Below are 60,948 nucleotides of genomic sequence, written 5' to 3'. Positions count from 1 at the left end.
TATAGCTTTACATGGTTAACATTAAATAAAAACTACGCACCCTCTTTTCGCTGTTTTTTCAATTTTATTTCGTTAACTTTCTGAGGATTGTTGACGTAAATTAGCTTATACTTGTAAAATCTATGGTCAAATTCGTGATTTTGAAAATTTATAGCTAAATAATTGTTTAATGTTGAATTTTCATAAAGAGTTTACAAACCAATTTTGGGCAAAAAAATTTAAGAATAATTTTAAAAAATTTGTAACCCCAAAAGGAATGTGAACATTTAAGCCTTCATATAGTTGTACTGAAAAATAGGGGAAACTTAAATGTAAATATTGCTTTAAATAATCGGTTACTTTCCAACAAAAAGGTTCCTTTGGGTGAAAATTTAATCCCTTCCGAATTATTAAAACTGTTCTTTCTAAAAGAAACTTAATGGAATAAACATGAATTGGCCGTTACCGATTAAATCTAATAATTCATAATTTATATTTTTCAAAAACAAGTTTTAAGTATCTAGGGCTAGATTTTTTTATAACAATTTACCATTGAAAACATTATATAATTTCGGGTTTATACGAGGGACCCTTAAAAGATAAGGGAAAGGGACAAGGGACCCCATTCTAAAATTCCCAGATTTGGCAGGAATAAGGCTTTTTTTATTCGAATTTGATTTCTCTTCCCTATGAATAACAAAACAGCTTTTCTCTTCCCACAGGTTTACCATTCCCCAATGGGGACTTTTAGCAAAACCATTCCCATAAGGTCCTAGTCTTTAAATTTTTGGTTGTCTGATTACCCCATTTTGACATTTTAAAAAATCAATAACAAAATGCCACAAAATATTTTTTCAAATGCGGTTGGACATTTAAAAGAATAAATTGACAATTTTTTTAGATACCTTAAAAGAATTTTATTTCGCCCACCGGATAAAAGGATTTTATAAAAAGTTTAAGATATAATCAGAACTTCCCACACCAAACCATTGAACCGGGACCATAATTTTTCAAAACCCTTTTTTCAAGAAAAAAATAAACGGAAATTATCGAAACTTTTTCTGCTCAGAGGGAAAGAGGTTATTGTTGACGTTTAAAATCAATATAAATTTTCTCTTATTATTTAAGTTTAATAAAAAAAGGAAATTACTCTTTAATTTGTTTTAATGGACATTGTAATTCTGTTCCCAGTACTTGGTTTTTATTAGTATTTATCTAAAAAGAAAACCAATTTATTTCTTACATTTTTGTTATCCGTAAAAAATTCTTTTCATTACAAAGGACAATTTTTATATTTTATTACACCCGTGTTCTGTCCCAATCATGGCAAGGACGATGCTTTGTTAAAAAGTATTTAAAACATGTGGGAAATTGTTTCCGGAAAGAGTTCAAGAAAGTCCGGGAATTTACAAAAATAAAAACCCTTCCCAGATTGCCTTTATCTTATATTAGTTCAAAGAAATAAGTTTTTTAAAGTTTCCACTTTCTTACAGGTCCAAAAAAGGTTGACTTTCAAAGAAATTAAAATTGCGCTTCGTTGAAAACCGCAACTGTGGATAGTTTTGCGGAAAAAAAATTTCTTAGGTAATTAGTAGTTTATTTTATGTGATTAATTTCATTGTACTATTTCGTTTTTAACTGTACTGATACACAAAGTAGAATGAACTAAAATCGATATCAAATAATAAAATATACAAATGAATTGGAACACAAATATCACTTATACGAAACTACAAAAGCAAGACACTAAAACAAAATCCACAGATGCTAACCTTGATATTCTTCATCCTAAATTCATTATAATTAAACAATGATAAAGTGGACGCAAATGTATCAAACTTTATATACAAATAGAAAATACACCTCGTTGCACACGATTGTGACTTTTCAAATACTTCATATTATCAATTTATATACCGGTATTAAAATTTCAGACGGGTTTTCAAGTTTCAGTAGGATACATCTTCAAACAGTTGACTGGCATAAAGGACATGCAATGTCATTGTTACAACCATCGTATTGACAGTTGTACTCCAGCATCGTAAGCTTTGTTTGGCACGTATGTTTACTAACTGTTTCCATTGCTTTAATACTCAGTTCGGTGTCTCCAAACATATAGTCAACCTCAATGCTTAAACTCTTTTTCTTGGGATTAGCGTACTCAACATCAAGCCGTCCCAAAGGTTGACATGTATCATCATCAGTATACAGCGGGTCTTCAGCTGTTGAAAAGAATACACGGAAGGTGCATGAAGCTGCTGTAGGTTCTATAGTGTCGTACGTTTTTTAATACGATGGCCAACTTCAACCTCTGTACCTATTGTCAATGAATTTAGCGAAAACATCGTCGCATCTACTTACTCCAGCATATGTTTTCATCTTTCTTTTGTCATATGTAGCTTCATCAAATTTGGGACTGATTGCAACACCGTAAGAATATCGAAGAATGCGGGATGTAATGTTGCCTGGTTGTCTTCCATACACAACAGCACCTTGGACCACACAAATACCAGCGTATGTTGGTACAACGACCTTTCGTTCTTTTTTGTCATGAAACTCCTTTTTGATAACATCTTGCACATATGCTGATTCAGAGAATCCCCCGACCATAAGTATGTAAGATACCTTCTGGCCAGATTGCGTTGTATGAAGTATATTCTTCATGTGGTTTACAATCTTATCTGTCGTTTTCTTGAACAAATTCTGCATTACAGATGGCTTGAATTTTATTTTGTCTCCAACAGTCGTAATGTTTCCGTCCTCCGACGATTCCTTTACGAGAGCTCTGAAATCTTTACCTCTAATAGTGCTGCATTTCTCATTCCGAACGACAGGGTAACTTCATCTTGACGTCATCAATAGTGTATATAGACCTACATTACGTTTTACCGACTCAAATTCGCGCAACATGTCCAGATAATCTAACTTGTCTTCCTTTATAAATTGTGCAAACATTGGACCACCAACTATGTTACTGATGAGAGCAATGAAAGCACTATCTACAGATGTTCCTCCCCAAGGCCCTCCACTTGCTCGATTAACTTCCTTCAGCTTTCCGTTTCTAACCTTCTCGTGTACTGTTATATCAGCAGTACCACCTGACAATTCAAATTAACAAATTTGTTGGTTAAAACTTAAGTCTATCCCATTTATATAATATATCAAATGACTAATGAATAAACTATCTGTAATTAAAATAATAAAGGAAAATGTTTTATACGTTATGTCACGATTTGTTACAATTATGGAAAATAGAATGATGCATAAAATTTGAAAAAAGAGCTTCAATGAAGAGCAATTAAAACCAACCACATATTCGATTAATTTACCTCCAAGGTCAACAATCATGTATGTAGTTCCTGGTTTAGCATCTGAGAATGTGATTTGTCCGCCGACACTAAATTTCTCCACAGGTAGGTACTGGCAAATTAATGATGCAGCTTCAGGCTCGAGGGCTAATGTCAAATGCTGTGGGGGAATTCCAGCCTTCAATATATTTACAGAGAAAGACACATACAGAAAGTACTTAACACATATTATAAATCAACATCATGTTAGCTATTGCCAGTCAGAACACTATGTTCAGAGGGTAGGAGCTGACATGCTCCACATTGGCGTTTCATATGAATGTTGGTCACAAACAGAAATTTATGAAAAAAAAGTACAATGTATAATAAGCACAAATAATAGTGATACTTCGTTATGACAACCTATTCCACGCATGGAACACTCGTTAAGAATCTTAAAGAATCATAAAATACTAGCATAGGTGAATATTTATAATATTAAGTATTCTCAGATACGAACGAATATTAAATTTATCGTAAATAGAATGCAGGTAAAAAATCCTCCCTGTGGTGAACACACGTCATCACATACATGTATGTGTTGATACGGCCCCGTTGGGCTGGCACTGTTTGAGGAAAATTTTATTTATTTCAATATATATTTCTTTCCATGCATGTTTGTAAATAGTTCTATAGTTACAAGGTCAATGGTGTTTTTACATAATATTATAAATGATCATTTAATAATCATTTGTATCTAATCAAACGGCAGGTAGCCCAAACTAAAAATTATTATACATATCTATATATTCGTTGTATATTCACTCGACACAAGTTACATAATATTGTTATTTTCTCTGGTATAATCCAAATGTATCTTTTATAAATATACAGAGAGCCTGCATATACATTATCCAACTATAAAAAAATATATAATAAATGATTTACTTCCAAGTCCATATGACTAAAATGTCTTTAATTAGAATAAACATCTACGCCAATTCGTCAGCAGCTTGTTCAAAAAAGAAGTCGGATACATTTATTTCCCTGTGTTTTCCATTGAATATTAATTTTATTTTATATGAAATTTCAGTTCTATCCTTAGTCTTCGGCATAATACTGCCTGATTTGTCATGCAACCAATTTACCAGAAAAGTATAAGGTATAGAGAAAATAAGATAAAAATAAAATTAGATAAAATTAACCATTTTAGCAGCTTCTCTCATAAATCCTTTAGCAGTATCATCCCATATTGCAGGCACAGTCAACACCCATTTTATCTCATCATCCTTTGGCACGTAATGTTTATTCTCCAATATTTTCATCAGATGGTCTTTCATGCATTTGATGGATTTGCTAAATACTGTAAGGGCAGGTAACTCTTTACCGGTCTGATCAGCTATCATTGTTGTCTTCTTAAGTCCCTTAAAATTATATGTTAATTGTTTTCTTTACATTAATCTTGTATATTAGGCTATTAAAATTTTGAAAGTGGAAAGAGACTTAAGATAATTTATGTAACATGCATATTTATTCGACCCTCATTCTTCAATAATAAAGGATTTTATACACAAACCGGAAGAAATCATTGTAATTACAGAGCATGTCATCCCTTAACTTTGACTGCTTTGTACGTGTTTCAATTATCTAACATACAGAGTTATAGTTATTTCCTTTATATAGAACGAAGATGACACCACTTGTATCAAATTTGAAAACAAGCTAACTGCTTGATAATTTGGTTTTAGAGTATACTTTTTACATGGTTTAATAGTACAACCTTTAAGTGAATTGGTCTATATCGGAAGGTCTGTAATATAATTTAAAAAAGGCGTTGAAAGTGTTTAGAATTAGACATCACAACAAACCATGAACAAATTATACTTGGAAGTTGTTGGCAAGAGTAAGATACATGATCTGATATGACATACATTGTATATTATATAGCAGATGATAATATGTTATAGAACAACATACACATGTATTATTATTCTTCATATAACTGTTCATTCTAAATCGCGTAAACCCTTACCAACTTTTTGTTCAAGCAACATTTTATAAGAAAAACCAAATGCTACATTTCTTATTTTTGCATCAATATTTGAAATACTTATGAAAGGTGTGTCCGTTGAAGACCTTTTTACTTTAATGATAATTCACAGAAAATAAAATATTTTTAAAAATAAAAGACAAAATAAAAGTAATACAACAAGAAATATTTACTTTCGTATCATGTAAATGCATCTTGAACCTCCAAAAGTAGTACCAGTCCATATTGTCACCATCCATACATAGCTCAGCATATTTATCTTCTGCAATATACCCGAACGAATCGATATCCTGATTCCTGTCTAAGAGAAGGCACGTGGGCGTTTTCATTGACGCCAATTTGTTTGGTCCGTCATTCCATGATTGTGGGGAAAGAATTTTTTTTGTCGGATCTTCAGAATCATAATCGCCAGTAAACTGGAAGGCATATCCCGAATACGTCGTACCAAAATCAATTGCTACTACAATTGCGTAATAATTACCTGTCATCACAAAGGAATTGGATATTTCGTTTAGTTTCTGCGATTTATCTTGTTAAACCTGTAAAAAATGCAACTTTCATTGTTCCCTTTTTACTCCGAACAGAGGTTTCCTTGAAAATTCGTAATTTGTAATTTTAGATAAAACGGAAAGGTTTAAGATGAATAAATAAACATTATGTTTAATTACTATCAATAGTTATAACAATTATTTAATTATGTCTAATGTTTAATTATGAGCATGTAAGTTTGTGCCAATAGTAAATTGTTATATATGTTAGTTCTAATAAGACATTTTTTAAATGGTTGTTTTTATTTTGTTAATGGTTGTTTTTATTTTGTAAATGTTTGATCTAATTTTAATTGCCAACAAAATAATCTACATTATTGTAAACATACGACAAAACAATATTGCGCTAAAAATGTTAAAGAAAATTTAAGGAAGATTTTAAAAGGTTTAGAAATATTTTTGAAAATCTAAAAATCTTTTGTTTTAACTATGGATGATAAGAACATAAAAACTTAGTGTTTTTTTTAACTGACACATAAGTTTCTGTTAATAACTAGCAAAGCAATGTGTGTGCTCTTTTATAATAGTAATTCAATATAGTTAAATGATTGATTTTTCTGACCATGATTTATAACAAAAATAAGCTCGCTAAGTAACACTCACCATTAAATGTGTTCATTTCCAATATGAAATGGATTGCAATTCTGTTAGCTTCAAGTCTGATCTTTTCGTTGAAATTAGTTTGAACAATATTCTTCCTGGTTACAGATGGCAGAATAATCGGCGGTTCGATAAACTTTAAGACTTTCAAGACAATGGTATTATTACAAATAAGACAATAAACATAGGGTATTTATGTACGTACTTTAGTCTTTAGTTTGATTATCAGATATTAAAACAATAATTATGCCACACTATCAATGATTTTACACATTGTTTGAAACCTGAAATAATTCAATATAAACTTAAATAATCATACTCGGATCAAAAGACGTAAATGTAGTATACGTGTTTATGATTATCTAAACTTTAAATAAATCTTATATATATATATATTCAATTATTTGTGAGTGTTTTAAGACGGTTTGACTACAAATCAATATAAACTTTTGTCCACATCATATTAGGGCGGTATCTTATTGCTTTTAATTTTTTATTTTTTAATAAAGATTTTCTGCAATACATTCCGTTAATCATTCATTTTTGTAAAATGAGAAGTATAAATTCTTCCGATTTTTTTTTCAAAATAAAAGAGGCAATTATAGATGAACAGTCAAGTTAAGACAAGCTAGATATTTTTAAGTTCAGTACTCTTACGTGAAGGAAAGTCCCTATTTTTAATTATAGTTCCATTAAAATTTATTTAAAAAAGATTCCAACAGCCACCAAGACAAAAGATATAAAAAGTCAACATTACCCCCCCCCCCCCACTCACACACACACAGCAAAGCCCTTTCCTCCACCCTCCCAAACCAAATATAGCTTCACAGTTTTCAATAAACCAGATGTGGTCAAAGTTATTTCACACACAAGACGATTTTTGTGTTTTTGAAATTATATTAAAACAACGTTTCTTAACACGAACATTGTAAGGTGACATATTCAGGAACATAAGGCATGAAGCGGGCGTCAAAGTAATGTATGCGCGACCAACCACTTAAAAATGAATAAATAAAACAAAATAAAAACTGGAAAATCCATGTCTTTGTCTAAATAATGTAAAGCATGTCTCCGCAGTATAACTCCAAATTTACAATTATGTATAATTCGCACAGGAACACGTTTCTAACTGGACTAAACAGTGTCTGTCAAAATTTTGTCATTTATACCGTCACATCTAAATGTTGGTCATAAAAAAAGTCAATTATGCCTTAAAAAGAACATTCAGAACGAATTTCTTTTTTTTAAATATAATTATATTGTCTAAACTTTATTTATTTTTTGTTAGATTATTTTGTTATCTTTAACATTATAATTTTGTTGATTAATTGTTGTAACCAACTGATTGTCATTGACAAGGACACTCTCAAAAGCCAAAGAGTCAGTTCGATATATCTTAAGTTAAAAAATCTGTTTTCATCTTTAAAAGTAGAATAATCTTCGCACATTATTGAGTTCGTTGCGGATTTATCTTCATTACAAGAAGAAACTAAATTGTCGGCCAAAATATAAAATCTAACCATAACAATGCTTTGTGTAGTGAACCTGTATACACACTAGTGTCACAACCGTTCTTCATACACCGATCCTCTTTGTTATCAGAAGGTTGACAGTCAATAAATTAAGTAGATAATAAATCATTTTGATCGGCTTTTAACTTTAATGTAGGCAGTGCTGAATTAAAAAATGCGTATATATCTTAAATCTTGAGACCTTATTAACTGTATATCAATCTGTGTGTAAAAATATTGACGTAATTTTATCTATACCGACCGAACAATTTTTTTTTATACTTTTAAGGAATATGAGCAATCGTTTCTCAAATTTCATATTATAATAATATTGCATAAACTTAATGTTGAAAATTATCTATGAAATCAGTGTTCTTAACAATTCTTGACAATTTTGCAGAAAACTTGTCAAATATTTTCAAATGAACCATCTGATACCTTATATTTAGAAAAGCCCACTGTTTTCTCCTAAGTTTTAACTCATAGTTTTGTAGAAATAGTTTAAAGCAAAAATAAGTCTCGGAGTAAGAATTTGAATAAAATCATTAAAATGAACGAATATTTCTGATGCGGTCTGGACAAGAACAATTTTTAGATGCTATGAGATTTTATTTCGCCCGGATAAATGTTTAACACCAGATATAAAAGTGAAAAGCTCCACACCTTGCGAGCGACATATTTCAACTTTCAGAAATTAACGGAATACAGAATTTTTGCTGCACAAGAAGAGATTTTATTATTGAAACCAAAAATAATTTATCTCATCATTCTAATCATAAGTAATGAACTTTCATTTGTTTAATGGCATTGTATCTGTTACCAGTATTGGTATATATTTCTCTAAAGAGCAATTAATTTCTTACATATTTTTGCGTCTCGTAATTTGTTTCTCACAAAGGACAATATATTATTGCAACCCGTGTCTGTCAAATTATGACGAAAAGATGTTTTTGTAAAGTATTGAAATATGTGGAAATGTCCGAAGATTTCAAGAGGTCCCGGAATACAAATAAAAAACCTACCATTATCGCCTTTTTCCTTAATATAAGTCAAGAAAATAAGTACAATTCACTTTCCGTTACAGTTTAAAAAGTCGACTTTCAAAGAATAAAATACGTTCGTTGAACGCACTGTGAACTATTGCGGAAAAATAACTTTATGTGTATTTAGTATTTATTTTATGTGGTATTTTAGGTGCTTACTACTAGTATTTCGTTTTCAACTGTACAGATGAAACATACAAAACAAACTTAGATAAGGACAGATAATGTTCAACATAAACACAACCAAGCAGAATAAACTAAAACGATATCAAATAATAAAATGCACACATGAATTGGAATGCAAATATCACTTAAACGAAACTATGAAAGCAAGACACTCAATAAAAAATTAAAAATTCACCCAGATATTTTGCATACTAAATTCATTAAATTTGATAATTAAACAATGATAAAGTGGACACCAATGTATCAAACTTTATGTATAATTGTCTGTTTTTGTAATGAAAACTACACCTCGTTGTACACGAATATGACTTTTCAAATGACTTCACATTATGTATTTATATATACTGGAATTGAATTTTCAGACGGGTCTATACGTTTCAGTAGTACACATATGTAAACAGTTTTCTGGCATAAAGGACATCGATGTCATTGTTACAACCAACATATTGATAGTTTTACTCAAGCATCGTAAGCTTTGTTTGGCACGTATTTTTACTCTCTGTTTCCATTGCTTTAATACTCAGTTCGGTGTCTCCAAAAATATAGTCAACCTCAATGCTTAAAATCTTTTTCTTGGGATTAGCGTACTCAACATCAAGCCGTCCCAAAGGTTGACATGTATCATCATCAGTATACAGCGGGTCTTCAGCTGTTGAAAAGAATACACGGAAGGCGCATGATGTTGCTGAAGGTTCTACAGTGTCGTACGTTTTTTTAACATGATGGCCAACTTCAACCTCTGTACCTATGTCAATGAATTTAGAGAAAACATCGTCGCATCTACTTACGCCAGCATATGTTTTCATCTTTCTTTTGTCATATTTAGCTTCATCAAATTTGGGACTGATTGCAACACCGTAAGAATAACGAAGAATGCGGGATGTGATGTTGCCTGGTTGTTGTCCATAAACAACAGCACCTTGCACCACAGAAATACCTGCATCTTTTGGCACGAGAACCTTTCGGCCATTCGTGTCATGGAACTCCTTTTTTATAACATCTTGTACATACGCTGATTCTGAGAAGCCTCCAACCATAAGAATTAGAGATACCTTCTGACCAGCTTGTGTTGTATCAAGTATCTTCTTCATGTGGCTTACGATCTTGTCTGTCGCTTTCCTAAACAAAGCCTGCATCAGAGCTGGCTTGAACTTTGCTTTCTCGCCAAGAAACGAAATATTTTTATCCTCGTTGGCATCCTTTACGAGCATTTTGAAATCTTTATGCCTATATTTGTTGCATATCTCATTCAGAGCGACAGGTATCTGCATCTTGACGTGATCAGTTGTGGACAGGCTGACATTACGTTTGACCGACTCGAATTCGCGCATCATATTTAGATAGTCGAATGTCTCTTCCTTCATATATTTTGCAAGGACAGGACCACCAATTATCTTACTGATAAGAGCAATAAAGGCACAATCTACTGATGTTCCTCCCCAAGGCCCCCCACTTGCTCGATACACCTCTTTAAGTTTTCCGTTTGCAACCTTCTCATGAACTGTTATATCAGCAGTGCCGCCTGAAAATGTAAAGTAATATATAAGCTTTCCATTACAATTAATAAAAAACGAATTGCGGTATATTGTTCAAGAGCGCTTACAGGAAAACGAAAATATGGTTGAAAGAGCGATAAAAAATCTATTATTTACCTCCAAGGTCAACAATCATGTACGTAGTCCCTTGTTTGGCATCTGAAAATTTGAGTTGTCCTCCAACACTGAATCTCTCTACTGGGAGGTACTGGCAAAACAATGATGCAGCTTCGGGTTCAAGTGCAATGGTCAAATGCTGTGGTGGTATTTCAGCCTTTGGGTGTAAATATGAAATTAAGGAACAGCAATCAACGATTTCAAGTATTTAAGTATTAAAAAGCATTATTGAGAGGTATCTTTAATTAACAGGTTTTTGCAACCGCTATTTTGCATTTACAATAGCACACATTGGAACATTACGAACACATAACCTACCATGCGATGAAACATAGCTAATTAAAATTTCTCCTGAATGTTCTTACACCAAAAGTATTAATTATGATATACAAACATCTGATACATTTTAATAATATGTGCTGTCTCTTGCAACTTAATTTACATATAAAATGTTCATATAATTGTTTCTTAGTGAAATTATGTGTTAATTTCGTTGTCATCATGTTGAGCTTAATTAGTTATATATTTCAAAAGAAAGACTATCACAATGGTTAGAGCTAAATAAAAAACACATGAACGATCAATTTTCACATGTGTCCCCTGATGATAGTGATCTCTATACGTCCTAGCAACTTTCCAGCTATTGTGCCGTCATCAGTAGTAGACAGGCTGACATTACGTTTCGTCAGCACCACACAAATAACTTACAGGCCAAAACGCATTTTTCAGTCAAGGGCCATACTCCGTTATAGGCATTTAAACGGATACCCAGTGTAATATGCGAAATTACTTGAACTACCGATCATTACTTGAAAACTTCATTCGAACGGCATCAGTGTTCAAAGAACAGTAGTCCGTACAGACTAAAAATCAGTAAAGGGCCATAGGCATAATTCTAAATATATAACTGAACCGAAAAATGCCGGAAATTTGCTCAACTGGACTTGATACATTATGATACTGATCATTCCTTAAAGTTTGGATGAAATTACACTTGTAGTTTCTGAGGTGTATTCCGGACATGTTTTATGACGGACGGACGGACAGACAGAGAGACAGACGACGAAGAAGTGATCCCTATATGTTGCCACTTCTCTGTATCAGGCGACACAAAAATGTGTTAGAATGATATTAAGAAATGCTTAAAATATGACAAAAATCTGAATGATATTTAAAGTTTTTTTAATAAGTCACGTAGGTTATTATTGACTATTTTGCGAACAAGAATACAGAGAATAAAAGTAAAAAAAATCAATTATGGTAAAAACAATCTAAGCTTCAACGTTTGTGTACTTCGTGTACATTTACGCCTAGATGGACATAATGTCACTTTAAATAAATAAATTATATAAATCATAAATTAACAAGTTACCATTTTAGCAGCTTCTCTCATAAATCTCTTAGCAGTATCGTCCCATATAGCAGGTACAGTTAACACCCATTTTATGTCATCTTGTTGTGGTATGAAATATTTTTTTCCCAGTAATTCTATCAGGTGGTCTTTCAGGCATTCAATGGATTTACTGAAAACTGTAAGGGCTGGTAACTCTTTACCACTCTCGTCAGCTATCATTGTTGTCTTCTTCAGTCCCTTAAATTAAAACATAACGCTTTACTGAATATAACAAGAGCCACCGCCCGGTGGGGGCAACGCTCGACTTTTTACTTTTTCTGAAAGCAATCGAAGAAAAAATTCAATAATTTGACCTTAAAAGCCAAGGTCATTTATGAGTGAAGGTCAAGGTCTGTCTTGTTTTTTTAGAGGACTATCCTTTGAGATTATTATGTTCAAGTTTGAAGACAATCCATTCAAAAATAACAAAGTTACAGCTGATAATAGCCAAAAAAATGAAAATTTCAATAATTTGACCTTCAAAGGTCAAGGTCATTTATGAGTGAAGGTCAAGGTCTGTCTGGTTATTTTTAAGGGATATCCTTGAGGATTCAAGTTTCAAGACAATCCATTAAAAAATAAAGTAACAGCCAATAATAGCAAGAACAAGCAAAATTTGGACTTTTGACCTTGAAGGGTCAAGGTTAGTGTAGTCTACTGAAAGGTCTTGTCCAAAGGGCTGTTGTGGCCCAGTATGAGGACAATACACCAAAAACTAAAAAAGTTATGATCCAGGTACAAGTTTGAGAACGGCAACGGCATCGGCAACGATTGCCAGGACTATAACAATACCTCTACTTTTTTGTTTCAACAAAAGTCGAGCTAAAATTGGTGTAGAAGAAATATTAGAATTTTCGAATAAACGTGTTTAAAGATTTGGCCCATATTTTATAATTTTAATGTTTATAGAGCTCAGTATTTTCCTTCCTTATAAGACCAAAAGTCATCGAGTTTAATCTTGTTCGCTATTTTTTTCAAAGGCTGAAAACGTTCTGTGCTGCCATACAGCATATGTAGACTTTTCTTTATGCTTACGTCACATTACAAGCGGGCACCGGTCGATATAGAGGGATCGATGGGACACCGTTGATAATTTGAGAACACTTGGCATCTTCTTTCCGATCGATATTCTTAAGTTAATCGGCAGAGTATCGCACGGTAAATGTCCGATTGCCTTCCAATATCCTACCGGTTTACAGCCATCGTAGAGTGACTGTAAAGTATACGGGGAAGCCGTGCGTAATCCGACCAGATGATTGTTGTTTGTTTGTTTATTTGTTTGTTTCATTTAACGCCTTTTCCCAACGGTATTCAATCATATAGGCGGGTAGTTTCCTAACCATCGTTCCTGGAGAATTACATTCGTATGGCATGTTGTCCCTCTTTCCTGCCGTTCTTCATGTCCCCTCTTTTGCTGGTCTTTTCCCTTGTTTTCTTGGTTAACTTGCCCTCTTCCCCTCTGACTTCTTTCTCACCTTTTGACATAATTGTTGTGTATTTATGTTATGTGTTTCTTTTAGTTTCTTCTATTTGGTCTTTTTCAACTCAGGTGGTTCCAGTATTCCTTCTTGAATACTGTCTAATCACCCTTAGGATATGTTGCCTGCTTTTAAATTGTTTTTTGACGACTTATCTGTGATATGCAGGCTTCGTAACCTCAAATCCCTTTTTAAAATTCCATTTTATTTGGTTCCGCCCATTGTTTTCTCGTTTAGGGTAAACGCATTTTTAGCTCACCAGAGCCGAAGGCTCAGAGTGAGCTATAAGTATCAAAGGGAGATGCTCCGGCGTCCGTCGTCATGCGTCAACAATCGTCTTCTTCTCTGAAGCTACTAAGCAGATTTACTTCAATTTTCTTTAATTTGGTCTGTAGCATCCTTGTGACAGTCACACTTGAATTTGCTCATGTCACTCCAATTGGCCCCCTCTAGGGGTCAGCAGAGCTAAAAATAGAAAAACATCTTTCAGAACTAATTGATGGATGATCACCAAACTTTGTCTGTAGCTATCTTGGGTAGTCTTTTATCACGTTTGCTCATATTTATTTCATTGGCCCCTTTTAGGGGTCTCTAGGGCTTTAAATAGTAAAACCTTTAAACATCTTCTTCTACAGAACTAATTGATGGATGATCACCAAACTTTGTCTGTAGCATTCTTGGGTATTCTGTTATCCAGTTTGCTCATATGAATTTGATTGGCCCCTTTTAGGGTGCCGCTAAAGTAAAAATAGAAATACCGTTAAATGTCTATTTCTAGAGAACTAATTGATGGATGATCACCAAACTTTGTCTGTAGCATTGTTGGGTAGTCTTTTATCAAGTTTGCTCATATTTTGATTGACCCCTTTTAGGGGTCCCTAGGGCTAAAAATAGAATTTTTTTTAAATATCTTCTTCTACAGAACTTTTTGATGGATGATCACCAAACTTTGGCGGTAGCATTCTCGGGTAGTGTTTTATCAAGTTTGCTCATATTAATTTGATTTGCCCCTTTTAGGGGCCAATAAAACTAAAAATAGAAATACCGTTAAATGTTTACTTGTAAAGAACTTATTGATGGATGATCACGAAACTTTGTCTGTAGCAATGTTGGATAGTCTTTTATCAAGTTTGCTAGGCCCCTTTTAGGGCTCTCTTTAGCTAAAAATAGAAAAATCTTTAGATATCTTCTTACATAGAACCAATTGATGGATGATCACCAAATTTTGTCTGTAGCATTCTTGGGTAGTGTTTTATCACGTTTGGTCATATGAATTTGATTGGCCCTATTTAGGGGTCGCTTAAGCTAAAAATAGAAATACCTTTAAATGTCTATTTCTACTTAAAATAAAAGATTGTAAATGGGACTTGAAAACGTTAAATACAATCTGCCTGTGTGAAAACGCAGAACTTTTAATGAGAGAATATATGTGTGTAATTAAGTTTCTTTCTGTTTGCCAATGGCTGCGCGTACATGCGAGTCCTTAAGAACAGTATTAGTTGTTTTAGATTTTTAGGACAGCGCAAGATACATATACAACAAGAAGAACCAATTTCAGAAATAAATATGAAAAACAAGATTAACAAGGAAGGGCGGAGTTCAATGAAGGAAACCCGACACAGGACACAGGACCGCTGGCAAGGAGCCCAGCATGACACCAAACAAACCAGGAGAGTGCACAAGGCAAAGCCAAGAAGCTCTTCCTTCTCATGCTATCCAAGTGTTTATGCACTTATACACAGGACCTCAATTTTAAAATAGAGAAAAACAGAATTCCTAAATAAAGCCCAACACGGCAAAATTGAAAATGTTGTAGGCTCGGTTTGATTGAGCCTGTTCATGGAAGGTACTGGAAAGGGCAAGCTACCGTCAACGCCCCCTAGCCCCGGCTTAAGCAGAATTCAACACGAACTGGTACAATTTGGAATTTAGAAACATCCGAAAATGTGCTCATATGACGTTAAGCCTCGACCAAAATAGCTCACAAAAATATTAGTTGGCCATTCCGGGAATCGAACCCACAATAACGACATTTCAAATAGATAAATACAGAATCCCTAAAGAAAGCCCAACACGACAAAATCGAAAATGTTGCCGGCTCGGTTTGATTGAGCCTGTTCATGGACGGTACTGGAAAGTGCAAGTTACCGTCCTACCCCCCCCCCAGCACCGGCTTAAGTAGAATTCAACATTTAAACATGAAATAGTAAAATTTTGAATTTAGAAACATCCGCAGATGTGTTCATACGGCGGTTATCATGGAACCTTCAATATGACACCTTCACCGTGCCATTCCATGAAAAGCGGCGTATTGTCCCCAAGTAATAAAAAGCGTGTGCCCTAAACGAGAAAACAATGGGCGGAACTAAATAAAATGGAATTTTGAAAGAAGATCAGAGGTTATGAAGCCTGTGTATCACAGATAAGACGTCAAAATACAAATTTAAAAAGCAGGCAACATATCCTAAGGGTGATTCAACATTATTCAAGTAGGAATATTGGAACCACCCAACTAGAAAATGCCGAAAAGTTGAAACTAAAAATACCACAAGCACAACAATAATGTCGTGCTGAACGATCTTCAAGGATCGAAAATATAACATCATTGATTAAATGTACGGAGAGACCTTTTACAGCCGCCACACGGCACAAATAACACGGATGTGATCATAAAATAGATAAATACAGAATCCCTAAAGAAAGCCCAACACGGCAAAATCGAAAATGTTGCAGGCTAGGTTTGATTGAGCCTGTTCATGGACGGTACTTGAAAGTGCTTTATAGGCCCGTTTTAGTTGATATTATTTCACATTACATGTCCCACTCCTTTCACCCTTGTGTCCACTCCGGGGTTTGTTTGGTGCCTTCTGGGTGCCATGCTTGGGTGTGTCGGGGGCCGCGTCCTGTGAACGTTGCCTTTGCCTTGTTGATTTTTATTCTTGTTTTTTTTGCGATTTAACCGACTGAACTCTGCAGACTTGTTAACGAGAGAATGATATTTGGTGATGGTGTTTGTGATTAACACTCCAGATCACGGCAGTAATCAAATTTGCCAGAGCGCAGTTCAGCCACGGCATCCTTCCTTGACAGTCTGTCAAGCAGGTATACAGTCATAATCTCCTTCACTTTAGCAAGGGATTGATAAATTCTGTACAACGAAGGTGAACTTCGCCGTCCGATAATTGAACACGGGTCGCCTAGTTCACAGTCCTATGTTTGTTTAATATTCCAAACGCTATCCTTAAGGGCACCTAAAGACCATACGTGCAAAATAATGCGTCTAACCGGGTCCCAGCCAGTAACCTGCCGAGTCGCCTTCGGTGACCGCTCGGATATCACTCGAAAACTGGAGGATTACTTGGCGCTCAGAATGTGAAAACTTTCACCGACATACAACCGATACCAAAAGGTGTCCGGCCGGGTCTCGGAGGGTATTTCATCCTGTCTGCTGCGGTAAGCTAGTGATGTACCGAATGCCGCAAGAAAATAACTCCACGCTAAAATTCTCCGATTACCCGCACGGTTTCTCACCGATGACTTGACACCGGAGGGTCACCGGCCGGGAACCGTAAAAAAATTGACTATTTTAGCCCGTCACGACATGGATATCCCATCGTAAACCTGATCAGAGTGTAATGTGACGCAGGATTTAATAATGAAAACAAAAAGAACAGCAAAAAGAAAGCATTACTGAAAATACAAAATAATAAATGATAAATACGTTTGTATCATGCAGCTGCATTTTGAACCTCCTAAAAAAGTACCAGTTTTTGTTGTCACCATCCATACACAGATCAGCATATCTGTCTTCTGCAATGTACCCGAACGAATCTATATCCTGATTCCTGTCTAAGAGAAGGCACGTTGGCGTTTTCATTGACACCAATCTTGTCGGGCCGTCATTCCAAGATTGTGGAGAAAAAATGCTTTTTGTCGGATCTTTAGAATCATAATCGCTAGTAAGCTGGAAGGCATAGCCCGAGTACGTCGTACCAAAGTCAATGGCTACTGTCATCAAGTAATTATCACCTGCCATACTAAGGTATTTGAAAAGAACCTCTTCACAAATGCTTGGTTTTTATCCTGGCGTGTCTAAACCTGTAAAAAAGTATTTATATCTAAATAAAAATCAAGCTTAGCGAATATTTTATTGTAGCCATTTTTCAAAAGCAAGCTGACTTTAATTTCAAAAAAATAAATATATACAAGCATTTATTGTGAAAAAAATAGGAAAAAAGGAAATACTTCCTTCCCCCATCCTTCCACCACTTTCATATGATTATAATAATGTATATGTAGAGGTTCATTACCATGACATTCAAGAATCATTATTTATTTCAACGTTTAGAAACCAAAGAAGCCACAAAATGACAAAAAGCAAAAATATGTCTGAAGAAAGAAGAACAGTTTAAAGCAATCAACTTTCGTTTTGGAAAATCATCTAAAATAAATGTACTTTTTACTTTCCCTTCAAAAAAGAGCGTGTCTTTAGCATAATAAATTGCAATGACCGTTATCTTATTCCAGATATTCTACTCCAAACAGTTTCGTGTGTTCAATAAATTTAAACGATTGAACACTTTTTATTGCTGATAAACTTCCTGGTTTTTTACGTAATTCCAAGTATTGAAAGAGGATGTTTATTGACTACAGATACGGAGAAATGCATGGCTAGTTATATGCTGACTGTATATAATAATCGTGACATAAGATCAAAACTAGGTATATTTGTGAGCGTGGCTATAGATAAAATATGCATGCAAATAACTACAATATCCTTAACTTTGGACGGGTGCAAACCATTTTCAAAGTGAAAGTGAATAGTTCTACTGAAATACAACTTAGGCTGGAGTTTTCCTCAGAATGGCGATAATAAATCAGATTAGCTTTTAAGTCCTTTAATTTCTTTGCATATTTTTTTAACATTTATCGGAGCTATTAAACATCACTTCATATACCTAATTAGATATATCGTGATTGAATCGAATAATTATATATATTATGAAGTCTTTATGACACTTCTGCAATTCATAAGCACGACTATAATAGGTAAGATACCTGGGAAATGGCTATACACTTAACAAATCTTATAAGTGTGCATGCATATATGGTCTCATAGGTGTATCAATATTTGCCCGATCATGCTGAAATTTTCAATAAATACAGAAAAGAGACAGGCTATTATTTTTATTTGTTTTCTTTTTTCATTCAAGATAAATTTTAAGATACATTTCTAAAAAATGTGAGTGCGAAATATTGATGAACAAAAAATTTATAAGGACATAAAAGGTGCAAACTTATAAGATTTGTTAAGTGTAGAGTAGTTTCAAACAGGAACATATTAAAATATTCCAAGAAAAAGGTGTTGATGTTAAAAGAAAATTAACTTAGTTGTGAAGATGTTGAACTACATTGATCATAGAATCATTTTTTCTGACGTCATTTGGTTGATTGACGTCACATCATATGTAAAAAATATAGCATATGCAATGTGTTAGTAACGAGGATTTAACACTGACAACAATGAGGGATGATTCTGTTAAAAAGAATGTCGAGGCCGTTAGGCTGAGACGATTTGCTTCAAGAAACATCCCTTAATATCGCATCAGCCAGTGTTAAACCGCCATTACTAACGAGTTTTATCTATTATAACTGTTTTATCGCAATTTCATATTTTTTGTAACAGAAATCAGCAAACAAAATTCCTATGATCAGTGATTTTCCATCTCTTGTGCCATTTCCCGTTCGGTTGAAATGTAAACCCTAGAAAAAATGAACCAATACCAGCTAATAAATCTTTTTTTTTTTGCTACTGGGCAGGTGTGATACCCCCAAGTCTAGCCTCTGTAAGAAAAACTACACTGATATATACAAAATGAAAAAAACAACACTCTCATCTGTTATAATATAAAGTTGAGTTTTTCCTGTATGAAAAAAACTGCATTGTAATATATCAATGCAATTTTCAAATTCTCATTGAAAGTGTCCTGAATATACTGGGTTAGTAAGAACAAGGAAAACGTTCCAAACTATGCAAAAAAGTCACATAATGCATTTGACTGCCCAAAATGTTTGATAGAGGAAATGCATGAATCGTGTTAGCATTACTAACATATGCCATATTATTTGTTACTACAACACTAACTGAAGGTTTGATCTTAAAACTTTACGTGAACAGATAGGTGAGTATAAAACAAAACATAGTGAAAACAAGTGTTACTGAAAGATATATTTTCGATTGCATGTCACATATTTATCATTTTACAATAATTTTGATACAAATAAGATCTGTTTTCACAGTTTCAATTATTTTTTAGAACATTCAAAACGTATTTCAAACTTTTTTATATAGTTATATAGTATATTTGTTTATAAGTTTATTTGTAGTAAGTTTGTGTAGGTTTAAGGTAGTTCCTTGTGGATGTAATTTCATTTTAAACCAAAATGTCGGCCAAATAATAGAATTTACCGTATAAATGCTTCGTTTGACTGATCCTATAAATAGACACTGCTGGCATACATTTGCACCGGCTTCAGTAGAATTGAACTTTACACATAGAAGTACTGATCTTCATTCACCGGGTATCAGAACGTTGACAGTCAATAAATTAGACAGATAATAAATCATTTTGATCAGCTTTTAAACTTTCATGTAGACAGTAATGAATATCATCATATGCGTATTTGACCTAAATCTTGAGACGTTATCTACTTTTAGTTTAGATTGTATATCAATATGTGTGTAATAATTACTGACGTAATTTTATCTTACAATGTAAGTACTGCATTATGTATGATACTGGCAGGACAATAATCCTGATACTGTTAAGGAATATAAGCACATTTCTCATCAACGTTAAAATTTAATCTATGATATCAGGGTTCTTAACAATTCTTGACAATTTTGTAGGAAACTTGTCAAATATTTTCAAATGAACCTTATGATACTTCTGATAATTGGGGAAATATATGGAATTGCTAATTGTTTTCTATTTCTATTGAAGTTTGAGTGATAGTTTTATATATAAATCAGATATTCCTTTCGTATACAGTTTTGAATATCCGGTGCGTATAAAATGATAAGGATATTTAGAAGCACTGCAAAAACCCTGAAGAAAATAAAAAATTACATGATATCAATATTTAAATATAAGAATGCAAAAACATAATCAAATTTAAAAAAAAGCGAAATGAAACTGAACAATAAGTCAACATGACATGCGTACGTTGATCAAAACTTTATGTCTGGCTACATAACATTCTGATGATGACGTGAAAACGATAACAATGATGTTGTTGATGTAGCATGTTGACATTTCAAAGTTTTTAAAGCTTTGTTTTCCGAGTTACTATGTTTCCTTTTTTCACCCGACTGTCTTTCAACTTTTAGATAACGCGTCAATTGCTTAACTAAATACAGGCAATGCCAACGTGTAAACAATAGTAAATTCTTTTGACATCTTTACAAACCAATTCAATATGATTTATGTCATACAGTTTCAATGAATACCAAGGTACGGAATATCTTTCTGCTATCAATTACTCGAGCATTCTGAGCTTTGTTTGACATGTACATTTACTATCTGTTTCTATTGCCTTAATGCTTAATTCAGTGTCTCCAAAGATATAATCAACCTCGATGTCTAAGATACGTTTGTAAGGATTAGGGTAATCAACATCAAGCTGCCCTAAAGGTTGACAGGACACATCATCAGTATACATCGGGTCCTCGTCTGTTGAAAAGAACACCCGAAAGGCGCATGATGTTGCCAAGGGATCGATTGTTTTGTAGCTCTGTTTAACTTGATGACCAACCTCAACTGCTGTACCTATGTTAATGAACTTAGAGAAAACATCGCCGCATCTATTGACACCAGCAACTGTTTTCATCTTGCTTTGATTATGTTTTCCTTCCTCAAATTTGGGACTGACTGCAACACCGTAGGAATAACGAAGAACGCGGGATGTGATGTTGCCTGGTTGTCTACCATACACAACAGCACCTTGGACCACAGAAATACCTGCATCTTTTGGAACAAGCACCTTTCGTCCTTTTTTGTCGTGAAACTCCTTTTTGATAACATCTTGTATATACGCTGATTCAGAGAATCCTCCGACCATAAGTATGAGAGATACCTTCTTACCAGCTGGTGTTGTATCAAGGATTTTCTTCATGTGGCTTACAATTTTGTCTGTCGCTTTCTTAAACAAGTTCTGCATCAAAACTGGCTTGAACTTTGCTTTGTCACCAATAAATGTAATGTTTTTGTCCTCCCTCGCCTCTTTAACCAGCGTTTTGAAGTCCTTGTTCCTCGCGCTGCTGCATGTTTCGCTCAAAGAGACGGGCATCTTCATTTTCACGTCATCAGTAGTGGACAGACTGACATTGCGTTTGACCGACTCGAAATCGCGCATCATGTCTAGATAGTCAAAGGTTTGTTCCTTCATAAATTTTGCAAATACTGGACCGCCAATAATCCTACTGATTAGAGCAATATAAGCGGCGTCTACAGATGTCCCTCCCCAAGGCCCTCCACTTGCCTGATACACCTCTTTAAGTTTTCCATTTTCAACCTTTTCATGCACTGTTATATCAGCAGTACCACCTGCAAATTTCAATTTTACACGATTAACTCAGTTTGATTCACAGATAATACTTTCATTATTTATTCATCACTTACTTCTTTAAACAAATTATAAAAGATTTTTTTATTAACTACCATAATATCATATTTACAAGTTGGACGGATTGATGTATAATGAACTGGATTTGATAATTTACCTCCAAGATCAACAATCATGTATGTTGTTCCTGGCTTAGCATCTGAGAATTTGGTCTGTCCGCCGACACTAAATTTCTCAACAGGAAGGTACTGGCAAAACAATGATGCAGCTTCAGGTTCAAGAGCTATTGTCAAATGCTTTGATAGGATTCCAGCCTTCATTGTGTATACAAAAATGTAAAAATATGGTTATGTTTTTTATCACATTTATAGACAATTAACACTCTAAATATATCTTACATAATGCATAGATCCGTACATTACCCTAATATGTCTAATTATGATTTTACAATAAGAATTTCACCACAATGTATTGTAAACAGAAGAACATATGTCAATGTTTGTGGTTAAATCTATTGTTGTCCTCACTTAATGGATTTCAGATATAGTGAACAATCGGATAAAAGGAACATCCTCATTAGGTCTCATTTTTATCTTTATTTATATCATATTTAAATTTTCGTTATATGCTTATAGCTCAGAACTGGATATAATAAAATTAGAAATATTGCCACATACGACCATTTATCACCGTTTATAGCAAACTGAGAATATCGATTTCATTATTGCCTAGACAGTTTCAACACCTTTACAAATTTGGCACGTAAATACAGACCGATACTGATCTAGCATAATGTTTATATATTTAGAATTAAGAAGAATAATCTCGCGGCTTGACATTAAAATTAAACGAAATATATCATGAATGGCTTAAAAACACGTACTAAATTATAACTCAGAAATTTGTAGAACTTATATAATAATGAATTTATGTTTTGACTATGACAAATTGATAATTCAATCAAAATCAATCAAAAATTGAAACACAATTTATATTTCATCATATATAACACTAACATAATTGTGAAATAATATATTCAATTTATACCATGTTAGCGGCTTCTCTCATAAATCCTTTAGCAGTATCATCCCATATAGCAGGCACAGTGAGAACCCATTTAATCTCGTCATCTGTTGGATCAAAATTTCTCTTCCTTAGTAATTCTATCAGATGATCCTTAAGGCATCTGATGGATTTCCCGAACACTGTAAGGGCAGGTAACTGTTTACCTGTTTCGTCAGCTATCAGAGTTGTCTTCTTCAGTCCCTGTGAAATCACAGATTAGAACATGTCATATTTTAGCTGTACATAGTACATTATCATAGTATAACATAATGTTCAAAATTATTCTTCGTCATTTTTCCTAAAGGATTGACTTTAGATACGTTACTTTACATAACGCATGGATAATTTATCATCTTAAGAATAAAAAAATCACAAGCTATTATTCTTATTAACAGTGGCTATAAAATTGAAATAGACAAAGCGTAGTTCTACTAACTTTAAGGTATTTATCTAAAATCTATTGGATTTAAATTTTTCGCATTGATTAATTACAAATTTAAAAAAGAAAAGCGTTCTATTACATACAATATACATACTTATATTGTATCCGTAATGATACTGTATTATCAAAAATTACAATAAACATTTTTACTTAATGAACAATACAAAAAATATATACTTTTGTGTCATGCAACTTCATCTTGAACCTCCTAAAGTAGTACCAGTTCATATTGTCACCATCCATACATAGGTCAGCATATTTATCTTCTGCAATGTACCCGAACGAATCGATATCCTGATTCCTGTCTAAAAGAAGGCAAGTGGGCGTTTTCATTGACGTCAATTTGGTGGGTCCATCATTCCATGATTGTGGGGAAAGAATTTTTTTTGTTGGATCTTCAGGATCATATTCGCCAGTAAACTGGAAGGCATATCCCGAATACGTCGTACCAAAATCAATTGCTACCATCAGCTCGTAGTTACTGTTATCTGCCATATCCAGGGAATGTGGATACCCAGGGACAATAGTATTAAGTTGAGATTTGCACTAGTCTATTTTAGACTTCGATTGTTTCAACCTTTAATAAACAATGACAGGACAATTAATTTGTGTATTAATCAACATCACTTTATAAATAAAAACATTGCATTTAAAATTAGATTATTAAGAAACTATTCAAGCCTATTTTATTGTTTGTGTTGACTTTAAACGATGATTTTTTACAAATTCCTTGGTTACATCTTGGCGGTCGGTCCTTATATAATCAGATATTCATATTTTCTTCTTCGAAAGAGACGGACAACTGTTTTTAATTTCTGAATCGGCGGTGAGAAGCAAATGATCATTTGTTTCGATGTCCGAGATCAATGGACATTATGTAAATTAGCTGACTCGCCAGCCAGTTGCTAGACTGGGATAATCACTGGTGTTACATGTACCTAGTTTACACAAAGGAACACTTGGTTTTGTTTGTGATTCTGATTGTAAGCAATTGATCTAGCAATGAAAAGAAAATGCTTGGTTAAATTGTTTTCTTGCTAAAAACTGTAAAAGGTACATTGTCACGGAGAAAAATATCTTTGCCCTAGGATTTAACACAACACATACGACTTCAAATTCGAACGAAACATTAATTATGAATTAATTCTGCACCAGTCTTTTGTATAAGATGCTTAATTTAAAAACATGAACACACTTACAAACGTATATAACCATGAATGAAAATGTTTATAAACAAATTACCCTTCCTCCTTGTGATCTAGGTCAGTATAAATCAACTTTCGATTTAAACTATTATTATTTTAAAGATATTTTTACACTTTCTCTGCGATGAAAAAGTTTTACTTTGCGTAATCTTTCTTTAATTCTATGTATATTTATCCAGATGTTTAATAGTCTTATTATATTTCTACGACTGTGCAATTAAGAATTACTGTTAAACTTCCTGGTTTAATGATTTCCAAGTATTGAAAGAGGATGTTTGTATATTACAGGTACGAAGAATTACATGTGAAAGTCCGTTTAAGATAAAGACTGTACGATTAATACAAAATGTTTACGTGGTTGTTGCACATCTGTCATGTCTCACATAGTAAGGCTAAAAGACTCGCATTTAGGGCAGGAATCACGCTATCGCGTTCTGGTTTCAATATCTAACCCAAATGCATAAATGTAAGGTATATATCTTCAACAACAACAAACAATCAGATAAGCACATTTTGCATTACGTTTAAACCCTCCAAACTCGCAAAATGCGGTGACCACGTCAGATCGCAGAGATTTATGTTATAAATGTTTTTCAATTCGCGGCGAAGGGTCTGTGTATCGCCGCGAAAGTTAATAAATATAATATTATTATTGATGAACTCCTTGAAAATGTATTCAGGCTGTATTTGTAAATTAAAGAAAAACAACATGAGATTTTGGGTTTCAAATAAGTGGAAATATTAATGAATATGAAGAAAACATTAATATAATAAAAATCAAGTGCATGTAAAATGACGACACTTTAGAGCGATCAAAAACGAAAGAATGACAATTTATAACACTTCTTACTTTTTATCGCATAGCCCCTCTGTTACCCATGAGACCAGTCAGTACATTTTTCCTAAAAGTAATGCATATATTGGTCTAAATTGAAAAAAATGACTAGTCTATTTTAAACGCATGGAGAGTGATATATTTTGGCTACTGAATAAATTTACGGCAACTGTTTCTACGTGTTTCAGAAAAATAAGTGTTTATAGCAATCGTGATCAAATAAATAAATAAATAAATAAATAAATAAATAAATAAATAAATAAATAAAATAAATAAATAAATAAATAAATAAATAAATAAATAAAAACATAAAATAAATAAAATATATCAAACATTTTTTATCATGAGTGCCGAAATCAGAAATTGCCATGTTAAGACTCGGATAATATAAAGCAAAACAAAACAGTATACACATCTAAGGCTTTAACAAGAACATAAATATCCGAGCATTTTTTATAATTATAACATAATTAACACAACACTAAAGAATACTCACCATTCAAAATGATTTCTGTCTCATTTAAAATAGAATGGGCGGTTGAATGTTGATCCGTCCAACATAGGCCTTTTTCTCTGAAATCAGTTAAAAAATATTCTTCCTGGTTACAACTGATCTGAAATAGACGTGTTTTGCGTAATTGATTGAATAGAAAAATACAGTCAATCTAAGATAAACGATTACAAAGAATACCCATAAAAAGTAGTGCATTTCAAGAATAATGTATTGTACATAAAATATATTTTAAAAAACATAGATATTAATAAACAGATACTTATTGATATATGACACATTTACTTCAGCACTAATTCATTGATAATCTTAAACATTTACATATACAGAAAGGTAAGTATAAAACAAAAAGGTTTTTTCTAAAAGATATTTATTCAATTGCATGTCACATATTTATCATTAAAAATGATTTTGATTCAAATAACATCTTTCGTTTTCACAATATGATAGTCTGTCACGTTATCTGAATAGGGTTTTGATGATTTGTTTTGCGACGATAACTCCCTTCACATGATTTGAATTAAAACAGAGATATCTCATCGTTGAACAATGTTTATAAAATTCACGAACCAAAATTCAAGGACACATATCAGAAATAAAAAGAGACCGATAAAATCAAGTGGTTTTGTAATATAGTGATTTAGTATAGTGATTGCTCGTTGTTAAACATCATATTAAATACATAGATATGATCTCATATATATACACACACAAGTATATACAAGTTTTCAGTTATCAACAACAACAAAATAAACTTTATTTAGCTCAAGCAATGATTACAAGCATGTGAGCATACAGCGAATATTACATTTGAACAAAAATACCTTGTGAGGTCACGTGACAGATTGTTTGCTTAACGGGGTTGACAATAGTGATAGTGTGTTACTCCATTTATTTTTTTTGAAAAGGACTATAAATTCTTGTCTGGGAATGTTCCATTTTCGGATATTGGGTGGCTGAAACTAATTTAATAATCTACGCTTTTTAATAGTTATGTGAATTTTGAACATTATTAACACCCTTTTATATTGTTTTTAAAAGAAACAGAGTTTATTCGTATTGTATTTGTGCAGCCTGAATTAAATCGCTGCATCGAAACCGCGCTATACCCAAAAGGTAGTGTAATCGTCCGCTGTGTAAAGCCTTACCGTAAAATGTGTTAAGTAAGATAAATTAATTAATAGACGATTATCAACGAATGATTAGTTTAAATATTCGAAAGATGGATATAAAATGTTTCGAAGCATCTAGAAGTACTCACCATTTGATCAAAAAAGTATCAGTTTAGCAAATTTAGCAGAAGACTGAGAAATGTCATAACCTGATAATGAGTGTCACGTGTCTTCACAGAAGTAGAACATGTAAACATCAATTAAATAAGAATTTGCATAGTTATTGTATACTCGTGGAAAAGGATTAATTTGATTGTATACAACTGATAAACTACATCTATATAGGCATATTGACAGGTGTATTTTAATGTTATGAAAAAAAGCATGACCTATATTCAACATAAGAAAATACAAAACCTGACCTATATTCAACATGAGGAAAAAAGTGTAAACTAGAACTAGAGAAGTCAAGGAAAAAAAGCTTGACTATGAAAAAATAGAATAGAAAATGACCATATGAGTTAATCTGTATCAATGAAGTGACAGTTTGTATTAATTACAAAAAAAGAATTAAGAAAAAGGATTATAATATTTGTATATAAAAACTGTAGCAGTGACAAGGAAAAGCAAATGGAATAAAGAAAACATTAATACAGTAATGGTGTACAGATCCTATGACAATATTACCATTTTTACAGAGAAAATATTCATGTGATTCCTTACTGTTTAACCGTTTCTAAAATAATTTTAATAAATGTACATAGCTTTTTTGACTGCGTATTAAGTAGCTCTTTAAATTTAAGAGTGTTACATCTTCTTAAATAATAAGGTTTAATGTATAATTTTCTAGTCTGATTAAAAAAGGGACAGGTCAATAAATAGTGAAACTCATCTCCTATTTGGGTACTATTCTCATTTAAACACAGTTGACATATTCTTTCATTATAGTCTATATTTTGCCACCTTCTAGTTTCACATGGGAAGTAATGATTGCCGCATCTAAATTTAATAAAAGACAGCCAGTCAGACTTTTTTTGATTAAGTAAATAGCCCTCAAGGTCAATTGACTCTTTGAAAATTGAATAATTTAGTCCTTTAGTTGAGACTTGCATAGAGGCATGCCAGTTTTGATAATGCTGGTCTAATAATATTTGTTTTACTGTTTTTCCCAAATTTTTACTTTGGAGGTTATTTTGATTAATCCAAATATCATTTCGCCCTATTTCATTAAAAATGTTTTTTATTCCTTTTATCCATTTTGATTCAAAATTTGGCATTTCAAGCATATATTTATATATCTGATATGATAGTTATGCCCCCATTTTGAAAAAAAGGGGGTATATTGCTTTGCACTTGTCGGTCCGTCGGTCCGTCGGTCCGTCGGTCCGTAGACCAAATGGTTTCCGAGTAATAACTAAAGAACCCTTAGGCCTAGGAACTTCAAACTTGGTATGGTGATTGGTCATGACCAGTAGATGACCCCTATTGATTTTGGGGTCAAGGGGTCAAAGGTCAAGGTCACATTGACCTTGAAAGCAAAAACGGTTTCCGATCAATAACTAAAGAACCTTAAGGCCTAGGAACTTCAAACTTGGTATGGTGATTGGTCATGATCAGTAGATGACCCCTATTGATTTTGGGGTCAAGGGGTCAAAGGTCAAGGTCACATTGACCTTGAAAGCAAAAACGGTTTCCGATCAATAACTAAAGAACCTTAAGGCCTAGGAACTTCAAACTTGGTATGGTGATTGGTCATGACCAGTAGATGACCCCTATTGATTTTGGGGTCAAGGGGTCAAAGGTCAAGGTCACATTGACCTTGAAAGCAAAAACGGTTTCCGATCAATAACTAAAGAACCTTAAGGCCTAGGAACTTCAAACTTGGTATGGTGATTGGTCATGACCAGTAGATGACCCCTATTGATTTTGGGGTCAAGGGGTCAAAGATCAAGGTCACATTGACCTTGAAAGCAAAAACGGTTTTCCGATCAATAACTTAAGAACCTTAAGGCCTAGGAACTTCAAACTGGTATGGTGATTGGTCATGACCAGTAGATGACCCCTATTGATTTTGGGAGTCAAGGGGTCCAAAGGTCAAGGTCACATTGACCTTGAAAGCAAAAACTGTTTCCGATCAATAACTAAAGAACTTAAGGCCTAGGAACTTCAAACTTGGTATGGTGATTAGTCATGACCAGTAATGACCCCTATTGATTTTGGGTCAAGGGTCAAATGTCAAGGTCACATTGACCTTTAAAGCAAAAACGGTTTCCGATCAATAACTAAAGAACCTTAAGGCGTAGGAACTTCAAAACTTGGTATGGTGATTGGTCATGATCAGTAGATGACCCCTATTGATTTTGGGGTCAAGGGGTCAAAGGTCAAGGTCACATTGACCTTGTAGGTAAAAACAGTTTCCAATCAAACCTAAAGAACCTTAAGGCTTAGGACATCAAAACTTGGTATGGTGATTGGTCATGATCAGTAGATGACCCCTATTGATTTTGGGTCAAGGGGTCAAAGGTCAAGGTCACATTGACCTTGTAGGTAAAAACGATTTCAGATCAATAACTAAAGAACATTAAGGCCTAGGAACTTCAAACTTGGTATGGTGATTGGTCATGATCAGTAGATGACCCGTATAGATTTTGGGGTCAAGGGTCAAAGGTCAAGGTCACATTGACCTTTTAATTAAAAACGGTTTCTGATCAATAACAAAAGAACCCTTAGGCCTAGGAACTTCAAACTTGTATGGTGATTGGTCATGATCAGTAGATGACCCCTATTGATTTTGGGGTCAAGGGTCAAAGGTCAAGGTCACATTGACCTTGTAGGTAAAAACGGTTTCCGATCATAACTAAAGAACCTTAAGGCCTAGGAAACTTCAAACTTGGTATGGTGATTGGTCATGATCAGTAGATGACCCGTATAGATTTTGGGGTCAAGGGGTCAAAGGTCAAGGTCACATTGACCTTTTAATTTAAAACAGTTTTCTGATCAATAACAAAGAACCTTAGGCCTAGGAACTTCAAACTTGGTATGGTGATTGGTATGACCAATCAGATGACCCCTATTGATTTTGGCGTTAAGGGGGTCAAAGGTCAAGGTCACATTGACCTTGTAGGTAAAAAACGGTTTCCGATCAATAATGAAAGAACCCTTAGGCCTAGGGACTTCAAACTTGAGATGGTGATTGGTCCATGATCAGTAGATGACCCCTATTGATTTTGGGGTCTAGGGTCAAAGGTCAAGGTCACATGACCTCTTAGGTAAAAACGGTTTCCGATCAATAACTAAAGAACCCTTAGGCCTAGGAACTTCAAAACTTGGTATGGTGATTGGTCATGACCAGCAGATGACCCCTATTGATTTTGGGGTTAAGGGGTTAAAGGGCAAGGTCACATTGACCTTGTAGGTAAAAATGCTTTCCGATCAATAACTTAAGAACCCTTATGCCTAGGAACTTCAAACTTGGTATGGTGATTGGTCATGACCAGCAGATGACCTATTGATTTTGGGGTCAAGGGGTCAAAGGTCAAGGTCACATTGACCTTGGTAGGTAAAAACGGTTTCCGATCAATTAACTAAAAACGCTTAGGCCTAGGAACTTCAAACTTTGTGTGATGATTGGCCATGACCAGCAGATGACCCTATTGAGTTTTAGGTGAAGGGGTCAAAGGTCAAGGTCACATTGACCTTTTAAGTAAAAACGGTTTCTGATCAATAACTCAAGAACGCTTAGGCCTAGGAACTTTAAACTTGGTATGGTGATTTGTCATGACCAGCAGATAACTCCTATTGATTTTGGGATCAAGGGGTCAAAGGTCAAGGTCACTATGACCTTGTAAGTAAAAAACGGTTTCTGATCAATAACTAAAGAACGCTTCGGCCTAGAAACTTCAAACTTGGCATGGTGATTGGTCATGACCAGCAGATGACCCCTATTGATTTTGGGGTCAAAGGTCAAGGTCACATTGACCTTGTATGTTAAAATGGTTTCCGATCAATAATAAGAGAACCCTTAGGCCTAAGAACTTCAAACTTGGCATGGTGATTGGTCATGACCAGCAGATGACCCCTATTGATTTTTGGGGTCAAGGGTCAAAGGTCAAGGTCACATTGACCTTGTAGGTAAAAACGGTTTCTGATCAATTTACTAAAAAACGCCTAGGCCTAGGAACTTCAAACTTTGTATGATGATTGGTCGTGACCAGCAGATGACCCTATTGAGTTTTGGTCAAGGGTCAAAGGTCAAGGTCATGACCAGTAGATACTTTATAACCCTTATTAATTGTTTGATCACTAGGTCAGAAGTCATGCATAATAACCTTATCACATGACTAATTGGCTGCTGATAGGGGGCATACATGTTTTACAAACATATCTTGTTTATTTTGTTTTCCAGTAACTAGTGTATTCCAGTAATTATTCATTCTAGTCTTTATGTTAATATTCAAGGGGTACCTGCCAAGTTCGGCATATAACATATATAGTGGTGTTGAACGTCTTAAGTGAGTTAGTTTTCTCAGGAATTCTGAATGTATTCTCTCTAACATTTGATAGTTTTCATAGCCCCATATTTCTGCAGAGAACAGAAGAATTGGGGATTATAGTATGATCAAACAGTTTAATGGCTAGATCTATAGGGAGAAGTAAATTATTTATTCTTTTATATAATAAGTTCATGGCTTTTTTTGCTTGTGCAGCCAGATGTTTTCTAGCATTTTAGAAAGCTTCCACTCTTTGAGAAATATACACCTAGATATTTGTATGAGGTTACTATTTCAATTGGTGCTTCATTTATTTAAAAGATAAGTTCCTGTCATTATGTGATCAAATACCATTGCTTAGTTTTACTAACATTAATTTTTAATTTCCAGATTCTACAGTATTCAGCAAAATCATTTAGGCAATTTTGTAGTTTTTTTTGGATCATCACTTACTAAAAGTGTGTCATCTGCATATAAAAGTATCAATATTTTTAAAAAAGTATCTATGTTTGGTTCTATATCAATGAATTTCACTCCCGTGTGACCTTTTTCTGCCAAGAATTGTTCTAAATCATTTAGAAATAGGCTGAATAAAACCGGTGAAAGATTTTCTCCTTGACGGACTCCACAATCAATCGGTTGCATCGTAAATTTGGATATCAACTTTACACGAAGACATTATGGCGACAAAACAGATTTTTTTTATCAAACCAGGAAGGAAATTCGAAAGTATTCGTTCATTTGAAAACTCACATTAATTCCATAATTAATGTTAATTTTTTGTTAATATAATAGTATATTACACAAGAGAGTTACATAAATTACTTTTAAAGTCCTTATTACAACTTATTTTTGATATACATTACATATTACACATTAAGATAATATTAATTATACATCACACCTTAAGTAAATAATTTTTTATCACACTTAATGTAAATGCATTATATATCACATATTATGTTGACATTATTATAATATATTACCCTTAGTGTTGATATCATTTATATAGATTAAATTGTTAATGCATTTAAAGAATAATTCAAAACTCCATTTAATTGAGTATTTTTCGAGACATCAATTGTTACATGTATGATGAAAACTTTTAAAATAATATAAACATATATAATAAAACCACGTATCTGGAAATCTCATATTAATGACTAAAATTATGTTAACCGTTAAACATTTATAATAGCTATGTAATCAGTAAAATTATCCCAGTTTTAATATGATATTTTAACATTATAAGTTTAACTTGAATATCTATTATTTCATATATTAAAGAAGCCAGTGTACAGATCTTTGCATATTTCTATATAAAAATTAGAAGTTGTTCATCATGCTTCTATTTTTGTCAGATAAACAAATCAGATTTGATCTAGCCTTTCTAGGTATTTTTTCCCAAATTATTAAAAAAATATTGCTAAAATATATAAAGCAGTCAACAAGTAACATTAGCAAAAGGTTTGAAATATGAGAAAAATAAAACAACAAAACAAACAAACAAAAAATCAGTAAATTTAGTGATTTCTTATACCTAAAGCTTTTAAAACATCAATGCATTATGAATATTTACCTATATATTAACTTTCATATGAATTTTTCTTGTAAATCACCGGCTTGATGTGGTATCTTTGACGTAAATACAAACGTGGTTTACTCTGCCGTATTTGGCGAATAATGATAATTATAACAACTAAAAACGCAACGTGTATTTTAGTTTAAGGAACCTATAAATCAATAAAGCGTACAATAAGAAATATTCAAAACATTCGATACCTGTCAGGTTTCGTTCCGCGAAGCGGTGACTGAATTTACTTCCCGGGTTGTAATCAATAGCATGTATATTCAAATCAATATTCAAATGGTTAAGCACTCCTGTCCAATCAAAAGAAATAGTCAAAACTTGTCTGTTCCTTTCAAGGAAAAAACTCTAAGTATGTGCGTACCCGGATGGTACTAAAACGGAATAAGGTATATTGTTATTAACAATGTTACACAATCCTGCCATATTACTTGGCAATATTAATTATAAAAAAAGAAACGTTGTTTCATTTTCATCTCCTTGAAACTTTAACTTTGCGTTAAATTTTTGTATTTTTTCAAATGATGATAAAATCAATGAAAATAAAACGTATCATTTTTTTACATTTAAGTTTTTTATGTATATATTACGGTTCAGAGTATTTAAAAATGTTACAGCTATTAGGATTACATATTCTTAACGTTTGATCAGAATTGGTCTCCCCTTGTTTAATCATACATGCATGTGCATATACACGTTTATAACATTGAAATGAATGAAATAAAAAACAAAGTATACAATAATTGTGATCGAAATAACCTCACTTGAATTGATATATTTTATATTATTAACCTTTTCCCTTATATAAGCGTGTTTCGACGGCTTTTTGCCCCCCCCCCATTTGTTGAGGCCTCAAACAGTAAAAAAATGCCATATTTAGGCCCCAAACACTGTTTTTCGTTTGAGAAATGTTGTTAAAAAAAGTGACCACTTTTTCGGCGCCGTCCCCCATCCAAATATTACATCAGGGGGGTTGCCAGAAGGGGGATGTGCCCCCTTCTGTTTAGGGGGTTTGAAGGGGGGGGCGGAGTCCCCCTCATCGCCAAGAAAGTTTTGGACATGTGACAGGCTAAAAATGGCCTCAGGTCGATCTTAGGGTAACTAGTAACCGGCTTTTCAATGAAAACGGCCATTTTTCGCAATATGCTCATGGGGTAAAAGGTTAAATAATATGACATTTCTTTTCTTCATAGCAATGCATTCTAAAACATGCATCTAAAACAATGAATTATAAATTTATGACCAGGATTTTAAGAACATTTGAATGTAGAGAAGATGCGCAGCTATATTTGCTACAAACACTTTGTTTACATTTACTCCTCTTACGACAAAATATTTCACAATCAGCATGTAATAAGCATCTTAAATGCTCTTAAATCATTGTTTACTGTTACAAAGCTAATGTTTGCCCTTTCTAAAGAAGGAACAAATGTTTTCATCTCAAGCCCTCAACTCCAAAAATCTCTCTTTCTGTTATAACTTGCAATATGTTGAAATGAAATCGTACATGTTATAACATAGTACTCCAAGTTCAGTTGTCAAATGAACTCTCTTTAAAATGAGATTAGGCGGCAGCTTATCAAATATATATAGAATGCGATAAAAATAATGATTTTTTCTTGCGAACATGTGCGGTGATATAAATTAATATTTAAATGTAAGTAATATTTATACAAAAGATTTTTACAATTATAAGGACTGATGTAATATATATGCAAGCCTGAGATTACTTAAAATCCTCATGTCTATACATAAATGTACACTATCATTTTTAATGTAATTTAGACATTCTTTTAAACAATTATGATTTTATATGTGTTATTTACGGTTCCGACTTATTATTAAAAGGTTAACGAGTAAATTCTCGAAATCACCTGCAATTAACTTCCCGGATGGTGACCTATTAAAGTTTTAAACATTTGAAAGCCAGTTAAAACACGCAATCTGGTAAGCATATTTTACCTTCATTTATCACTTATTTAAGGAATTTTCACATTTTCAGAAATAAAAGTAGCATTTGTGGAATATATCATAATTCAAAATGTTTGTAAAATTAACATAACATTAAAATCGAAAGAGGAAGTTTTTATTCTAAAAAACGTTGACATTAGGTAACGATGGTTTAATTACAAAGGTAAACATGTAATGTTGTTTTCTTTGTTTGTGTTCTTTTTGTGTTTATGTCTAAAGATAAAGGCAATAAAATATAAATTTAGTTATAAGTCGAATGAAAGTTGATATGTGATTGAGCTTAAATTTCTGTAAGTTATCCATCATTTGACAATGATGTCGGCATTACAAACGATTTCAAGTAAGTGTTAGTTTAAAACGAATATTGTTATCTTAAAAGTTCCATTTAATTTTGAATTTATTATGTGTTTTTAGTTTAAAGATTGAAAAAATCTAGCTAATGAAAACGATAGTTTGTTTGTTAATTATTTACTTTATCAATATGTTGATTATGTTTTTGTTACATTGTATGTATAGAAAAGTCGACGTAATAGGGAAAAGATGACGTCAAGGCAAGACATTCTGCTGGTGGTGGCGATTGATTTCGGAACAACGTATTCCGGATTTGCTATACAATTCCGCCACGAGTTCGATCCAAAGGACCCAACTAAAATCAGAGCTCCCCAAGCGTGGAATGGAGGGAAACAGGTAAAAGTCCAAAAACTATTAGTTTTTAAGGCACGAATAAAAATTTGGAAGTATATATGTGGGGTTATAATTTGTCACTGGGTAGTATGACATTTTGAATTACCTGTAAACTGAGTGGTACATTATACACACCGTATTACCGGCGGCAGTGATGGCAGATCACTGCAGTGATGGCAGATCACTGCAGTGATGGCAGATATCTGAAAATTACCGATCGATACAGGTAGGTTATAAATTTGGTTGGTTTAATTATATTACACAAATACGGCCCATTTCATTGCTATAAAACTATTGTCCATTGAATGGAGATACTGTAAGGTAATTTTGGACTCGTTTTTTCCTGTTTTAAGACTATTTTGAGCAGGTTAAAAGTGACAGCCTCGGAAAAATCCGTGAAAATGTCTGTTTTCTGTTCAAAATATCTCAAGTTTAAAGTAAATGGCAGGATTTCCTGTTATCAACATAGACGTTCATCCATTGGGGTCACGCAAGCCAAATATCTACCCCGTGAGTCTTTTCTTGAAAGTTTTACAGACGCTCAATCTTGTCCGGTTGAAGAAAAAATGCTGCCGTTGTAGGCAGATACATATTATAAATGCTGCCATCGATGGCAGAAATACCATGAAAGTGGCTAACATTCTGACAGAAAATCAAGTTCAATCTTTTATCAATTCCTCTTTTCTTTGCGTCCTTTAAGTCGGAATTGAGACGTAAAACTATCATTTCTAATATTTTCTCAAGATAGAAAAGTTATTAATGCGGTATGTGCATCGAAAGAAAATTTTTAGCAACATGCAGTTACAATACAAAAAGTGATGATTTAGTACGACAAAATTGAACTATAAATAGAGAAATGAACATGAAAAACTTCATTTTTCTACATTCATGCATGTGTGCTTGATCTGTTGTGTCTGTCAGTTACATGCATACAATACTATATGTATATGTATACAAACTACAACGCTATTACAAACATTAAAATTTAAAGAAATGAATCCACGTTGTCGTGTTTTTCAAGAACTTGATAATATAGGAAAATATTTGAACTGTCAATAATATTATCTTTCCATTTTACATTAACATACCTTGTTTTATGATACACTGATGCCAGTTGCGAGGTTAATAGTCGCCCCTTTATTACATCAATTTAATAACTTATAATCTGCGCCGATTAAGTAAATTTCAGCCTTTATTTGTCATAAAGCGATGAACATTATTACCTCGAGAAAATAATGTCATATGCTAGCAAATGAATATCCACTTACAGAAGTTACTTGCTGTAATATGCAATTGGCGTTATGTCTTAAAAAGGGAGTGCGCTGCTAAACTTAAGATGCATATAGTATTGTATGCATGTAACTGACAGACACAACAGATCAAGCACACATGCATGAATATAGAAAAATGAAGTTTTTCATGTTCATTTCTCTATTAATAGTGCAATTTTGTCGTACTAAATCATCATTTTTTGTATTGTAACTGCATGTTGCTAAAAACCTTTTTTCGATGCACATACCGCATTAATAACTTTTCTATCTTGAGAAAATATTAGAAATGATAGTTTTACGTCTCAATTCCGACTTAAAGGACGCAAAGAAAAGAGGAATTGATAAAAGATTGAACTTGATTTTCTGTCAGAATGTTAGCCACTTTCATGGTATTTCTGCCATCGACGGCAGCATTTATAATATGTATCTGCCTACAACGGCAGCATTTTTTCTTCAACCGGACAAGATTGAGCGTCTGTAAAACTTTCATGAAAAGACTCACGGGGTAGATATTTGGCTTGCGTGACCCCAATGGATGAACGTCTATGTTGATAACAGGAAAATCCTGCCATTTACTTTAAACTTGAGATATTTTGAAACAGAAAACAGACATTTTCACGGATTTTTCCGAGGCTGTCACTTTTAACCTGCTCAAAATAGTCTTAAAACAGGAAAAAACGAGTCCAAAATTACCTTACAGTATCTCCATTCAATGGACAATAGTTTTATAGCAATGAAATGGGCCGTATTTGTGTAATATAATTAAACCAACCAAATTTATAACCTACCTGTATCAATCGGTAATTTTCAGATATCTGCCATCACTGCAGTGATCTGCCATCACTGCCGCCGGTAATACGGTGTGTTACACTGATAAAGCGAGTGAATTGATTTAACATTTTGTCTATTGAATACATTATTGATTTTGGCAAACATGTATACCGTCATACGTTTTAAGTCATATGGCAAGCTAATATGACGACTTCTACGCTAATTGGCGGAGCATGTATTGATTATTTGTTTATTTTATTTGTTTTTACAAGTTTGATAGTACATAAGTAGTACATATGAAGTACATAAAATAAATAAAGTGTATTTATTCATAAATGTTAATTACTTAAAACCTTTATTTATTTTTTAGGTCCAGTATTGGTTCAAAAAGTCTAATAATTTAATGTAGTTATAATATTTGATATTTTATAAAATCATTTATTTATAACATTGGAATTTTCATAAAGTTTATTTATCAAAAATGTAAAATTATTTTTATTTTTTAAGTAAAATTTACTAATTCTAAAGTTTATTAATTATTGATTTCTTTATTTGGCTTAATATTAAAAGTTTTGTTATTTATATAAAATTCGATTATTGATAAAATTGATTTATTTGATTTATTGAACTATTTATGTAGTTTATCTAATGAAAAAAACAAACAGACAAAACTTTTCAAAGTTTTTTTTAATGAAAAACATTAATAGTATTCAAACTTGTCATATTTATCTTATTGCTCATTCTGGCTTTGGAAAATGGCTATAGGTGTCCGAGAAACTCAAAAACTATCACGAATGTTGTTAGAATATATCATGTACCGTCATATGAATAGCATTCCTTAAGTGTACTTATTCCTTAAAGGTGCTCTTGGGGTCCTTCATATTACCGAACTAACATGTTATTGTTGTTGTTGTTTTGCTGCAACTTTTATTTTAAGCCATAAAAAGAATTCAATTGACTTTGTATTCTTCATACACACAAACGTTACTTTATCAAACACGAAATTAAACATTTTGACCATAGAAATGTGTCTTCAATATATTTATAAACGAAAGCATATATAGATATTAAATAAATAGATTAGATTAAAATGTACGATCACGATTATATTTTGTCTTTGTTATACACTACACATAATAAATTGAATTAGAAAACGTAATAAACCTTAAAGAAAATATTCAAAAGCCTTCATGTTGAGCGATGATTTTGCGTATTTGCTAAAAACAAACATTATTCTTTAAATTTATGTACCTTGGTATGACCTTACTAAGATACAAACACATAATGTACTGACTACACACAGTTCAATTTAAATTCAAACTTTTTATATGGGGTATAAACCTATATTGTACAGAACCTGATGTCTTACAAGACACCAACATGCCTTTTACTGAAGGAGGATAAAACAATTGAAAGCTTTGGGTTTGAAGCCGAGGAGAAATATGCAGATCTATGCATGAATAAAGAAAACAAGAAGTTCTACTATTACAGGCAATTCAAGATGAAACTGCAAGAAGGACAGGTAGCTTCAATATCTTTGTAAAATTTATCAATTTTATATAGTACAGTGTAAGGGAGGTAACTGTGAGCATATTGAAAACGCTCCAAATATTTTCGAATGTAATTTTTTTAATTCATTATTTCATATATGATTCAATTATCTGATATGTCTCAACGTTTATATGATGTGTAATTCAACAAATAGGCAAATATATGTTCCCCGAATAAAGTTTTTCTCGTTCTATTGTTTTGTTTTTTTTTATAAAATAACATTTTATTGAAACTAAAATGAACTAATGCATATAAACATATTTATCTAATTTGCAGCTTGTATTTCAGAAATACAATACACTAACTGTATGTTCTTTATTGTACGACATGTAGGGGTTGAAAAAAGGATCATTGTTGGAGGATGAGACCCAGAAAACGATGCCAGCATTAGAGGTGTTTGCACTTTCTATACAATGTCTGAAAGACTGCCTGATGAAGCTTGTTGAATCGCAAGGAACAGGTTTCTTTCGATGTTTTAATCTTTTTTTACTGCCTTCGAAAAATGTACAAATCAGGTTTATATTGATTTAATTTAATATTTTTTTATTGCATATATGTAATAGAGATAGTTTGGCGCAATTTAAATATATATCCGAGCTACTGAGGTTCAAGTAAGTTCGGGATTGTTAAAATCATTTCAACAACAGCTATTAAGTTCAGTCAAATCTATATATTCATCAGGTTGATACTTCAAGATGGTACAAACAACACTCATCTGAGGGATGAGTGCAGTACATCAATTTTATATCTAATACTTTCTCTAACTATCACAACAGTGAGTGTTAACAACTTAAGAAATAAAGAACTTGACCACAAAACACTAATTTTCTACCAACTCTTCTTTACAACAAGAATTACACAATGACTTTTCCAACCATGAAATCACATGACATAAAAATAGCTTAAAATCAATGATCTGTGAACCAATCATTTGAATTCTTTGAATGCTGACAAATGTAAACATAAAAACCAGTATGGTAATTTCCCTTGAAAAGTATCAGAAAAGACCGGCGGATTTGTCTCCCTTTGCAAAATAATGAATTTCAACAGTAAAGCAAGTGTTTTGTCCCTTTGACCTGATCTTAAAAATAAGACATTTTACATATATAAATATACATCAATCCTTTTACATCAACATAATTACATACTGTACAATAGGGTTGGGCCAACAGTTTTTGCAACATTATCTTGTTGTGTGACAGTTGTCAAGTATTCCATGTCAGTTGTGCCAGATTTAACTATTTCTTACGGGATCATGGTTTGCAATACATGGTGTTAAATTTTGAAAACTACTTTTAAAAGCGGAAGACAGGGACAATGGTTATCTCGCAACTTTGATTCATTGAGTCTCATTAACGTACTCAATCAAAACTAGTCAACAGTATCAAACTTTTCATTTCTTTATGTCCTCATTTCTCGAATATAATGTTATGATTTACGGATTAAATATTTATAACATTAAGAACAGCTTTAACATGGCGCACAGCAAAGTGTGTAATATATCACAATTCCACCAGTTATAAGTGAAATAAAAATACTCATCACGTTAACAATTTTGATGGAGTGGATATAGTGCATTACAGAAATGCAAGCTTTTGTTTTGCATTTTAGGGGTCGGAATGGATGATATTTTATGGGTATTGACAGTTCCTGCTATTTGGGATGACAATGCAAAGGCGTTCATGAAGGAAGCGGCAAAATTGGTATTAACTATATTTACAAATTACAATAATTTGACATTATTATGTGTGTGTGTCTTATTTTATTAGATCCTTGGGTAATAATAAATAAAATATATGTAAATAGTGTTTTATAATTATCTTAAATGCCATTTTTTTTTATCTCTTTGCTGATATGTTGGAATTAGAAAGCAATGTGTCTTTCTGTAAAGTGAAAAGAATATAAGACAAAATGACTGTTACTATGATTGGTCTCTTGTGAAATATAAATATATACATTGAAAATTTCATCTTCTTATAATAAATCTAGATGTTACTTTATTCCGAATCACATCATTTGCATATATAAGTGTTGAATTCTAACATCATTTAGTGCATTTATCCAGGCGGGTATCTCAGAGAATCGTCTCAGCATTGCCCTTGAACCGGAAGTGGCTTCTTTATTTTGTCAGCACTTACCCGTTGAAAAGTTTTCGGAGGGAGGAAAGGCTGGGTTTGCCAATGCAAAACCAGGGACAACATACATGGTTGCAGATCTCGGAGGTAAGAAATTGTAATTTTTAATCTAAGTCGGGACAAAACCAAATAGATTAATCTGCATAAATGCTTAAATTTACGATTATATTTTTCGTTTGCAATTGACCTACGGAGTTAGCCAATTCATGTGAAAAGCAGAAATTAAAAGTTTTACAAATTTTACGTGAAAGAAAAGGGACATAAACGATAAATCTAAAATTCAAAATTTGTTATATTATGCTTTCAGGAGGAACGGCAGACATTACTGTTCACGAACGTCTTTCTGGAAATCGGATAAAAGAGGTTTACAAAGCTAGCGGCGGACCGTGGGGTGGAACGGCTGTTGACCATGCGTTCACTCAGTTAATAGTCAGTATAGTGGGAGGTCCCGTCTGGGGAAGATTTAAAAGAGAGCAGACATACGACCACTTAGAGCTGTTGAAAGATTTTGAATGCATTAAAAGGACCCTTGGCACAAAGACTGGCGAATGGTATAACATAAAGATTCCGGCAACTCTAAATGAAGTTTGTAAAGAGGTCCATGACCAATCATTTCAAGAGATGACCCAAGAGTCACCGATAGCAGATCAAATCGCCTTTGTTAGTGATAAAATGAGAATGAAGGTAGGTCTGGTTGAAAAACTATTTAAGAAAGTCATTGACAATATCGTTGAGCACATGAAGAGAATCATTACAACGACTGATGCCGGAAGAAAGATCTCCCTTATTTTGATGGTAGGTGGATTTTCAGAGTCGCCATTTGTACAACAAGTAATGAAAGCAGAGTTTACAGACAAGTCAAAGGTGAAGGTTCTGATTCCACAACAAGCGGGTATTGCTGTATTGAATGGTGCTGTTTTGTATGGTCGCATGCCGGAAGTTGTAACAACCAGGGTTGTAAGATATACTTATGGTGTCAGGGTAAGAAGAAAATTTCAACCTGGAAAAGATCCAGAAAGTAAGAAGAAACAAAATAAGCCCGAGTATTGTTATGATGCATTCAAGCCTTTTATGAAGGAAGGTACGTCAGTTGAAAGGGGTCACAAAGTTATTCAGTCATACTCAACAAGCCGTCCATTTCAGGAAGATATGGATGTGTACGTTTACACAGCAGCAGGATTTGTACCAGAGTTTGTGACGGATAATGGTTGTCATCTGTTAGGAATTTTAAAGGTGAAGGTACCAGATCCATCGGAAAAAGAGAGAAATCTTGTTGTCCTCTTCCGATTTGGAAGTACAACCCTTGCTATGCTTGCTATAGAAGAAGACAGCAAAAAGGTATGCGCTACGGTGTTTGGACTTCCAGAGTAAATCGTGAAAATAATTCATTCCAGTTTTGTTTAGCTATATTCAGCAAAATAATATTTACAGTCCTTTTAACATTTGTTTGGAATCGTTTTGGCTTGGATCAGTCTTATAAAGTTATTTCAAAACAAACAGTTATTTATTAATTTTATACTACATAAGCTCACTTTAGAATATTTTTGTTTTACAGAAAATTAATCCTTTTTAAACGTTGGTGGGAAATAATTTGAATTCAGAAGAGTAAAATCACTATTTTTTGCACATGCACTTATGCATAAATTGGAGTTTTGAATTACGTTATAAATATTATAGATATTCTAAATATAATTTGTATAATGTTTTTCTTTTATACCGTACACTCTGATATGAAGGCGAGTAAGGTACTGTTTTGTATTCACGTATAAAAATCATTATTCACATATCATGAACTAATGGGCAAACTAAATTATCAATATTGCTACGTGTTGTGCGATAGTAAGTTTAAAGGAAGACACAGGCAAAATTTTCATTTCTTAGTTTTGATTTTTTCGTTCATTATTCTGTACATGGGCTCAAAATGAATACAATAAACAATCAAAGGAACAAAACGTTTCTCCATATAAGAATAAAATAGTGTTTTCCTAAGCTAAGAGCGCTAAGATTTCACAATAGTTGTCACTGTGTACCCTGGAAACGTTAAAGAACATGTCAAATCAATTACTTAGACTTGTTTCAATTATACAATATCCACAATACCTATTATTGTAACTTACAGGATTTGTTCAAATCACATGACATGTTTTTAAACTATTCGCCGATTCTGTTGGCGTCTAAATTTTGTTCAACATATAAAGATATATTTAAGCTCTAAACCCAAAATATATAGAATTTATACATAAATTCAAGCTGGGACTTTAAGAAATGTCATTTTAGTGTGATTTCAGTACACAAGATCATTTTTATATATTTGTCATTATTTTGCCTAAGTATCCCTTCAAGATGTGCAATTCTCTAGATTTAATGAGACCATGACAAATGATATGAAGCCGTATTTACGTTACTGTTTAAGATTTCTTGTCATTTCAAGTTCCTATTGTACTTTCCCTGTCCAATATTTTTTTGAAAAGTTGTAAAGAAAAGCCAAACCAAGATCACAGATATGTTTATATAACTGTTTGATTGCATTTGTTACTTTCGGTACCTTAATTAAGTACATAAAACATCTTTATTCAATAGAAGTTTTATAAAAATATATATAATTTTATTCTCTAATCAAGTTTGTGCATTACACTTATATATTTTTCTATATACAATTAGACATGATAACTGATTATTCACTTATAATGTCATTTAATAGTAAACACTTTGTTCATAACGACAATATGTATAATGTACTGTTTAGTGCACAATTGTAATGCTAATTTTCATAAATTGCCGTAACAACTCAATGTTTAACGTCTGTAACAAAAGTACTAATCTAAAAATGAAGAAAATGTGAAATGTCAATGAAAAGTTAACATGATTTTTATTTATAGGAGTACAACTATTACACAGTAATGCAATAAATATAAAAAATACACGGAAAATCGTATTTCTTATTTTATCCCCTTGGTGCCACCCTTTTGTCTTGTAAAGTCTTGCTGTTTCCCTTTTTGCTGAAACATGAAATTCTTAAATAATTAATTCAATTAAATTGCTTTGAGAAGAAAAGTTGGAAAATAATTCATTAAACTTCCGACTTGCAGCGGTTTAAAATAACAAGTTGGTGTATAATTATTACAATTTATGTACACGATGGGTAATTAACACTTGGTACGATAAGTATTGTAATTCTGAATCATTGCTCAACCAATTGTCTGTTTCTAATTTAGTTCGTTCAATTCAAATTGAAATTCAGTTTCTCTTTATCGATACACTGTTTCCCTATTAAATGTTTCTCTTTTTTGCAATCTCTAAAAAATCAAGTTCAAATAATGATGACTATACAAAAGGAAGCTCCAATGCCTATGCCGTAGCTAATACATTTGTCTTTGAAATATGCGCTACAAGTCTCAAACAATTTTCTTAACCGTGGACGTTAATACTCCAATCTGCAAAAAAATTTTGTAAAGTACCAAAATGCATGTTATAAATTTTACAGGAAACAATTACAAGCCTTTGTAGATCATACATATAATCAATTGAGAAAATGTTATTTTTATGATAACATAATAAAAAGTTGGCACAGCCATTAAACAGTCTTGCCATACGATGTCTTAGAATAAACAAATGGAAATTGTTTCCATTTTCGTCCCACAGGTGACACCTCTTCCTTGTCAACACTTGTTCACACAAAATAATACTTTAAAAGGAAACGTGCTGTTTGTTGTTCTGCTAAAACAGGAAGTTTTGAATAATTGATTCAATTATGTTGCTTTTGGGACAAAAATATTATTTTAAGCTATAGAATAAGATAAAGGTCGGCCAATAATTCATTTTATATTATTACTGCGACGATCAAGAATGACACTTTTCTTATCTAATTACCAGAATTCATTTAGATATGAGGTTTTGGTATAATCAGTAATAAATATTCAGTGCAATTTAAACATAGTTTGGGGTAAACCATAGGCATCGTGCTCTCGTTTTATTGCTCTTGAACGTCTGATTTTGTTGCTTATTTTAGTTCAGTTGATTGACTTTGATTTTCAGTTTATTTTCTTTATAAGTATACAATCTTATCCGAATCACGTGTTTCTAAATCATTGCAATACCCATTTGTCTTTCGTGCACTGTTAAATCAATGAATACGTCCAACTTTAACTTGTCAGTGATATCATATGTATTGTCGCTCTAGGTTTTGTAATAGCAAATTGTTCCGCTTTAAGACACATAATGTCTCAAAAATGAAAAGCATCTGTCTTTGCATAAAACGTGAAACCAGCTAATAACGTTTAAATAATGATTTTAGATCACGCTAGATGCCTGAAGAATGCAGCGATGAATATGGAAATATTGCATTCCCACATTTTACTAACACCCTTGATTTTTTCAATTAGACAAACATATATATGAGCAAACTCCGTGGACCAAAGTGTTTTAAATATATGCAAAAAAGTTTAATGATATCATTGTTTTCATCAGTTGATATTTTTTTCGGCAAATTTGTCGGAAATAAATGTGCAATGAATTAGCGTTGACCTTTTACACTTGTTACAGTGATATATTGCAAAGAATTCGAAGATATACTCCCGCAAATAAATTAATACTCACATAACAGCAGTTCCTTAAAAATGTAGAACAAAGACAAATAAGGATATTTTCAATATAAAACGCGACAAGCATTATGTGAAACATTACGCAAGTAAGTCATTGAAAAAATAAAACGTTATCATGTCAATGTCAAATGAATATATCAAAATCTATATCGTTCAGGGTTTCAAAGTATTTATCATTTTCTTCTATCATTCACATTTCATTAAGATAAGTAAACACACACTTTAGTAAAATAGCTTATTAATCAAATCCTGTCACTAAACAATCAGACGGACATTTTGCAATAATGGAAAAATTAGTCTGAGTTTGACATAGCTGACATTGCATATCTATTAGAAGAGAATTTCTATAAAGAAAAAAACTATGCACTAAATAAACAGAACTAGCTTAAATAGCAGGCATTTATATTAGGAATAATCATTTCGTTAAGTAACTTCAAAGGAGATGCACAATGGAGATGCACAATGACGTTAGATATTGTCGTATCTTTGACGTTTTGAGACGCAAATGCAAAAATTAAAAGCGAAGCGTCAATATGAATCTTTTACAATCCACATTTTCTAACTGTTGCATTATCGCATTGTTGCATTTTCGCTTTATTCATTTTCGCTTTGGTTTGTAATGCATGCGCCATCAATTAGAAAAACGAGCCTGTTCTTTAAAACCCAACAATAATAAAACTTTTTTTAAAAACTTTATTATTTTTTAAAATGCCGTTTTGTAAATTTTCCTTATTAATATTTTTACTGGATAGTACCTTTTATTTTTTCTAGCAGATATGGTTTCATAGTAGGGTTAAAAGGTTTTGATTCAGGTTTTCTTATTGTAGATGATTGTTCTACTGTAAATCACGTATTAATATAATCTTGATATAGAAAATAGTTCATCGTAAGTATGGTACAATGTCGATAACAATTACGGCATTATTTAAAATATTTTTAATTAAAAACATCTTTTTCATCACCAAGCTTATTTTTTTATCCTTATCATACGTATCCTGTTTCATTTATATCCTCAGTACAAATCCCAAATGAGACATCCTCACTTAGTTATACTTCTTGTACTTTTGATTTCCCCCGGGGATATTGTTTTTGTAAGTCACCTTATTCATAAAAAAGACATTATTATGCTATTTACGCAACAGATATTTGTGAAAGAAAAAGGCAGTATGCAGTTACATAAGATATGCTTGGTTATCTTTTTCCTAATGACACACAGCTTGAAAAGGCTTTGTTCTTTACTACTCTATCATACTTTTTAACCCTTCTGTCTGCCTGTCTTTTCTACCCTTGCGACCAGTGCGAATGAAAATCAGCCGCCGTCCGATCATGTTCTGCACTGTTCGCTATCTAGTCAGTAATATCTTAATATTTTGTAAAAATGACTTAATAACAAAACTAAAATTATGCTTGGATAAATATGTGACGCAAGACAACAATAATAAGAATATATATTAGGAATCAAAAATGAATTAAATTTATTATTTTTTCGTTACAGTTAATGAGGTTTTCTGAAGGAATAAATGAAGAACCTTTGGACGAAGTACATAATCTTCGGTCTTTTGTATCTTTTTATAAATAAGACATTGCTATGTGGCATTATGCGTTCGTCAATTGGTATAATTACTGAGGAAAATAAACAATAATCAAGTTAAGGCAGTGTTGCCTTGGCAATGCTGATTACTAGGAGATTGCAAACTGAATTATTTCTAATGACATAAGAATTTTTTTCCTAAATATTTGATATAATTACTTGAGTAATGACTGATACTGGCAATTATTTTCTTGGAAATGTACTCTAAGGAATGACTCTCATTCAAGGCCTATTATGCCTCGAAATTGGTAAAGGCTGATTCTGATTAATTTTCTTCTTTGAGATGCACTCTAAGAATATCTCTTTTTAAAAGTTAGTTAAAGTTTATTACATTTTACCCTTCAATAACAATTAAAAGAACGGTTAAGAGAAACATCTTACCAATGAAATGTATGAGGCGTTACAATGTTTGTTTGGATGTTTTCATATTCATCCATCTACTAAATTATCACTGGCGTTACATTGCTTGGTTTTATCTGAGCACTGATTCATGTGATCATATCTATGAATGAAAACATTGAATGTTTATGGCACATTAAGTCTCAAAGATTGCAGCGATATCACTTTTGTTGAAAATCTACTTAAAAGCCCATTAGGATTTAAAAGTACATTTTTTAATATCTCTCAAATGATGTTATCTTAATGTTTTCTTTTTAATATTTAATATTTCTGTTTTCTTCATGTTTAAATAAAACATCTAACATTGGTTTTAGTTTTATCTTTTTTATTAAACATTCAATATTATCTTGATGTGTTTTTTTTTTCATAAATATCTAATATTGTTGTCACCTTTATGTTTTTATCGGTTTTCAATAGTGCTACTAATTTAGCATTGCCGCTATCTTTCTATTTTTATCAAATTCTTAATATTGCTGTGACCTTAGCTTTTTTTCAGTTAATAATATTGTTCCTATCTTGGTGTTTTTTTTTGTTTGTTTGTTTTTCTTTTTCAAAAATTTAATATTGCTATCAAACATTTAATATTTCTGTTTGAATTTAATTGGAAAGATTGTTCAAATGAGTGTGGTATCCCTTCAAGTCGCTCTTGAAATCTAAAAAAAAACGTTTTAAATATTTTCTTTTTAGGCATTTTTCTCGCAAGAGATCCTTAAATTTATCTTTACATACAATTTGTCAAGATAATTGAATTATGAATCGGAATAATAGGAAAGCCCTAGACACATCAATGTGAAAATTGACAAGAAATATATATAAATGACATCTTTAAGAACTAAAGAAAATTGTTTTGGGGCGTAAAACATAACTAATCTCTTTTGACAATATAAACAGCTAGCGATTTATATTTCAAACAGAACCCGTGGCAAAGTATCAATCAATGCTACCACGAATTGACAATGCATTCACAAGTATGATTAACAATCTTCCTATGTTTCTGGATTTCCTTAAAAACGAAATGTGAGAGGTAGAACATATTCCTCCTTATCACACACCCGTACCGATTTTGCGACTCCATAAAAATGGTATTGCACGGTCGTGCATATATTTTGATGTGACGTCATTAGCGTTATACAAACATAATGTAAAAACCTGCTAAATGTTAGCGTTATACTATAGGCGCGTCAGTGAAAAATGACTCTTTTTTCACTTTAAACGGTCTTTATTTTGGGTGTGTGATAAATAGAATATTAAATTTGCGAAAGTTTATTTTTGAATTTATTGAACTCGTTGAATAAAATAATATTTTGCCAGAGGCTCGCATAATGTTTTTTTCAACTCGTGCAATAAATTCAGTATTGAACTTACACTCTTTCAATATCCTCTATTTAAGACGAGTGAAGAAGAAACAAAAAAAAACAAAATGATTACAAATCAGACGGACAAAAGTCATGTTCAAGGAAAGCAATGCACTTATGTCGTATTTATAACCCAACTGTAAGCAACGTGTTTCTAAAATACATTTTCGGTATAAATTAAAAAAGCGTTGAAAATCTTATTTTTATACAAGACTAAATAAGATTTAACACACAAGAAGTGTCACGGTCACGTGACATGCGTGTATTACAATGATGAGAAGAAATGATTTTTTTGTTTTTAAAACTCCTAAAACTTAAAATTTTCCCTTTTTTAATATTGCCAAATTTAATTTCTCGGCAAAAATTTAAATTTAATTTTAAATTTCCAAAACCCTATATGCTTCCATAGCTCAGTATTTTCAAGTGCCAAAGTTAGTAAACAGGAGATCGAGAGTTTGATCCCCTCTGGAGTCGTTTTACGTTAATTAAAGTTTATTTCATGGAAAATATGTATTTTAACACCACCACCAACATAATATGTCTGGAGTTGTATAAAATACTCGTACCTTTGGTACATGTACATGTAATAAATCATAATCAGTAGCTGAGCGAAAACTTATTTAAAGATATAGCGGATCTTTAAATTACGATCATATAAAGGTTTTATTTTTATATTCTTTGGGCTTAGACCAATTTGCACTGTTTTCAAATATAAATTTAATCAAGCAAATGACACAACAATTACTGTTCCAATAATTGGCTGACAAAAAGCGTTCACTGCTTGCTTTAAACATATCGGCTCCATAGCTCAGTGGTTAGAGCGCCTGTCTAGTAAACAGGAGGTCGAGGGTTCGATCCCCTCTGGAGCCTTTTGCTTTGATTGTTAATATATTTTTATTTCTTAAGTTAAGAAATATTTTTCTTTGGTAAAAATACGCATTATTAAATGAATAAAACATTGTTGGTAGTATAAACCTTTGATCTTTGATATATTACTAAGATACTGTTATTAGCTGATAAAAATAATGATAATAATAATAATAATATTAATAATAATTATAATAATAATATTAATAACACGAGTATTGCACACAAAGTATAAGCATGATATCACATTAAACACAGCTACCTCTATCGGAAGAGATAGTAAAAAGGTTTTTGTTCAATTGTCATTGATTGTCAAAGACACTAATTCTTACAATACATAATCTTTGCAGACAAATAACAAGTTGATTTTATATACTGTTTATAATGTTAACAAGTTTCACGGCCTCATTTCATAAAGTTTGTATTCGTTAGTTATTAACACATGACTTGCTTTTACTTTGTTGTCAATAAGAAGTAGTTGATGAGTTTCATTATGTTTTATTGTAGTTATTTTACACATGAAAGATACAGGTATATATAAGTAATTCATGTTACATTTATATTTTAGACTCTAATGTGTACCATTATGTATATAAATGTAATAGAAATACTTTGCTTAAAAGGCTTTATTTGTTACAGGCCAAGTATACCTCAGAAATGTCTTTAATTGGATTTCTCAAAAGCTTTTTATTTTTGAGTTAGAGTTTCAAAAATGTTACTCATTGGGCAATTACCTGAACCATCCTTTTCTTCTTTTGCCTTTTAACAATTAACACAGTTATAGTGGTTAAGAGTTTTTTATGCAAGTTAAAATACTACTTTGTTAACATTTTTTTGCTCTTTTTATGACAAACAATTTCGAATTTAATGCTACTTTTTCAGGGAAAGTATTTATCATGTTTTAAAACAATTATTTCAACAAGATAAAACAACTTACAATTGCGTTTTCTAAAGAAGAGAAAAAAAATCTTTCTGAAGCATAAAGTGCCTTAAAAGCAATAATGTTGAAAGTTCATTGCGTCACCATACTTATTCACTTCTTTGCCCTGTTTGCATTATTATTTGTTATATTGTTTGGTCACTCTAATGCCATCAAGGGCCAGGATTTTTATTAAAAGATAAAAAGAAATGAATAAAATGAATAAATAAGGTTTCGTCAGCTTTGTTTGTCGTCGTTCAAACAATTGTGAAAACTTTCCATTCAGAACAATAGAAGTGATTCTTTGAAATATTTGTCTTAGAAAAGGGACAAATCAGTTGTTTTTAAACAAATGAATTCAACTGATAGTTGTGCTATATTTGCAGAAGAATATAACGAACAGATTAAACCGTTATCATGTATATATAAAAGTATAAGAAAGCAGAACAAGCGAATTGAATCAAGCGATTTTGAATTTACATACATTTGTACTTTTATATTAAGCACAGAATATTATGTAAAATTGCAGATAATACACATCATTAAACGTTCGAATAATGGACTATCTTTGATGAATTCCTACCAAACTACACAACAAGGTGATGGTGTGTTTTCAGCATTTGAATTTCAACGACTGAAAAAAAAAAGCTTAGCAGAGCGAGGTTTCGATCCTCGGACCTCTGGGTTATGGGCCCAGCACGCTTCCACTGCGCCACTCTGCTGTCATTCCTTTTCTTTTTTTCTTCTCTTTTTTTGTCTTCTGTTTAATACTTTGCCGTTATCTTTTGTTTAATATGTTTTAAGACCACTGTTTATGTAAATGTTTATGACATAATATGTATTGCTGTCATTTATCTCGAATTAATAGAGCAAATGTATTTTGTAACAGTTTATGTATCGAAACGGCTAGACATAAGTGGATTCGATGTATTTTGAAATGGTATGAGACGCAAGAAAAACCTGAATTATATCAAATCTGACAAGAAAATAATATACTCTTTGTCCGTAAACATGATGTAGTTTTTTGTATGGCTCTTTTGTAGACATAAAATTGTCTAAAACATGTCATTTTTCCAGTTACAAAATTACTAAATATATTGTATGACGCAAGAAAATGTAGACATTTTGACTGATAATCTTTGATATCACGTAATACAGACATATTTGACTGATCCGTTGACGTTATATTTATAAATTATGTTGCATGATGCAAAAAATTACATCTGGTCAAAATAACCGGAATTTAGGAAGTAATATAAATTATGTTAATAAAACCACTTTCGATGACTACAATGTAAATAATTACTTTATTTAGTTATAATGAAATAGTGTAAGGAAAATAAAAAAACGTTAGAATGTATGCAATGATTCGCACACTGGCTGTAAAGCAAGATGATTTTAAAAAAGAAAAAAAAATAACAAAAGAAATACTGCAGATGACAACATTCATGAAAGACAACTGTGCTATAATAACAAACAACGCCAAAATTATATTTTACTTGCTGTTATGCAAAAAGTATCGAAATCTTTGATGCCCGATGTCGCGCAATAATCACACAGGCGTAAGCAGGCCGACGGTCTATACGTTTATTTTTAAAAAAAAAACTTGCTTGTGACTGTTTTATAGACAATGTTTGACAATTGGCATACATCTTCAATAAAACAATTATTTCGGTGTATGTACTTGAATATTTTAACAATAATCATTTTCTTCAGAATAAATGCTTAACATTCAGCTAAATCGGCAAATTTTGCATCTTTCGTTGGGCATTTTGAAAAAAAAACCTTCGATGTTCCAGAAGTATTAAATTCTAGTAAATAAATGCTTTTAAAATTTGTTTTTTGTTCATTGTTTCATATCTAACATGGCTACAATTGACATTAAACTGATATGAAATGGCCGATTTCTGGGAAAACTAGATCAAATTGTCCGAAGTCTTTCCCGAAACGGATACTACTACAAATTTAAAACTATTGTAATCATACAAATTTAATATATATGATAAAGGTCCAATAACTTGTCCCATATTCTAATTTTAACACAATTCAATGATTTGCTGTAGGAAACTTTCGCTATCAATGTGAATAACATGATTTAAAGCGAATAAAACAGTTCGGCCGTTTTTCAAAATGGCGGACAAATCCTGTTGGTATGTAATCTAGTTCAGTACTTTTTTAACTTATAAAGTACGTATGTGTAACCAAATTAGATCTACATTAACTTATATATCAAAATGTTTCAGCACAGCAAGCCATTCAAACTAAAATGACAATTTAAACTAACAATAGAATTCCAAACTTTACCCGCTTGCCAGACCTAAGTTTTACGAAAAAAACCTTTTAGTCCAAATATTTACAGAAATATGGTGTCTAATTTCTGGCATTTCGTTATTTCATTTTTTTGCGGTTGAAAGGGTAATCGGGAAAATGTTGTCTATTACGAAAATTATTATATCTATATATAAAGAAAGAAAAAATCACAGGTACAAAAAACATACCTTTTTATGGCAATATAACCGGCGGTGATGTCCTCAGGGAACACAGCAAGCTGATGCAACCCCAATAATAGGCCTTTTAGGAGATCTTATGGCAATAATACTGGCAGTCATAGCTTCAGGAAACATGGTAAAGCTGATACAACAGACGGTGATAGGACGTTAAGAGGGATCTAATGGCAATAAAACCGAAACCATTTACGCTGACACAACCCAATGTGATAGGTTTTTCAGAGGTTTCTTATGGCAATAAAACCGGCGGTCATAACCTCAGGAAACACAGTCAAGCTGACACAAATAACGTTGATAGGCTTTCTAGAGGGTTCTCGTGGTAATAAAACCAGCGGGCATAGCCTCAGGGAACACAAGCTGACAAAAGCCACGGTGATAGGCCTGTTAGGTGTTGTCATAGCATCAGGGAACACAGTTAAGCTGAGACAATTACGATAACAGGATTTTTAGAGTGTTCTTATGGCAATTAAACCGACGGTCATAGCATCAGGGAACACAGTGAAGCTTACACAACCCACGGAAAGAGGCCTATAACAATAATACTGACAAGGATAGCCTCAAAGAACAAAGCTTAGGTGACCCCACGCATGGTGATAGCGTTTTAAAGGATTCTCAAGCCAAACAGCATGCGATGAAGGCCTTAGGGTACACAGTCAAGCTGACATAACCTGCAGGGTCAGAACTTTTAGAGGGTTCTCTGCCATAGAAACCGACGGTGGATCAAGCTGACATAACCCACGGAAAAAGGTCTTTTATGACAATAAAACTGGCGATTATAGCCTCAGGGAACATAGTCAAGGTGATACAGCCCTCGGTGATAGGCCTTATAGAGGGTTCTTATAACAATAAAACCTGCGTTGATAGCATCAGGAAACACACTCAAGCCGACAGTCCTTTTAGAGGGTTCTTATGGTAATAAAACGGACTGTCAAAGAATCAAGGAACACAGTAAAGCTTACACCATCCACGGTAATAGGTCTTATATAGGGATGATATTCTCGGAGAGAACAGTCAAGCTGACACAACCAACGGTGATAGCTCTTTTAGAGGGGACTTATGACATTAAAACTGGCGATCAGAAAATACAGTGAAGGTGTCACAACCCACCGTGATAGACCTTCTAGGGGGGTCTAATAGCAATAGAACCGCCGACCATAGCCTTAGGGAACAGAGTCAAGCTGTCGCAACCCACAGGGAAATGTCTTCTAGAGGATTCTCATTGCAATAAAACCGGTGGTGATAGTCTCAGGAAACAGAGTCATGCTGAAATAACCCACGGTGATAGGCCTTTTAGAGGGTTCTTATGCCATTTTAACCGGCGATCATAGTCTCAAGGAACACAGTCAAGCTGACACAATCCAAGATGATAGGCCTTTTAGAGGGTTCTTATTACAATAAAGCCGGCAATCATAGCCTCATAGAAAACACAGTCATGCTGACACAGCTGACACAACCCACGGTGAAAAGACTTTAAGAGGGTTTATATGGTGATAAAACCGGCGTTCATACCCTCTGGAAACACTGTCAAGCTGACACAACCTGCGGTAATAGGCATAATAGAGGGTTCTTATGGCAATAAAACCGGCGGTGATAGCCTCAGGGTACACAGTATAGCTGAAACAACTCGGGGTGGTCGGCCTTTTGGAGGGTTCTTATTGGAATGAAAAAGGCAGGGAAAGCTTAAGGGAACACAGTCAAACTGACACATCCAACGGTGATAGGCCTGTTTGATGGTTCATATGGCAATAAATCCGGCGGTGATAGGCCTTTTAGAGGGTCCTCATGGCAAATTAAACCGGAGCCTCCAGGAACACAGTCAAGCTGACACAACCCACGGTGAGATGCCTTTTAGAGGGTAATTATGGCAATAAAACCGCCGTTGATAGCCTCAGGGAACACAGTCAAGATTACACAACCTACGGCGATAGGCCTTTTAGAGGGTTCTTATTACAATAAAACCGGCGGTCATACCCTCATAGAAAACGCATTCATGCTGACACTACTCAAGTTAATATGCCTTTTATAGTGATCTTATGGCAATAAAACCGGCGGACTTTTGCTTAAGTGACGACATTCTGCCTTATATTGTGCAAAGAAGACCCCATAAACTGATAAAAATCGAATATGCAAAGGAATAAAACAAATGAATATAAGGCCCAAAGCCCTAGCGCAAGCTATATGTCCGCGTGATTTCAGATTGTAATGGTCTTGTTTTGTTACGTTTCTATAATTATATAAAGTGTATCATTTTCTCAAAAACTACTTGTCTGATTCCTTTGAAAAGTCGTTGTTTGTATCAGTTTGGAGGGTCTCCCTTGTACGATATCAGACACATAGCTGACATAAAGCCTCAAGCTAATAAAGTGTTCTGTTTAATTATCGGCAGATTTTTTTTTGTAGGGAAAGATATCTTGGTCTACATAAACATGTTTTTTTACATACTGTTCTGTAGTACATTAGCAAAATTAGTTTCTTAATAGTAATACTTTGATACCATGCTTGCTATACGTGATATATAAATGATCGAATGAATCACAGTGTCACAACTGTGGCGACGAATAGATCGAATACGAAAAACCACCCTTACATCTGGAGAATGCAACGACAAAACTGGTCCATATACATGTTTTCAAGTCTCCTTTGTTATTATTATGTCATCTCTATCTCAAATGAGCCTCAAGAAGAAATATGTCCGCTTTGATTACCGGTTCAAGAAATGCCAGGGAAGACAAGCACATGCAATTCCACTTAGCGTTTTATAGAATATCAAAAATTAGTTTTGTCACTTTGATTCTTTGAAAGCAATACATGTATTTATATCAGTGACCTACAAAAGCGCGAATCATATTTAGAATGTTTCTCAGAATCTACAAAAGCAATTTCCTCTTTTCTGGTTCTTCCACTGTGTTTGATTTGCGCAAAAATATACATTAGGTTATTCAAAAAACGATTTCCACAGAAACTCTTTAAGTGTTCTATATATATATGTTTGTCACAGATTAGATAACATGCTTTTCATCATATCATTTGTTTATACAATTTGGCATTTTAAATGTAAAGGTAATGATTTATTATCAGCAACACATATAGCTAAAAATCATATAGAACCAATAGAAAATATGTGGGTAACTTAATTACATATTATGGATTTTTTAGCATGGAGAATATAAAGAGAATAGAATAAATATCAAATTCATTTTGAATGAAAATAAATAATGCTTGGATTCACAAAAGACAAAATAGTTGAAGGAAGACTGCAACATTTTTTTTTCCAAATGAATTTATAATTTTGATAATTGGAATTTAATTTGTTGACCAATCTAGCCTTGGTGATATTTTCCTGTAGAATACATATCTATTATCATAATTCCCTTTAATACGGTTCTGTCGAGCATGATTTGTAATCACTTTCTTTGCTTAAACACATATTCTTTTAGTTAACCTTATGGAAAAAAGGTCCCTCACCACCTTTGGATCATTAGTCCGTGCTGTTCATTTACCTATTTTCTAAAATAGGTTTAATTCGTTTGAATGTTAATTTGAAAAATGTATGCGATGTCCCTCTTCTCATAACCAGACACAATGATGTCTTAGCTCTTTGTTGGGAACTCAATTTCTTGATGTTTTTATTTTTCTTCAATAAGACTTATGTAGGAGCGTAAGACAGAAAACATTTTAGATATTTTCTATTTTTAGTTTAAGATTTGTTGCAAGAGATTCTTAAATTCATCTCTACATACATAAACATTCTAATGTTTATATTGTTTATGCAATTTGTCAAGTTTATTGAATTATGATACGGGTAAATAGGAAAGTCCTAGACACAAAAATGTGAAAATTGACAGAAAATTTATATAAATGACATTTTTAACAACTGAAGGAAATTGTTTCTCGACATCAAAAATATAATGAATGTCTCTAGACAATATAAACAGCTATCAGTTGATTCTAAAATATAGTTCTATGTTTTATAATTATTGTTTTATTAATTGACTTTATGATATGTAGAATGAATTCGTGAATGTTATTATAAATCATTTTTCTTAATTTTCTTGGGCGAGACAATACACATTCCTCAGAAGAGACAAAATGATTACAAGTTTGGGGCTAAAAGCCCTCATCAAGGAAAGTAACACACTAATATTAAGTTTATTAGTCACATGTAAGCAACGCATTTTGTGATATAAGATATGAAAAGCGTTGAATGCGTTCCAGAATAAAAAAGGAAATTCCAGATGTCCTTTTTCCGGGGGTCTACCTAAAGACACTTTTTCAGCAACAAATTTACATGCAGAGAAGAGCGAATGAGTGTTGCCAAACTTAGAGGAATAATTCCCCTATCTTTTAAACCTCAAACGCATTGTACCTGTCCGTTTGCAGATGATATACCTTCATCTTTTTTCGAAGGATAATGTTGGAAATCGTTGTTCGGAGTTATTTGATGAACACTTATACGTATACATAGAAAAATGTATTTCTTATACTTTTAAAAGGATAAGTAATACTGTCATTAATGCAGTTAATTCTCCGTAATTGGTATAGTGCGGGCATATGGACTAATACTGTTCAATTAAATTAATATACATGATACATTTTTCATCGCATTCCTCATACGTTAGTATGATCTTTGCCTTTGATTGTTATTTATTGAGATGAAAATGTTGCATGATATATGGTTTACCCCTGTTTTATTGAAGAGGATATGATCAACGACAAACTGGATAGTAATAATATAAACTCAAACATTTGTTTTATTTTTGTGACAATTCGTTACTTTATTCAACATTTTCCATCATACATCATATTGTTACAATGAAAATATGTAGTAAGTAAACAACAAAAGTAAGAAGAAAAATAGTTAAAAGCTATCTAAAACTGATATTGATATTATATTTTTTTAAGCTAGTAGTTACATATTATTGTCAATCAGCTATCTATTCATATAAAGTACTTATTTATTTACCTAAAGTTTAATCATTATAAACATCAATTATCACCTTTTTTAGAAAAAAAAATACTTGCGCAAAAATATAATATCTATTTTGATAATTAAATAATAATGATAACAAAAATAAACAAATAATAATAATAATGATGATGACATTAAAATGAGAAAAAATTAGTCAATTATTTTTAGAATAATGATATAATGTCATACTATTTTTCTCATTTTACTACAGTAACTATGCTTAGAAGTCTTAAAATAAATATCAGAAAACATATTGCGTTCTAACAATATAAGTGTTATATTTACCGGGATGTGTTTCCAAATTACCCATTTATACAGTATGGAAAGATAAGCTCCTATTCTTTCTAACTTTTAACAAAATGAACAGGTAATAGTTACTCGTAAAATACATGTAAAGCAGTTAATAAAGAATTAAATGATAGGAAGATTTTTACTTTTTTTAATTATTCATAATTAAACAAATAAATAAATAAAGGGATGAATAAATAAGTAAATATAAGTAAATACATAAATAACAATATGAATACTAGTAAATAAATAAATGAATAAATATAAAAGCATAAATAAATTAATAATAATTAAATAAATAAAATGATTTAATAAAGATAAAATAAGATAAATTATGTTAGTGATGTAATATAAAGTGAATTGAAATGTGATAAAAACATCAAATGGTTAAAATGTAATAAAAATGCGGTTTATCATTATCCATAATATGTGAGATGGTGTGATTTTTGTGTCATGAAAATCTATTGTTTTAATGATGAGTAAATATAAATAATTATATAACCTGGTTTCGAAAGAAGACAGATCTCACTCAACCAACGTTTTATTTCAAACGATTTTATGGTAACATGACACATCTTCAACTGTTAATAATTTTGAAATAATATTCAAGATTATGCAGACATTTAACAGATAACTGTATGTTCCAAAAGTGATTATTCGATGTTCTAAAATATCTTTACTCAAAGAGGTTGCTAAACTAATAAGCTTTCATTCTAGGCTAATCGTACAATCTCTTTAGTTGTAAAATAATGTCCATTTTACTGACAGTCGATTTCACATTTATCATTTTCGCTAGAAGTCAATAAATACACTGACCTAAGAAATGCTAGCACTAATAGTCCATTCATTACGCATTTCGCTGAAATAATGAAAGTTAAACGTTAAGTTGATTTATTACACAAATTGTGAGAAGTTCTACACTATCTTCAGTTATTTCATTAAAAAGAATAAATGCGTTTTAAAAATGATATAATAATATATACATTTCTAACTTTATGATAACTATTATGCAACACAAGTTAAAGTAAAATAAAAAAAACGGATACATAACTGAAAATGAAACTAAACTATTAATTTTATCTAACAACAAAAGTATCTTAAAAATGCTCGGCCGTTTTAAACCAGGTTGCTTTGTTTATATATACAATTTTAGTCCTGTTCAATGATATGTTTTCATAGATCATTTTTCATGTTGTCTGTGTGTTTTTCTGTGTTTAATTATTTTTTTTTCAAAGAAAAAAGAAATCATTTAACTTGCAATAAAATATATGCATAGCATAGAAAGAGATTAAAGTTTCGTTTTTTTATATAAAATTGCATGCATTGTTACTAAAACAAACACAAAAAAAGACAAAGTTGGTATTACTGAACATTCATCGAATGTAATAGAAATAACAAATAAATTATTTATGGAGAATTCTGATCTCATATCTAATTTCCTAAATGATATCGAAAATCAGAAACAAAAA

At 32.4% G+C, this 60,948-nt stretch overlaps 4 protein-coding genes and 2 non-coding genes across 14 annotated transcripts; 2 read left to right on the top strand and 4 right to left on the bottom strand.

Moving 5' to 3' along the window:
• Positions 1-1,635: 1,635 nt before the first annotated feature.
• Positions 1,636-5,846, bottom strand: LOC132754928 (heat shock 70 kDa protein 12B-like). Its single transcript, XM_060745684.1, has 4 exons — positions 5,490-5,846; positions 4,472-4,690; positions 3,309-3,465; positions 1,636-3,077 (listed from the first exon to the last, which is right to left on the bottom strand). Exons 1-4 carry the CDS (start codon positions 5,802-5,804, stop codon positions 2,821-2,823), a joined length of 948 nt encoding a protein of 315 aa, XP_060601667.1. The 5' UTR covers positions 5,805-5,846; the 3' UTR covers positions 1,636-2,820.
• Positions 5,847-9,441: 3,595 nt separating this feature from the next.
• On the bottom strand, positions 9,442-18,472 carry LOC132754921 (heat shock 70 kDa protein 12B-like). Of its 2 annotated transcripts, none has more exons than XM_060745677.1 (5): positions 18,184-18,472; positions 17,449-17,825; positions 12,229-12,447; positions 10,857-11,013; positions 9,442-10,726 (listed from the first exon to the last, which is right to left on the bottom strand). In XM_060745677.1, the coding sequence occupies exons 2-5, from the start codon at positions 17,761-17,763 to the stop codon at positions 9,660-9,662; spliced, it is 1,758 nt and encodes a 585-aa protein (XP_060601660.1). In that variant the 5' UTR covers positions 17,764-17,825; positions 18,184-18,472; the 3' UTR covers positions 9,442-9,659. The 2 variants fall into 2 exon arrangements, with proteins under 2 accessions (XP_060601660.1, XP_060601659.1); XM_060745676.1 differs by having other exon boundaries at positions 18,239-18,472.
• Positions 18,473-19,950: 1,478 nt separating this feature from the next.
• Positions 19,951-33,737, bottom strand: LOC132754920 (heat shock 70 kDa protein 12B-like). Of its 4 annotated transcripts, XM_060745673.1 has the most exons (6): positions 33,592-33,737; positions 26,396-26,472; positions 24,037-24,436; positions 23,400-23,618; positions 22,510-22,666; positions 19,951-22,333 (listed from the first exon to the last, which is right to left on the bottom strand). In XM_060745673.1, the coding sequence occupies exons 3-6, from the start codon at positions 24,352-24,354 to the stop codon at positions 21,267-21,269; spliced, it is 1,761 nt and encodes a 586-aa protein (XP_060601656.1). In that variant the 5' UTR covers positions 24,355-24,436; positions 26,396-26,472; positions 33,592-33,737; the 3' UTR covers positions 19,951-21,266. The 4 variants fall into 4 exon arrangements, with proteins under 4 accessions (XP_060601656.1, XP_060601658.1, XP_060601657.1 ...); XM_060745675.1 differs by lacking the exon at positions 26,396-26,472; XM_060745674.1 differs by lacking the exon at positions 33,592-33,737 and having other exon boundaries at positions 26,396-26,487.
• A 131-nt stretch (positions 33,738-33,868) lies between these two features.
• LOC132754919 (heat shock 70 kDa protein 12A-like) lies at positions 33,869-43,857 on the top strand. 5 transcript variants are annotated; one of them, XM_060745666.1, is made up of 7 exons: positions 33,869-33,989; positions 36,088-36,258; positions 39,652-39,819; positions 40,182-40,308; positions 41,460-41,551; positions 41,914-42,070; positions 42,291-43,857. In XM_060745666.1, the coding sequence occupies exons 1-7, from the start codon at positions 33,969-33,971 to the stop codon at positions 43,352-43,354; spliced, it is 1,800 nt and encodes a 599-aa protein (XP_060601649.1). In that variant the 5' UTR covers positions 33,869-33,968; the 3' UTR covers positions 43,355-43,857. The 5 variants fall into 5 exon arrangements, with proteins under 5 accessions (XP_060601649.1, XP_060601653.1, XP_060601654.1 ...); XM_060745670.1 differs by lacking the exon at positions 33,869-33,989 and adding an exon at positions 35,444-35,547 and having other exon boundaries at positions 42,291-43,856; XM_060745671.1 differs by lacking the exon at positions 33,869-33,989 and adding an exon at positions 35,692-35,711 and having other exon boundaries at positions 42,291-43,856.
• Positions 43,858-50,726: 6,869 nt separating this feature from the next.
• Positions 50,727-50,799, top strand: Trnat-agu (transfer RNA threonine (anticodon AGU)). The gene has a single exon. It is a non-coding gene; the product is annotated as a tRNA-Thr (tRNA).
• Positions 50,800-52,365: 1,566 nt separating this feature from the next.
• Trnam-cau (transfer RNA methionine (anticodon CAU)) lies at positions 52,366-52,437 on the bottom strand. Its single transcript has one exon. It is a non-coding gene; the product is annotated as a tRNA-Met (tRNA).
• Between the last annotated feature and the right edge of the window lie 8,511 nt (positions 52,438-60,948).

This window comes from Ruditapes philippinarum, unplaced genomic scaffold (genome assembly GCF_026571515.1).
Source record: "Ruditapes philippinarum isolate M1 unplaced genomic scaffold, ASM2657151v2 ctg1197_1_1_1_1, whole genome shotgun sequence".
In the NCBI taxonomy this organism is placed as follows: domain Eukaryota; kingdom Metazoa; phylum Mollusca; class Bivalvia; order Venerida; family Veneridae; genus Ruditapes; species Ruditapes philippinarum.
The sequence above is the reverse complement of the archived record's forward strand: the minus strand, read 5'-3'. Positions and strand labels throughout refer to the sequence as shown.

Bases quoted from the DNA above. Each gene is read 5' to 3' on its own strand.
- LOC132754928 (XM_060745684.1), bottom strand. From the start codon at position 5,804: ATGACAGGTAATTATTACGCAATTGTAGTAGCAATTGATTTTGGTACG. The intron at 3,466-4,471 runs GTTAATTTTATC...AATATATTGAAG, and splicing joins TGAGAGAAGCTGCTAAAATG to GCTGGAATTCCCCCACAGCA. The intron at 3,078-3,308 runs GTAAATTAATCG...TTGAATTGTCAG, and splicing joins CATGATTGTTGACCTTGGAG to GTGGTACTGCTGATATAACA.
- LOC132754921 (XM_060745677.1), bottom strand. From the start codon at position 17,763: ATGGCAGGTGATAATTACTTGATGACAGTAGCCATTGACTTTGGTACG. The intron at 12,448-17,448 runs GTATTTATCATT...TTTTAATTTAAG, and splicing joins TGCAGCTGCATGATACAAAC to GGACTGAAGAAGACAACAAT. The intron at 11,014-12,228 runs GTAACTTGTTAA...TTACACCCAAAG, and splicing joins TGAGAGAAGCTGCTAAAATG to GCTGAAATACCACCACAGCA.
- LOC132754920 (XM_060745673.1), bottom strand. From the start codon at position 24,354: ATGGCAGATAACAGTAACTACGAGCTGATGGTAGCAATTGATTTTGGT. The intron at 22,667-23,399 runs GTATAAATTGAA...TACACAATGAAG, and splicing joins TGAGAGAAGCCGCTAACATG to GCTGGAATCCTATCAAAGCA. The intron at 22,334-22,509 runs GTAAATTATCAA...TGAAATTTGCAG, and splicing joins CATGATTGTTGATCTTGGAG to GTGGTACTGCTGATATAACA.
- LOC132754919 (XM_060745666.1), top strand. From the start codon at position 33,969: ATGGTACTAAAACGGAATAAG. The intron at 39,820-40,181 runs GTAGCTTCAATA...TACGACATGTAG, and splicing joins TGAAACTGCAAGAAGGACAG to GGGTTGAAAAAAGGATCATT. The intron at 42,071-42,290 runs GTAAGAAATTGT...TTATGCTTTCAG, and splicing joins CATGGTTGCAGATCTCGGAG to GAGGAACGGCAGACATTACT.